Consider the following 72,089-nt stretch of genomic DNA (forward strand, 5'->3'; position numbering starts at 1 on the left):
GAAGATCCTATGCACGGGTCGTTGACTCAGGGCTCAGTAAGGCCTGCACTAATTTCTGGTGGAGTCTCTGGTGATTCTACCCGCTCACGTACTGCACTGTTTTCTGAGGCACGTCTGTCATGGGACAAGTGAGAACTCAGGACCACTCCCGAGAGAAAACAGATGGAACACCCCATCTGCCACATGCAGCAGCCAGGCCTGCTCCCAGCGCAGCTGACAAAAACGATCTCTTCTTCTTCTGAAAGGCTGCTCCCAAAGAAACCACACTGGCCTCATGACAGCATCCTGACTGGATCGTCCGTGACATGTTGGGATTTCAGGCCTGCCAATTAACCGTGTGTCCAACTCTGGGTCCTGTAGACCCCAGGGTGGGCAGCTCTCAGAGCACTTCTGAAACATCGGCTTATAAGGCAGACACTGTGTTGAGTGACTGAAGCTAAATGTTGCTTCAGTGGCAGGGCTGGAGTCTCTGGAACAGCTGCCCTTTCATTTAACAATCTTGGAAAATAAAAGCATACCGGCCGGGTGCGGTGGCTCATGCCTGTAATCCCAGCACTTTGGGAGGTCGAGGCTGGTGGATCACCTGAGGTCAGGAGTCTGAGACCAGCCTGACCAACATGGTGAAGCCCCGTCTCTACTAAATACACAGAATTAACCGGGCGTGGTGGTGCATGCCGGTAGTCCCAGCTACTCGGGAGGCTGAGGCAGGAGGATTGCTTGAACCCGGGAGGCAGAGGTTGCAGTGAGTCGAGATTGTGCCATTGCACTCCAGCCTGGGCAACAAGAGCAAAACTCGGTCTCAAAACAAGTAAACAAAATCATACCCAGTTGAGATCCACCAGAGGCAGAAGTGGCCTTGTATTTGTAAGTTTCTCTCCTTCTCTTCCCTCCCTCCAATTCCTCTGCAATCCCTGGTCCATCCTAGTGCCATTGTGAAGGAACGTCATTCTTTATGGAATGTCATTCTTTATTCATGCCCTGCTGCTGAAAGATGTATAAAGGTTTCAACTGAACAATCAAATGTCAAGGAAACAACATTTAGGACATACCACCGAGACCACTAAGCATGTAATAAATTCCTGCAATTAGTCACACATGCCTCGAGGAGTAAACATGGGCTGGAATGAAGGACGGCTTTTTAATTACGGCAACAGATGAAGTCTTCTTACTACGTACAGAAGCATTCAGGCCAAATTCTGGGGTAAGTTCAGAAATTTAACTCCCTAAAAGTGGCTGGTCATAACTGATTCGGAATTGGATAAGAATAGGAGATAAACCATTTTTAGCAATGACTCACTCTCACGTTTAAGGGTAAGCATGTACTGAAAGAAACTTGTTAATCTGTGAAGGTCAACCAAGATGATCTTGATGTGTCCTCAAGAAAACACAACATGATATGAGTAAGGTTACATAGAAACGAACATGATAGGCATCTCTAAGGACAACATTCTGGTTTGAAAATGAAGGTAAGTAGTGCACCCTGAGTGTTGGAAAACAGCCCCAAAGTGAGAATGTGTGGTGTTTTGCAATGCTCCAGTTCCACACTCACCAAGCACCACTCTCTTGTAAATTTGCTCTGCTTGTTGGCTTTGCTGCAGATGGAAGAAGGTATTAACAGGCTGGTACAAGGATTCTGAATTACCTAATCAAAATATTCCTGACTATAAATTGCTACATTGTAATTTAGATTTACACAAACTCCTTAGGTTAGTGCTGGCCAGGTAGGTATCTTCCAAACTGCTTGGATCTTTCCCATGAGCCCACAGCCTATGGGGTGACAGGAAGCTTCACACTTGCCAATTAACAGCATTTTACTTTAAATAGAACATTCTGAATTTGAGCATTTGTTCTATTTAGAGCTCCATTTCATATCAGGGCTGGCTTGAATACTCTCTTATGTATGGCTCTTAGACGAAAGCTGTCTTTGAGATGGTAGGATCCTATTTTTCTCTTTCTGGACATGGTGTCCCAGAATATAAGGCTTATTGGATCGTAAAGAATCTGACTAGCCATTGTCCTCAGTTCCTGGGAGGGAGACTTTAAATCCTTGGAATTTCCTGAGTCATTTGATGAGTCGTTTGACTGTCTTAATTTACCTAACAAGATGACTCAGAATGCGGCTCGTCATAAAGACCAGTCATGTGATTACAGGGTTGGGGCTTTGAGCCAGCCTGGCCCCCAAGGAGGGGAGGAGAGCTGAAGGCTGAGTTCATACACATGGTCAATGTTTCAGTCAATTATACCTTCACAGAGAAACTCCGATAAAACATGGACATTGAAGCTCAGTGGCACTTTGTAGTTTGTGAACACATAGATGTACTGGAGGGTGATGCACCTCCAATATAATAAACCTCCTGCACCTTCCTTTATAATAAAACTGTTATTCCTAAGCATAGGGCTTTCCTGAATTCTGGCAGTCATTCTAGGAAGTTACTAAAACTGAGGGGAGTTATGGGAACCTCCTGATTTTACAGCATTTGGTCAGAAGTGTGGGTGGTGGTTAAAATCAAAATTGCAGGGTATAGCAGTTCAGAAGGGTTGCACTCCTGGCAGGGGACGAGGCATCACTGGCCTGCTCAGAGGTTCTGTGGTCCTGGATGTGTGTGCCATATTTCACAATAAACGGATGTGAGGGGGATGTGTGACACACATCCCCCACGTGATATTTGTCTCTCTTAACTTCATTTCATACCATGTCTTTTGTCTCTAGAGGTGTATGTATTTTGAGAAAGACTCATAAATGTATAAACCAGCATTTTCACTTATTGTTATATCATTGAAACGTCTTGTAACTTTTTTTTTTTTTTGAGACAGAGTCTCCCTCTGTCACCCAGGCTGGAGTGCAGTGGCGTGATCTCTGTTCACTGCACGCTCTGCCTCCCGGGTTCACACCATTCTTCTGCCTCAGCCTCCCGAGTAGCTGGGACTACAGGCGCCCGCCACCACGCCTGGCTAATTTTTTTGTATTTTTAGTAGAGACGGGGTTTCACTGTGTTAGCCAGGATGGTCTAGATCTCTTGACCTCGTGATCCGCCTGCCTCGGCCTCCCAAAGTGCTGGGATTACAGGTGTGAGCCACCGAGCCAGGCCACAACTTGTAACTTTTCTAAGTAGTTAAAAAGTCAGAATTTCTCAGGTCTGAAAATCATATTTGCAACTATTGGTGTCTGTGCATCCAGTATGTGGCCTGCTATCCAGGATGATGCTGAGCCAAGTGATGTCAGTGCCATTCTTTGAAAAATTAATCCCAGGATCAACCCTTAAAAGGGACAAGGGACAGATTCATGAACACAGAAGCGCTGCTGTCTCAAGAAACCAATTTTTCTCAAGTTTTCATTCAGAGGAGGCAGAGTTAGGGATCAGCCACCCCCATTTCTACTCATCTCAGCCTGCTCCACGAACCTGTCAGCTTGGGGTCTGCTAAAGGCCCTTCTGCTCTACCCCTGGGATAGCTGTTCTCCTTGGGGGCCTCTGACAGCAGATTCCACCTCCCACCTCAGCACTAGTGCAGGATCCGCAACGCTGGTTGCAGGTTAGAATCATCAGGGAGGTTTAATAAAACACCCATGCTATCTCCACCCTCAGAAATTCTTGACTCTCAGGCTAGGTGATTCTCCTGGGCTCTGCTGGGTGTGGCCTTGCAAAGCACTGTGCCTTGCGTTTGCCTACAACCTGCTGGTTTGATTAACATCTCCAGGAAAGGTGGCTCCATGACTGTGTCTCCTGACGCATTCTTGGGCCAGGCACCTTATGTCTTACTCTTTACGTTTACAAAAGAGGAAGAGTTGCCAGTTTGAAATGCTTCATTTAGTTTTTCAGTTCTAATTAAACATCTCCAGGCTAATATTCTTGAAACAAATAAGTATCTCATTTAACGAGAACTTACACGGTGCTAAAGGTTTGACGTGCATTTTCTTTTTTTTTAGCCTTTTTTATTGTGAAATACGGCACACACATACAGAAATAGTTTACAAAGCAAAAATACACAACCGAGTAAATTATCAAAAGCAAATATTGGTATGCCACCACTTAAATTAAAAAAGAAATACAATAAGGCTAGCATCCCAGAAATCATGCCCATCCCCCTTCCTTGCCACTAGCCCCTCTTTCCTCAAGAAAGGTAGGTAATCACTTCCCTGACATTTAAGGTAATCACTTCCCTGTTGCTTTTGATTGCCAATTACCAAATATGCATCTCCAAAGTTGAATTTTGTCTTGCATTTTGTGAATTTCAAATATATGGGATGTATGTGCTGTGTTCAGCTTTTTCTGCTCAATATTTGGAATTCATCCATCTTGCTGCATAGAGCTGTGATCCAGTCATCTTCATTGCTATTTAATATTCCGCTGCATGACAGATGATCCACCTCTCCTCTCTATTGCTGAATAACATCTGAGCCAGTTCCAGATGACGGTTATTGTAACTCATGGTAACAGTGCTGCTCTGGGCCGGGCGCGGTGGCTCATGCCTGTAATCCCAGCACTTTGGGAGGCCGAGGTGGGCAGATCACGAGGTCAGGAGATCGAGACTTTCCTGGCCAACACGGTGAAACCCCGTCCCTACTACAAACACAAAAATTAGCCAGGTGTGGTGGTGGGCGCCTGTAGTCCCAGCTCTTTGGGAGGCTGAGGCAGGAGAATGGCATGAATCTGGGAGGCGGAGCTTGCAGTGAGCCTCCAGCCTGGGCAACGGAGTGAGACTCCGTCTCAAAATAATAATAATAATAATAATAGTGCTGCTCTGAACACTCTTGCACATGCCTCCTGATGCCCACAGGAATTGCTGGGCCATAGGCCGTGTGCAGCATCCCCCACTCCAGTAGACAAAGCTGAGACATTTTCCAAAGTGGCTGTGCCAGTTCACAGCCCCATGCTTCATACTCGCTCCAACATGGGATGTTGCCAGTTGTCCTCACATTAGCTGTCCTGTGGGTGTATATGGCAGCTCTCTGTGTTTTGCCTGGCATTTTCCATTGTCAGTGAGGTTGAACACTCCTGTTTTCCATTTCCATTTGAGTATGCTTCTCTGAAAAGTGTCCATTTGGTTCCTTTGTTCATTCCTCCCCTGGGTTTTCTGCTCCTCCTTTATGACCCTCAGGACAATCTGGATGCCAGCCTTCTCCGATGTATGTTATAAACCATCCCTTCACTGTGAGGCCGGACTCCTCATTCTCCCAACGACGACTCCACATGAACCGAGGCTCTGATTTTATAGTAGATCAGGTACATTTTCTTACACCATCCTCCCCAAATTCCTGTGAAGTAGAATTATTGCCCCATCCCCAAGGTGTGGAAACTGACGTTTAATGCTTACAGAAGTTAGATAATGTGCTAATAAGTGGCAGCTCTGAGATTATCTCCCAGATCTGCCTGACGCCAAAGCCCGTGCACTTAATCCCCAGGCTCTATGAATAACAACTGGCTATTTGTATTTGGGTCTTGGTCACAGTCCCTGCAAGCAACCAGTGAAAGCCAGATTTGTAGATTTCTGTTCCTTTCCTAGCCACTCTCCCACCCACTGCTCCACAATGGATAGATGCACATAAACTGTGGACTGCTAATTACTACATATTTGCTTAAAAATGTGAATTCAGTCCTGGGAAAAGTCTTGAAAGAGAAATGTGATCACACCATACTTGGTAAAAAGTTAGCTCCTTAACCTCTTTTATTTATTTTTTACCCAAATTTTAGCACCCAAACTCAATCTCTTGGCCTGGTCCTCCCATGCATGACTTGATAGGGGAAAGACCAAACATGGGAATTAAAGTGACCTCTCTAGGTCCCCAGATGTCCACTCAGCATCACAGGTAGAGGCACACGAGGAACCTGGCAGGAACCCTGTCCTGCGCTCCACTTGGGAGCATTTCGCTGTCCTGCACATGGCTGAGCAGGCAGTTAGTAGAGACACAGTGATGTTCACCATAGTGCATCATCCTTGTGTACAACGCGGGACAGTGGAAAATAGAGAGATGGAAAAAGAATCCACGCAAATGCCAAGCAGAGGAAAGCCACAGTAGAAATATTAATATCAGAATAACAAGAAACATTCCCCAGCCTGCCTGCCAACCACCTTGCTCAGTCTTTGGTGCCCACCCAGTGGGCAAGTTCTTGCATTCTGATATATTGTCCAGTGGTCTTTCAAGAAAGGGCTTAAGGATAAAGGAGGGCAATGTGGCCTCCTGACTTGGTCGCTTTTCTAGTGCTAGGCCATGAGAAGGCTCTGCTTTGATTTGACCTTGAGGCATTACCATTGGTTCAAGTACAAGGAGGCCTCCCTGGACACCTGTGCCTGGGAATGGACGTAACTCTTAACGAGCCATTCCCATATTTATTGGGCTGAGTGCGATGCTCTGGGGCATCAAGGAGGTGTCTGAAGAGGGAAGAATTTTCTCCCTGGGAAGAACTGTTCCATATTTTGATACGGGGGTGGGGGTGGGGTATGCCACCCAGCCAAAACCAAACAAATGCTGTTTAAAATAAGGATCCCTTGGCAGAAGTTCACAGGCAGGGTGTCTGATAGGAACCGCCACGGAGAGGTCCTTCTGAACTGCAATTTGAGTGCCAACAGCCCCCTCTCTTGCCCACTTGCCTCTTCCTCCCCCAGGAGATCAGGGCGTGTGGGGTCAGGGATGCCAAACACCTCCATTTACTCCGGTTACTCCAGGGTGCACCGTTCCAATAAAAAACAACATTCTGAGGCTGAAAAAACAAAGTGCCCTAAATGTTAGCCCTGAGTAAACCTCAGGGGAGAAGAGCAGCCCCGCAGGAAGGCCCCATCCCGGCACTGGGACTGCAGTCCATCCACAGAGAACCCCAGCAGGACTAAGAGGACAATGTGGAGGCCAGACACACCCAAGTGCAAACAGAATGCAGAAGAGCTTGCATTCCGGTGAGGAAGGCAACAGTCCTCAGACAGGGCAACGATGGAAAGAGGACACTCTAGACGTTAATGCTAAAATGCTAATAGCTGACATTTATTGCAGACTGTTTATGTTTCCAGTGCTCTTCAAGCACTTTGCATAGGTAATCTTCACAGCAGCCCTATGAGGTAGGTGTTTTAGGAAGGAGGAAATGGAGGCTCTGAGAGGTTAAGCGACTTGTCTGAGGTCTCCAGGCACTGCCTGGCACTCTCACCCAGAAGCCTGCAGGCTGGGGGGCCCCAGAGCCCGCCTCCTGCTCCGCACACTGACCACACTAGGCCTTTGGAGAGTCCTGATGCAGATTAGCATGCCAGTGACTCTGAGAAGTCCAGCAGAAAATATTTAAAAATGAAGTTGTTTCTATTCTGTACTCCAGAGTTCGTCACACTTAGTTGACGAGTCATGCTTGCTTTTAAATGGGGTGATCAGATCTCAGGACACAGAAGAGGGTGAGCCCAGGCCACTGTGGGCTCTCTGCACAGGCGCCTGGGAGAAGCGTCTCTTCCTGGCTCTGCGGCGGGGTGTCTCTGAGCGCTTGGGTCTCTGCGCCCAGCTCCGCTCAAGTGTCCCGATGGGAATCAGTCGCTATGGCCGATGGCGGGGCAGGAAAGATCACTAGATGCAGTCAGGGTCTGGGCGCAGAGGCCCCTGTACTGGGGCCAGTCCCAGTGAATGACCTTCCCCCCACTCCCGGCATCCAGGAGTTTTAAATTACAAGAAATAGACAACTACAATGATTTAAGAAAAGAAAATTAAAAGATTTAAGAGATAAAGTTGGCTCCAAATCGCTTGGGTCCAGGGACTAAAACTCTCTGTGTCTCTCTTTCATCTCTCTCTCTCTCTCCCTGAGCTTTGCCTTCCTGTGCTGGCTTCATTCCTGGGTAACACTCTACCCGGGTGACTGGCAGCAGCTCCAGGCTATCATCTTCACTGCAGACCCAGCAATCTCCTTTCCTGTAACTCCAGCCCAAGCCTGGGCCCTGGCTCTTCCTGGACTCAGCTGGGTCAGGAGACCATCCCTGAGCCAATCGCTGGCACTGGGAGGCTGTGGCATTTCAATTAGCCAGGCTTGTATCAAGCACCTAGGGGTGGAGTTGCCCTGTCCTCACCGCAGGGAAGGTGCGTTGAGTTGGGTGTCTTCCTCCTCTCTGCCCGTCACAGTCTGTTGTAAGGGAAAAGGGGGACTAGACACTGGTCAGGCACAACCTACAGTGTCCACAGTGCGGAGGCCGGGAGAGGTGGTTGTGAGCCAGGAGCTGTCTATTCCGTGGCTCGCCTTCCGGCACAGTAGGTTCCACGTTTAGACTTTATCCAAAATAGACAATTGGACAAGCATGTGTGTATGCATACATACAGTGAAAATCCAGAAAGTTGGCCGGGCACGGTGGCCCATGCCTGTAATCCCAGCACTTTGGGAGGCCGAGGAGGGCGGATCACGAGGTCAGGAGATTGAGACCATCCTGGCTAACACGGTGAAACCCCGTCTCTACTAAAAATACAAAATATTAGCCGGGTGTGGTGGCGGGTGCCTGTGGTCCCAGCTACTCAGGAGGCTGAGGCAGGAGAATGGCATGAACCCGGGACTCCAGCCTGGGCGACAGAGGGAGACCATCTCAAGAAAAAAAAGGAAATATTCTAACAGGGCACACACAACCTTTCTATGTTATCATATCTGCAATAACATTTTCAAGGAATTCTTTGTAAATTCTAGTAAAGTAGAATATGCTTAAGTTTTCTTGTAACTCTGAACTTTTATCACAGTTTTATTAAAAAGGAATTGTTCAGGTCAGGCGCGGTGGCTCACACCTGTAATCCCAGCACTTTGGGAGGCGTGGGGATCAACTGAGGCCAGGAGTTAGAGAACAGCCTGGCCAACGTGGCGGAAACCCTGTCTCTACTAAAAATACAAAAATTAACCAGGTGTGGTGGCGCGAGCCTGTAATCCCAGCTATTTGGGAAGCTGAGGCAGGAGAATTGCTTGAACCTGGGAGGCAGAGGCTGCAGTGAGCTGAGATGGCACCACTGCACTCCAGGCTGGGCGACAAGAGTGAAACTCTGTCTCGGAAAAAAAAAAAAAAAAGGCCGGGCTTGGTGGCTCACGCCTATAATCCCAGCACTCTGGGAGGGCGAGGCAGGCGGATCACGAGGTCAGGAGATTGAGACCATCCTGGCTAACATGGTGACACTCCGTCTCTACTAAAAAATACAAAAAATTAGCCGGGCGCAGTGGTGGGTGCCTGTAGTCCCAGCTACTTGGGAGGCTGAGGCAGGAGAATGGCCTGAACCTGGGAGGTGGAAGCTGCACTGAGCCGATCGTGCCACTGCACTCCAGCCTGGGTGACAGAGCCAGACTCCGTCTCAACAACAATAAAAAAAAAATTGTTCAAATAAATTATTCACATCTAAATATTATGCAACCAATAAAAAACAATGTAGATCTATATTTGTCAATTGTAAGATGTCCACAATATATTACTGAACGGAAAAACAGTAAGGCCTCAGTTTTGAAAAATTATTTATCATTTTGAGTAGGTATGACTAGAGAGATGTTAGATAGTTTTCAAAATACTAGGAGTGTCTATTGCTGGGTGGTGGCAATGTGGTTATTTTTACACTCTTTTTCCTTTTCTGAATTTTTACCACAACATATGTTTTTATAATCAGAAAAAGTCAAGTTGTTTATTATTTTCAAAGCAAACTCATTATTTTCTAAGCTAATGGGAGATTCTCAGGGTGGGAGAATTCTATCTTCTTCCTTTAGTATCTGCAAGTTTTCAAGGAAAATGTTACAGTCGCCCTGGAGCTCCTTCCCCTGCTATTGTTGCTGCTGCGCTGTTGTTGTGATCGTGGTGGGAGGCCTGGCTTTGTGCCTTGTTTGCACTTCAGCACAGCTTCAGTTCTCATGGCGTCTGGGGGAGGTGGCTCAGTGCTGCAAATAATCCTCTGATTTGCCCAACTGTCTTTGGGTGCTGCCCATCTCGGCCATCCGCATGCCTAGGACAGTAAATCTTTTCTAACCAGCATCTCTCTCCTTTTCCCTCCCCCTCACCCCATCTGTAATGTCTCCCACAGCAAAGCCTCCAAGTGCCATTGTGTCTCGTGGGCTGGGCATGTGCATTTCAGCTGTCTGCACCAAAAACAGCCTGAGGACCTGTGAACTGGTCTGGAAGAGTTCTTTTTGATTTCATCATTAAATTGCTTTGCAAAGAGGGACACTTTCTGGTTTAAATTCTTCTGTCACTAATACTGAATCATGCGTAGCTGTCCAAAAGAAATAAAGATCTGTTATTGCTGTTCCTTGTCAAACATAAATAAAGTTATGGTTTAAATTCAGTAGTTTTTTGAGCAGCTGAGGTCACCTCTAAGTTGGTGGAATAATTTTGCCGTTTTTCAACCTGTGTTTCACACAAGGTTGTTAAAGGAGAAGTGCTAACAACTTTGAAATGAGAAGTCTTTGGTCTCTGTGTCTCATCACTTAGACCACATTCTTATTTTTGTACTTTCACTCACCTTGACCAGAGTAGAGGATCACATAAGGGTATATTTTCCAAATAAAGCTGTTTGGATCATCATCGTTTTAACAAAGACAATCCCTAACATCTGTAGAGTGCATTCTCCACACTGCTGCCAGGGTTGTTTCACTAAGTCACTAAGACAAGTTCTTAGCACGTTACTTGCTTGCTTAAAAACCTTTGATGAGCCTCCATTGCCTATGTGATAAAGTCCAAACTCCTTAGCTCACCATTCAAGGGCCTTCCCCATTTAACCCCAACCTTGCCTCCCTCCACCCCCTACAGGGACAGCACAGAGGCCACTTCCTGGCTTTACGCAGTTGGTTCTTTTGTCTGGGCTGTCCTTTGCCTCTACCTCAAGGCTCTGCCTCTGCCTCTCACCCTCTCTGGGAGACTTCCATGCTTCCCCCCAGAGCACCACAGTGCTCTTCTTAAAAACCTTACCAAGCAGACGCAGTTTATATCATTTTGTCTTCTCCACTAGATTCTGCACCCTCTGGGGAATCAGTTTCCAAGTCTGGCTAAGCATCTGGTCTCCTGGGCAGCATGATAAAAATACCATCCCTGAGCCCCACACAGATCAACAGAACTAGAATCTCTGGGAGCAGAGCCCAGGAATCTGTGCATTTAAAGCAGTTTTCCTGGTGATTCTGACGGGCAAGCAGGCCTTGTTACCACTGGCCAGGATGAGCGTGCATTTTCCGTGGGCAGGTGACAGCTAGGAGGGAGCAGAGAGAGAGGGAGGAGGCCGAGAGTTCAGGTGCACTGAGGGCCCGCCTTGTGCCAGGTTCTGTTCTGGGAGCTTTTATACCTGCTCATTCAATTTCAACCACCTCAAGAAAGAGAAGATGGTATGCCTATGACTCCAGATGAGGAAACCAAAGCTCAGGGTGTTCGTCTGAGGTCCCCACTAGTACATAGTGGAGCTGTTAACAAAACTGGCTCTGCTTATCTCTTGGGACTCACATTCTTCTTTCTTAGCCCATATTAAATGAATGCTAGGTAAAATACATGAATATCTGTGTTTGTGGGTGCTCTGTGCCTCACTCCCCTGCATTCAGTCAGCCTGCAAGATCTACCTATTCTGTCTGCTCACGTCCATTCTCTGTCATGGAGACCTGGGAAACAGCCTCCTAATCCATCTCCTACCATCTACCATCTCCCCTCACATTCATTCTCTCAGCTGTGGTGGAGTGATCATTGAAACCTGCAAATCTGCCAGAGCTACGCTGCTTATGGTACATTTTACTACATACAAGCTTTTCATTTTCATAGAAATAAAGGTGTCTATTTCTGCCTTGATAGCTTTAAGGTTTTCAAACTTAATAATGAGTATTGAAGCAGGCCTTCCCAGCCCTCTAGACTTCTAATGTAAATGACAATCCAGGGGTTAAGTTTTATAATATATTAAGAGTTTGTACACGTTGACACGAAAGACACATCTTAGAAAAATGGGCAATAAAGTATGCATAAGTGATTCACAGATGAGAAAATTCACCTAATCTACAACCAAATGAAGGGACTCCAATTACTGATGTCACTCAACCCCCCTCAGACTACAGAAAATTTAAGCTAGCTATGACACTTAATGCTCACAGCAGCGTGGGGAGAAGCATACTCTTGTAAACTGTCTGTTCAAATGGGAATTTCTCCAGCCTTTCTGGAAAGCCTTCTAGTAGCATGTTAAAAGTAAAAATTGCAAATACTATCTTCTAATTTTCCATTCCTGGGAATCTATTTTCTAGTATCAAACCCCTGGGATAAAAGACCTCCAGACGAGTGTATTTACTACTGCATTGTTCAAATGCAAAACCCGGAAATTATGTGACTGTCTGTGTCTAAAAGAATTGTTAACTTTATTACGGTACATCCACATCATGGGATAACAAGGCCCCATTAAAAATGTGAATTCGAATTACACTGACCTGGGCGCATTTGTATGAGGTATGGTTGAGTGAGGAACACAATATACACAAAACAATATGATCCTTTGTAAGATGTTACCCCATGAATACATCCACACAAAGCCTTGTAGATGTACAGTGTGTGTGAGTGTGTGTTTATGTGTGTGTTCATATATGTTATATGAACGTGGAGAAAACTAGGTGAGGTTGTTACCGAGGCGTGAGGGTCGCTGACAGTTGGGAGTAGAGGAAAAAGGGAGGGAGTAAGTCCCAGCCACAAAGATGAGGGAGAAAAGGTTAGCAAAAATTGTAATAAACCGTATCGGTGTGCATGATATGATCATATATGTGCACCTACACAAAGTTACATACACATGTATATGTGTGTTTGAAAAAATTAACAATGCACATCTAATCAGCTTATTCCTCCACCTGAAACCTGTCAATGGCCTGCTGTTACCCTGTGGTTAGATCCAGAGTTTCTTGTCTGGCTGTAGAGGCCCCTGCACCCCTCCCCCTCCTATAGGCTAGTCCCCTCCCCAGTCTCTGGGCTACAGACACATCTCCCCAGGGACCTCTGGTCCCCACCCCCTGTACCATCTCCTGCTCCTCTTTGGTTCTTCACACTTACTTTTGCCCTCTGCCCAAGACATCCTCCCTGATGCATTTTCCTGGAAGATTCTTACCTGTTTGTGTTTCTTTATTCTATATATGTAGGGTGCACACCATGATTTTCTGATGTACACATGCATAATGAAATGATTAATACCATTTAGACTTCAGCTTAAGCATCCATTTCTCAGGGAGCTTTCCCTTTTCCTTGACCCCCAGATGTGGTTAGCCTTCCTGATGTTCATTCCTATGGCCTCCTGCCCTTGCCGAAGTTCTATTTCTTTTATTTATTTTTTATTTTTTTTATTTTTTTGAGATGGAGTCTCGCTCTGTCACCCAGGCTGGAGTGCAGTGGCGCAATCTAGGCTCACTGCAAACTCTGCCTCCCGGGTTTACTTAAGCTATTCTCCTGCCCCAGCCTTCTGAGTAGCTGGGACTACAGGCGCCTGCCACCACACCTGGCTAATTTTTTGCATTTTTAGTAGAGGCGGAGTTTCATTGTGTTAGCCAGGATGGTCTCGATCTCCTGACCTCGTGATCCACCCGCTTCGGCCTCCCAAAGTGCTGGGATTACAGACGTGAGCCACCGGGCCTGGCCAGTTCTGTTTCTTTATCAGCCTCCGTTTCTGAACTTTGTGCAGATTTTCCCAACTGTAGTTTACGGCTAATTTGTTGCATCTGAATTGAATAAGAGCCTATGGCAGGGGCCAGCATGGCACCCTGGATCTCATCACGGTGGGCAGGGTAGAACACTTCTCCAACCCTTCTTGTCACCTGTGGCTCTGTCAGCTGAAATGAAGCTGTTTAGTTTCCTGTGGAAGCAGAAGGAAGCAGTTATGCCAGCGCGCATCATCTGCGAGGGCTGGGATCCTGTCCAGTACCGTCTCAAACTGTGCCCCCACTGCACCTCTGTGAGGCTCTGGCCGTCTGTGCTTCTTGGTCCCCCAGGGATCTCCGTTTACATCCCTCGGCTGCAGCCCTGCAGGGAGGAATCCGGGCAGTGGAAGCCCCATCATTACTGCCCCATAGAAGGCCACCTGCCCTGTGATCGTGTTTGGGGCCTGAAAGGCGGCTAACGTGAGGGTGACTTTAAATTCCAGAATGTGTCTGGACGCCTGCTGTGCCACCAGAGAACTAACTCAACAAGTGTGAAGGGAGTTCACACGGGGTACTTGACCTGGAGGACGCAGCAACCAAGTTAATCCCATGCTGTCATCGCAGGTTTCTAACTAAACCCGTTTATGAAGAAAAAGCAACACATTTACAGGAAGAAATAAATTAACTGAGTTCCTTTTCAAGCCGTATTGTTAAATTCTTTTTATAATAATAGCTTTATTTCTGCAAGCAGTTACATTTCTGTGTTCACAAAAAGCGGGGAAAGAAGGACAAGATTTTATGACTGTTTTTCCAGGAGACCTGAGGAAGTCAAATTTTCTTCAAGGTCATTGCCCTCAGTAAGCTTGGAGAAAACACTCCAAACGTCTCGAGACTTGAAAGATTTCAAAATGAGAAGGAAATGTGGAAATACACTAGGCTACATGGGTCTGTGAGACCTGGGGAGTGCTAATTCCAAGAGCTTTTTTATTAAATAGCTCGAGCGTCCTATCCCACTTGCGGTCATCCTGTCCTCTGCGCGGAGGGGATTGAGCAGGATAATAACTCCCATTAGCACTGCGGGAGGTTTCACATGTAAATCCCCTAGCAAATGGAAGCACAAATAGAGAACGTCCTGTTTAGTAAGTCAGCATAACTTGGGTGTTAGTTTTTTTCCCCTAGAAAAGTGCCCGTGGTCGCTTGCTATCTTTGAAGTCGGTGAGGCAGGCAGCACTCAGTCCGCGGTGTTTGCGGGCTTTTCCTTCTCTTCAGGGTTGTCCAGCATCCTCAGCCTCCTCTCCAGCCTCTGTCTCCATTCTTCTCTGAGTCTGCGGAGGGGAAACCGTGCACATACTCAGTGCATTTATCTCCAGCTATGCTCGTCCACTGAACCGTGGCTTTTTCTTCTCAAAGATATTTTAAAAAGAAACCCATTGTGTGTTCCCCTCCCTGTGTCCATGTGTTCTCATTGTTCAACTCCCACTTATGAATGAGAACATGTGGTGTTTGATTTTCTGTTCCTGTGTTAAGGGGAAGGAGAGCATTAGGACAAATACCTAATGCATGCGGGACTTCAAACCTAGATGACGGGTTGATAGGTGCAGCAAACCACCGTGGCACATGTATACCTATACAGTCTGCACACGTATCCTGGAACTTAAAGTAAAATAATAATTTAAGAAACCCAGTGCTGCCGGACACTGTGGCTCACGCCTGTAATCCCACCACTTTGGGAGGCCGAGGGGGGTGGATCACGAAGTCAGGAGATGGAGACCACCTTGGCTAACATGGTGAAACCCTGTCTCAACTAAAAGTACAAAAATAAAATTAGCTGGGCATGGTGGTGGGTGCCGGTAGTCCCAGCTACTCGGCAGGCTGAGGCGGGAGAATGGCATGAACCCAGGAGGTGGTGCTTGCATGAGCCGAGATTGCGCCACTGCACTCCAGCCTGGGTGACAGAGTGAGACTCTGTCTCAAAAACAAACAAACAACGCCCCCCCCCAAAACATGCTTTTTACAAATGAATAAAGAAAAAAATGAATAGTCACAGGGCAATGTCTGTGGATAGATGGCTTCATCCCAAATGTAATCCTTCCCCAATTGATAGGTGGATTTCATGTAATGTCAATCAAAATCCCAGCAAGAATTTTCTGTAGCTCTCAACAAGATGATTCCAACTTCTATACAGAAAAGCAAAAGTAGATTAGCCTTAATAAGTTTGAAGAACGCTGTTGAAGGACTCACACTACCTGATTTGAAGCTTAACATAAAGTTACCATCATCAAGGCAGTGAATAAACAAATAGATTATTAGCACAGAATAGAATAGAAAGTCCAGAAATAAATAGCCAGTTGATTTTTGACAAGGGGTTAAGGCTAACTCAATGGAGAAGGGATAGGCTTTTTAACAAATGGTGCCGGAACATTATGTATCTATATTCAAACAATAGGCTTGGAATCTGCTATGGTTTGAACGTGTGTGTTTCTCCTCAAATTCATATATCTAAATCCTAACTTCCAAGGGGATGGTAATAAATTCTGCTCGATTATGGGCCTGGGAAAGAATGGGAAGATTCTGGAGTCATGCTCGGAGGTCCTGGGGGTTAGATAATGTGTGCATATTACAGGAAAATCAGAATATACAGAAAAGAATTTAAAAAATTGAATTCACTTTCATCTTTCATTCTTATAAATAGCCCTACAAGGAGTATAATACTTAACAGTCTTTCCACATCCCAGTCTATTTTCCTCGGAGTGGCTCCCAGAGGTGAAATATTACCACTTAGAAGGTATAAATATTTTGAAGGCTCTGGGCACCTATTACCAGATTGGCTTTAGGAAAACTTCTTACTTACAACTGTGCTTAATTATGGGCCCAGGAAAGAATGGAAAGAATCTGGCACAAGGGCCTGTTGCTGGTTGGTGCCTGTTGTATAAACACATGAGCAAGCGGGGCCTGAAAGTTGAAATACTGTCAGAGAATGAGGCACATGGGGCAGTGCCGTCAAGACATTCACTTTGGGAGGCCGAGGCAGGCAGATCACGAGGTCAGGAGATCGAGACCATCCTGGCTAACACGGTGAAACCCCATCTCTACTAAAAATACAAGAAAATAAATTAGCCGGGCGTGGGGCGGGCACCTGTAGTCCCAGCTACTCAGGAGGCTGAGGCAGGAGAACTGCTTGAACTCGGGAGGCGGAGCTTGCAGTGAGCCAAGGTCACGCCACTGCACTCCAGCCTGGGCGACAGAGCGAGACTCTGTCTCAAAAAAACAAAAAACAAACAAAAAAAGAAATCGATGATTTATTGAGCTTATCTGACCTTCTACTTTGATATCTACAGATTAGTAATTTTCATAATTATATTTCTGCATCATGGTTATTAAGTATTTATCCTATATTTTAATTTGTAATCCACCTCTCCAACCTGGAGAATACTCAGGTTCACAAGCTTTTTTTGTTACATATCTCTAAAAGCCTCTGTAACTAAATCTGCCTTCACACACGTGACTTTTGTCACCTAGGATCTAGCTCACTAATAAGGGCTGCTGCCTGAGTGTTTCATTGAACTTGATGCACTTCTTAACCTCATGTGGGTTCATTGATTAACAAAAGGGACTGTAACTTTTACTGGGTGTGGTGGCCATGAAAATGCACCACTCAGATGTGAGGAGCAAAGCTGACTGGTGGCTGCAGCTTCTTTCCTTTTGTATTTGCCTCAGATCAATGCCAAGGCCAAACTTCTTATAGGTTGCTCTCAGACAGTGACTGGGCATGGTAGTGGTATTAATGCAGGCCTGTCCCAGCAAACTGCAGAACTTCTTTAACAGGTGGCTTTGGCTCACTGACTCCCCATTACTCTGGCCAAAACTTATTAGGGCTGCCCTGCTGTCTTCCCAATCCTAATTCCTTCTTTTTCTCCTTCACGAAGGTCAGACCTGCATCACAGTCTGATGACTTTCTTGCCTTTCTCTGGCTTCGTGGTGTGCTGAAGCTGGCTCATAGCAGTTCATGACAACCAATTATTAACTTTTCAGGAATTTTATAAGCTCATTATTAAATATAGACATTATTAAAAGTAAATGATATAAACTTATAATTAAATTATGTTAAAACAAGGACACTGACTATGCAAAATTCATTACTTCCTAATGATTTTACGGCATTTTACAATGTATGCTCTTCAGGTTACTTAGGTCTATTTCACCTGTATGGTGAAAGTACTACATGATGAGGTGTTACTGCCAAACACCTCTTCTGAACTTGTCTTCACTGACATCTGATTGGTAGCTTGAATAGACTGTGGTGGTAATATTTACACTATGGAAGTCAGCAAACACTATAAATCATGCATGACTTGATGTATCATTTTGTTCATTGTCTGAACTAAGGTTTGGCCCTAAGGCCAAATCTGGTCAGCCACCCATTTTGTAAATAAGGTTTTATTTTTTATTTATTTTTATTTATTTATTTATTTTGAGATGGAGTCTCGCTCTGTCACCCAGGTTGGAATGCACTGGTGCATCTCCACTCACTGCAAGCTCCGCCTCACGGGTTCACGCCATTCTCCTGCCTCAGCCTCCCATGGGCCCGCCACCATGCCCAGCTAATTTTTTTTTTTTTTTTTTTTTAAGTAGAGATGGGGTTTCACCGTGTTAGCCAGGATGGTCTCGATCTCCTGACCTTGTGATCCGCCCGCCTCAGCTTCCCAAAGTGCTGGGATTACAGGCGTGAGACACCGTGCCCAGCCAATAAGGTTTTATTGAAATACAGCGCTGCCCACCTATTTATATATTTTATTTACATATGGCTAGAGCTGCTTTCACACAATGGCACAGTTGAAGAGCTGCAATGTAGATCATATGATCTAAAATGTCAAAAATATTTACTGTCTGGTTCTTTTCAGAAAATGTTTGCTGACCTTTGGTCTAGACTTAAGAAAATGATGGACAAAATCTTAACATGGATTAAATGTAGAAGTGTGTCATGTCTGTAGCTAATACATTATAAATAGCAAAAAAAAAATTAGGAAATATTCTTTCAGTACTAGAAAACTATTATCTTCAATGACATGACTTTTTTTCTGAATTGGGTAGTAATCAAACATTTATTTGTTGTATGATTTTTTCAAACTATGGTTGAATTGCAACTATCAGTTGGCCCAGATACAAGAGGCTGGCAAAAATGAATAAAATCACATTTCATTATTATTCTCTGAGAATCAGGTGACTATATGGGATTTATAATAAAGTGCATTGTGCATTTTCTTATTGTTTATAAATTGTGTGGTATGCAGCTTTCAATATAAGTCAGATTTATAAACATATGTATGTATATACACACATACATTTTTCCTCCAGAGAGCCAGTTTTAAACATTCATCAGCACACCACAGTTTCCTTCCAATTTTTCATTCACAAGTGCGTCCTCCAACAAATCTCGTACACATCTGATCTCCTCTTGCCCTCTGCTTCCTAGAGGACCTGAATTAACACATTTGGCGTGATGCATTCATTCTAGGAAAAAAAAATTAGGAATCTGGGGTGCATAATATATTTATTCACTTTTTATAGCAGTTATACACTATTGCTAAATGGTAAAGAATCCAGGTCTCCATCTACCCAAATGTCTTTTAAATCTTGTTTTATGACTATTTAGACACTTTGCTGCTACTTTTTGGTCAATATCTTTCATTACTGTGTTGCTTCTGTTTATTTTGGGGTTCTCAGTAAACCGGTGAATAAAAATTTATATATGGTGCTTGCCTTTTGAAGTAGGGAAGGTCCACAGGAAGAAGATAATGCTTAAAACTTGGCTTACAAATTCCGATACATCCGAAGAGCCATACGACTGGCATTAAAGCTCAGAGAGAACATTTTTACCTTCAGCCTGGAAATATTGGCCTCACTTTTCAAATGGAGACGAGGTAATGTTTACTATTTCTTGTTCCAGATTCTTCTAATTTGTGGAGGAGTTGTTAATTCCTAGGAGCACAGATTGTCCTTGTTAAGTCTGGGGCTTACCTAGAGGGCAGGATGATATTTGTGAGATTCTTAAGTCATAATCATAATGTTATTCCTGGAGTGGGTGAGGACGAATATGCTAGGCACTAAACATATGGGTCAGTTTGGGTCCTCCAAGAAGCAGATTTGTAGGAAACGCCTGCGAAAAATCAACAAGGGGGGAAACTGAAGCAGTCAAGAAGAGCCTTTAGATTTCAGCACTGGTCTGACATCTGTGAAAAGAGAGTGGGGGAAGTAACGATTGAGTAGGAAGAACCCAACCTACAGCACAGTTCTGAGGAAGTTTGGGCTGGGCTGGTGGGGAGTCCCTGAGCAAATGCTGCCCCCAGAGGAGCCATGTCATGCAGGAATTGCCTGGAACTAGCACCCCTGCCACCCTCAGTAATTGGCTGGGAGCGGCCTGAGGGAAGTATGGCTTTGGCTCACACATGATGGTGGATCCAGAAAGGGAGCAGCTGGCACTGTCAGTCAACTATGCTCCCAAAGCAAATGATCCTGAAGGTCCTCTGAGGGGGCACTTCTGTGGCTACCAGGCTATGTAAGGAGAAGCAATTGAATACTCCCTGTCCTCAAGGAATTTACAGTTGACTGAATTCTTGATCTCCCATTTCAGATCTCAGTACTCCAATCTTGATCTCTGTGCTTTTACTTTAGAATGAAAAGTCAGATGACGATTTTGCTGCACCTACTCCATTCTCATGGGCGGGAAGCATGCCTTGACAACTGTTTTTTCATAGTAGGGAGAGGTGGGCCTGAGTCTGGTTTCCTTGTGGCCTGCAGCTCACTGGCTGTGTGTCTGGTCAAGGGGCAGAGCTCAGTCCGTCCACACAGGCTGACAAGCTTTGGCATACTCATTTGACCAACTCAGTTTACCAGCTGCATTTCCTATCCTTTCAGTTTGAATGAGAAATCTAACTAAATATTTTCTCTCTGCTTATTCTTTGTAGACTAACTCTTGTCTTACATAAAGTTTGAAATAGCGATTTCATCTGGCTGGTAGATTCTGAGTCCAATATCTTATTGCCCGAAGCTGAAAACATCCTAATTGATATAACTGATAAGCAGTTTTCAGAGCAAGAAGGAGGTGAGTGGTCTTGGGATGAGGCTTGATGCACTCCCAGATTTAAAGTCTACTTGGCACTGTTGAGATCTCCTAAATTGTGAAGCAGTATTTTGAAGACCACACTTGTTGCCTGAAAACATTAGTTGTTCACATAAGCACTGTCCAGTTTCTTAGTGATAGCTACTGGCTGGGCACTTAGGTGTCCATAAGACTTATTATCTAAACTGAGATACTTCTGAAAATAAAAGAGACTGTAGTCAACGATTACACCAAACTGATAGGTGTCCATCCAAACTGCCCCAGGCAAACCAGGAGGTACGGTCAGACATCATGCCTACGCGGCACTCGACTCGTCTCGAATGGCCTGGATCAGTTGCTTGCAAACACTTTTTAACTTCTTTGGGGGACTAATCCATCCATGTTCTGTTGTTTTTCTCTATCCAGACTCAGAGAAAGTAAAGAAGTTCACAGTTCTGGGGCCATCCACTTTGTCTTGTGATCTCACCCCGGGACCTCTGCCAGATACAGCACATGAGTTCCTAGGAAAAATGGATTCTCTCCATCCCGGGCTTCCTTCTCTGAGTCACTGAACCCACAGGTGTGTGCTTAACACACTTCACCCAGCTCTGGCACAGCATCTTGCCAGGTTAGCCCAGCAGAGGGAGAGGAGCATAAGGCATTACTGGATTTGTTCTCCTGTCAACAAAGGGGTTTGGTGGAAAATTTGGAGGTTTTTGTCTTTACTGCTCACTCAGACACTTAGGATATTTCTTGATTGCACAGTGGATTGGATTTGCCTTTTATAAATGGAGGGTAGAATAAAAAAGGTGTGGGTGTCACGTTTATGTGTGTGTGTGTGTGTGTGTGTGTATGTGCACACTGGAGTGTGGTGATTTGCGTATAGTGGAGTTGGGGGAGGCAGAGCCCACAGGGGTGGAATAGGGACTCAGGGGTCCATGATATTCATTGGTCTGCAAGTATATGCTGGGAGATTATTATTTTGTTAAGACAGTGTTTCAAACTATTTGCTCAGACCAGCGGGGATTTAAGCAAATGTTCTGACATTTTGGTTCTGATTTAAAAATTCTAGATCTTTTGTGAAACCTGGTTCAGATGGGATGTGTATGTGTTTTCTTTGCTTTTTTTCCAGCAAAAATAACAGTAAAACCACAAGGTTTTAATTCATTGTTTACCAAATTAAAAAGGCTTTTGAGATTTTTAATTCACAATTGATAAGCGTGATGGCTCTGGCGGGTGGCCTCAAGGCTGAAAGAGAGACCACAGGGAGCCGCCTCGCTTCCCCAGCTCCTGGTGGTATCCTGGTTCCGAGTCCTGTGGCTGCTGCAATCATGTCTTCAAACACTTAGTTGGGGGAGACTGATGAAATGTTTCATGATGAGCACAAAGATTGATTCTTTCAGTCATAGAAGGCAGAGAAAACTGCTCCGACCTTTAGAAGAGGGGGTCATTTCTAGGGAACATGGGAGCCTGGAGAATTAATGCATTTTGTTCTATGGACAATTTGCAATTTATTGCCATTTTTATAACTTATTTTTTACTTAAAAAATGGCACAGGATCATTATGGAAACTTTGGAAAAAATAGGAGAACACACACACACACACACACACACACACACACACAGACGATCTGTCATCCTGTTAGTCAAAAATAACCACTTTCAGTATCTTAGTGTATTTTCTTCTAATCGTTTTCCTTTACATACTATATATATATAAAAGTTTTACTATCTTGACAAAAATAAGATCATATTGCAAGTTTTGCTTTCTGGAAGGGAAGATGCAGCACAGGGCTCAAGATGGGATCTGGCTTCCAGTGGGCTAGCGGGCCAGGACTGGGAGACGGAAGATGGTGGGGACCACACAACGGACTCTCTTCACTTCCCTGAGAATCTACAGGTTGGATGCTCTAACATGAGACTCCTCTAGCATGTAGGAAGGCCTAGTTTGGCTCTAACATGAGACTCCTCTAGCATGTAGGAAGGCCTAGTTTGGCCCATTAGGCCAGCAGGAGTGTGGCTGGAATGTTGGCAGAGCTCTTCGCTGGGTATGGAAGGAGGCTCCTCTCTGGGGCTTAAGGAAGGATTTTGTTTTAGAAATTAACTTTGCGTTTTACACATGTGAATTACTCATGTTTTCAGCTCAGCATGCACTAGGCAGACACAGAAACCTGGAATCACAGTGCTCTGCTGTGGAGAACACGGACTACCATTTCACCTGCGAGTGGACATCCTAGCAGACAGACAACCTGGCTAGCCTCTCCCATTTTAGGGACCGAGAACCTGGACAGGCGCAGAATTTAGCTGATCCTTCTGCTCCAAGGCATTTGATGTGTGAGGGTAGGTGCTGGCCCTGGCATTCAGATTGAGGTTGATACACATGACACATCTTCCCACATAAGCAAACCTTCATCTCTCAGCAGACTCCTTGGACTAGAACAACAAGTTCACTTGCCAGCGAGGGAAAGACCACGTTACCCTTCTCCCAAGAATCTTGATACATGTTATCCCAGATGAAGGATTTTTATTAAACTAGTTTTTCGCACATACACATATATTGTGGACCTAACCCTGAAATTTAGTGTAACCACATGTGCTAAAGATTGTAACAGAGAAAGGTGGTAAATAGATTGTTTTAGTTTATCAAGATAAAAATAACATAAGTTCATTTTTTATATTAAAAAAGTCTTGTCCATATCTGTAAGCCATTGATTCTCAATCAGGGATGACTTTGCCCTCCAGGTGGCCTTGGTTCTCACAATGTGTGTGGAGATTTTACAGATAGCTAATGTTTTGAGGCCAAGAATGCTGATAAACATCTTAGCACAGAACAATCCTCCACAACAAAAGAATTATCTGGCCCTGAATGTCAACAGTGCTAAGGTGGAAAAACCCTGGTATACTTGCAAGACTGAATGAGTGGATGTATTGGTGATGTTTTGTATTTTCTGTGTTTTATGATGTTTTGACATCTTACAAAGTTTGCTGGCTAGGGAGAGACTGCCCCTGCTAGGACAAGGCCTATTTTAGAGATAGCAAAAGGCTTTGCCAATCTCTAGACCAACAAATCTAAAGTCTGTAGCCCTAGCCACCTCCTTGTCTAACTCTCATACACTGAGCCACTATTTCCCCTGCCCTTGATTATCCTGGGGCCAGGTACCAGGCAACTGGAAACCACTCCTGTAGCCCAAATCCTGCCAGAATGACTCAGACTAGCCAATCCTGAATTATGCACTCTGCACTGCCTTCCTTTTTCATAGAAATCCCAATAAAGACTCTGGCTGAGAAGTTCCCACTAGCTCTTCTCCCACCTGACCAAAACCAGGGAGTTCCCCTCTGGCCCTGTGGACATGCAAGTGTGACCCCCTGTCTGGGACCTGTGAGTACAGTGAACTTCTTCCTTCCAAGCTTTGCTCCCATTTCCTCATGAGAGCTCGCATTTCCGCCTGTCACTGCACAGTGTTCATGTTTTCATGTCCAGCATATGTACATTCCTACAGCAGTGGGTACCAAAGAGAATTCCCTACCTCCATCTTCATATCTGCCATATCTCTGGGAAATCCACTTTAAAAGTAATAATAGAGAAACAATTCACATACTTTTTCAGGGCGCTTCTTTCCTGACGATCTTCCTCCAGTTCTCGGTAAAAAGTCTGTTTACTGATTTCTTTTTCCCAGAAGCTTTTGAGCTCATGACAAGTTTCACAGCAGAAGACTTCTCGACGGACGTATTGATTGTTCATCCCCTGAAACATACAAGTAAAGCACATCTCAGTTCTTTAAATAAAGCCACTTTAGCTTTGGAGTGATAGAAAGATGAACTTGCATGTAGACACTGCCATTTACACATTTTTTTTTTTTTTTTTTGTGGTGACTGTAGATGCATCACACACACATGTATTTTGAGTCTGTTTCCTCAGCTGCAAATAGGAATAATAATAGTTATGCCAGAAAACATCAGGAAAAATTTTGAATTAGACAAAACCAAAAAGGGTATCTGGTAACTCTTCCAAATTATCTGATTTTAAAACTTGCCCTTTTCCCTGTCTTTGAGCTATTTGACAATTTTGTAAATTATAGAAAAAGTATAGTAATGAAAATGATTCATAACAGAGAAATCCAAATAAATTTTGTGGAGTGGAATGCAATTGCTATACCTACGAATATCAATCAATTTTTTCATTGATGTGGTTTTACAATTTTCCTTGGACTCAGTTGTAATATCTTACTAGTTTTTTCCTTATGTATAAGTTAAATAAAATATTTGATACATGTTCATTTTATATTTGAACGTGATTCATTATTTTAGCTTTCTTTAAAAACTATCCTTTAACAGTTACTTCCCAGTTGTGTGCATGTGTAAGATGAGCATCGTCAACAAGTGCTAAGCCTCATGCATGACAAATGGCCGACACCCAGCAAACAGCGTGCTCTTTCCATCCTTCCTCACAGAATAGCAAGTGCCTCTGCCATCTATCGAGCACCCAGCGTGTGCCGGGCACGCTTTACACACTGTCTCATCTGACGCTCACTACAGCTCTGTCTCCACTCACTGTTCAGATGAGGAAACGAAAGAGAGAATCTGCTTGTGGCCATCACTGCAAATGGAAGAGCTGGCATTTGAACCTAGGTCTGTCCCTCTTCAAAGCCAGTGCTCTTTGCTCCACAGATCCTCTTTGCTCACAAGAAGTGCCCACTGTGTTTGGAAATGGGTACGTCTGGGGAAAGCTCGTTCAGCGTATGTATATACATCCTATGAAGAGACACATATGGAACCCAAAAACATTTGCTTTTTACCTGAACGTGGCCCACTTTCCAGATCTTAGTAGCACCATCAGGCAGGTGGACACAAATGCTTGCACAACAGATTCCTCCCTGCCTGCTGGCAGCTCCTGCTCAGAGAAGCGCTTCAGCCCTGGCTGGAGACTGGAAAGGGACCTGGTCCCTTACTCCCCAGCTACAAAGTACTTCTGATCCCATGCAAGCTGGGTTTTCCCGGGGCATCCAAAGAATTGGGAGCAGCAGAGTTTAGAAAACGCTTCAGAGAAGAGGCTGGGCGCGGTGGCTCACGCCTGTAATCCCAGCACTTCGGGAGGATGAGGCGGGCAGATCACAAGGTCAGGAGATCGAGACCATCCTGGCTAACACACTGAAACCCTGTCTCTACAAAAATACAGAAAATTAGCCTGGCATGGTGGCGGGGGCCTGTAGTCCCAGCTACTCGGGAGGCTGAGGCAGGAGAATGGTGTGAACCTGGGAGGCGGAGCTTGCAGTGAGCCGAGATTGTGCCACTGTACTCCAGCCTGGGTGACAGATCGAGACTCTATCTCAAAAAAAAAAAAAAAAAGAAAGAAAAGAAAAAGAAAGAAAAAGAAAAAGCTTCAGAGAATAAATAACATTTATTATTTTATATTTATGGTATAGCATAATTTATATTTCATTTATATTATACTTATGTGTATAATAGTAGAATATGATGCCCTTATCAGAGGGGCAGCAAGAGCTTCCTGCATGAAGGGAACAGCATGTGTAAGTGTCCTGAGGTAAGAAGAAGCTTGAAACTGAAAACAGTTTTGGGTATTGAACAAAGATTTTAAGAATCCGCTTCCAGTGTTCTTCCTCCTGGACCCATCTTCCAATCACCTGCTTATTTCTGTAGTCAGGGCTGCCCTGGAAAAAACTGCTGAGCATGTGGGTGGGTGGTGGCAGCGAGGCAGGTCAGGATGGGGACGATGGAAGGGGATGCGGGAGAGAAGAGGGAGAGAACATTTTCCTTGGTACTAGCTGCTCTGCGGGTGGTTCTCACTGGTCACACACAGCTACGTGAGGGCCACTGCTTTTTTATTTAAAACATTTATATTTTGTATTAAATGTTTAAAAATAATTTTTAAATATATTTTTAAATCGACAAAAGCTGTATATAATTGTGTACCACATGACGTTTTGAAATGTGTACACGTTGTGGAATAGCTAAATCGAGCTAATTCACATCTCATTTTGCGCATAAAGGAGTTGATTTTCAGAGGCATTGATAGACCGTGTGGAGGTTCCACAGCTTGGGAGCAGTGTGGCTGTCAGGACTTGGAGCCTGCAGTCTTCCCTCTGCTCCAGGACACTCCCTGGAAAGAGGAAGTTTGACTTAAGTGCCCTCTCCCACTTGAGGTGCTCAGTGACCTTACCCTTTCCTGTGACTGATGGATGCTGAGGTGTTTGTGACTTACAGGTGTAGAGCTTCTTGAACTGAAGCTCAGTCTTATTTTCTTTTTAATGCATTGAAGCATTTAATGGGTGTTATTCAAGTTAAATGAAACGACCCCCTTCCAAATTATCTTTTTCATATGAAGAGCCGGCCCCTTTGGAGTATCTCAGACATTGAGGGTCTGAGCGTGGATTGCCTTTCTACTTTTTGGGTAAGGGAAACGCTCACATCCAGTTACCTTCTGCAGTCTACCAGGCTGGAGTTGTGCTGTGGAGCCTCTGGAATTTCTCTCCGAACCCTGGGGCCGTCCTCCAGCCTGGCCCAAGCACACACTCCTGTCTTTCAAGGGCATGTTTCTCACCTATTTTCTTTCCCAGGCTAATCATTCTGTGCACAGAATTCTAATAAATTTCTAGCCACGGGACATTGAAAGAGAAGCCACTAACAAAATACATCTGATTTTACATTTTAATTCATAGAACTAGGGTGTGGAATGCATGCCCTCCTCTAGCAATTAGGCTTCCTGTGGATTTTGTTTAGGCTCCAGGGATATCTAAGGCATCTCATTTTCCTGATGTACAAGTTCAAGATAAGAAGACAGTGCTTGCTTTTAACTGCGAGGAAAGTGTTAAATGCAGAGTTTGCAATGTAAGTATGCAAAAGGTAATGCCTTTTATGTGCATAATATTTTCACAGATGTTCTAAATTACAAAATACCCCTAAAGATTACAAGTTCATATCAGGTACCTGGTATTTAGAAAAAGAATAGCTTGGTCAAACAGGTGCTCACTGAAATGTTCTTCTTTTCTCAAAATTGATAATGAACATTTTGTTCTAAAGAGCTTCATTATGAAGACGAGAGAGGCCTGTGCAGGAACACAGCCTGCTCACATCCCCATGGCATTTTACATCCTCTCTGGGAGGAAGGTGTGGTTTGGATACGGAAGGAGGATTTACTCTAGCAGATACTCCAGGTGCACCGTCATGAGCTGAGTTACAGAAAATAGCTGGAAGCAGGGTGGTCTCCACACACCCAAGGAGTAAATCAAATCAGGGTGAACCTGGGCCGGACGTGGTGGCTCACACCTGTAATCCCAGCACTTTGAGAGGCCAAGGCAGGCAGACCACGAGGTCAGGAGATCGTGACCATCCTGGCTAACACAATGAAACCGCGTCTCTACTAAAAAAAAAAAAAAAAAAAAAAAAAAAAAAATTAGCCAGGCGTGGTGGCACATGCCTGTAATCCCAGTTACTCAGGAGGCTGAGGCAGGAGAATTGCTTGAACCTGAGAGATGGAGGTTGCAGTGAGCCGAGATAATGCCACTGCACTACAGCCTGGGTGACAGAGCAAGATTTGGTCTCAAAAAAAAAAAAAAAAAAAAAAATCAGGGTGAACCCAAAGGAAATCAGACTATGAAGAATCTGCTGCATGCAAGGTCTGCTTCTCATTCGTTTTCGACCAAAAAAAGCACTTCTAGGGTCTCTATTTTCATAGAGTAGCTTCAGAGTAGTGGGCAAGTGGGCATGAGCTTTGGAAGGACTTAGGAGGGGACATGAACTCAGACACCTTTAGGGATCCGTAAGCATCTCAAAGGAGTGAAGTTACTGGGAGCAGTTGCTCTGGGTCTTGAAGGGCACGTGCTCTGCTTCAAGACGTGCATTCCAAAAAGGTCCAACACCACACTGACCCAAGAAAACACGGCCCTGAACTATTTTGCTTTCGCTATGCCTTCCTCTTTCCTACGCTGTCTCACGGGGCAGCCCCCTATTCCTACTTCTGCACCCAAGCATGCAGATACCAGTCTGGCTGGCCAGGCTTAATACTGCTGTCATTCCAGCAGGAACTGGGGTTGGAGTTCTTCACCAAGTCACAGCCCAACCTCTAGGGGTCACGTAGACACAGCTGTCCTGCCTGCAAAACACAGCTGCATCCCTATCTCCCTTGTCAGGCCAGGAGGCTGCATCCTGACAACCAGGGTGGAGAGAAAGCTCAGTGGAGGACTTGTCACTGTTGTGACTTTGGGCAAGCAAGCCCTTCACTTGTTCTGAGCCCCTTTCCTTAGCCATGTAGTGGAGATGAAGTGTGGTAACATACAGGAAAGTGCCCCAACACAGCCCACCATTCATTCCCCAAATGCCCCTCCCCACATGCTTGTTCAGGGAACTCACAATGCATCTCCTTTTCCCTGGCAAGCATCAAAAGTACTAACTGAATTTGAACCACCACCTAAATACTGTCTCCTTGTCTTTAGTTTATACCTGATATCAAATGCTTTGCTTCTTATTGACTCAGCCCATACTGAAGGCTTATTTATCCCTGTTGCTGGGCTGTAAGAATTAGAAAGCCTTAGATCATGGGGATAAGAGGCTTCCCATCTTGTCCCAGGCCCAGTGCCGGACCACGTCCAGAGAAGCCTTTAGTAAAGCTCTTGGTGATGAGTTTCACCCTTACATCACTTAGGATGTTATATTTGTGGGCTCTCTGTGGTCAAGCCCTATAATCACATTTACTGAGTGATGCTGAACATGTTTAAGGAGTGACTGTCTTACTAAAATTGACAGTTGCCACTGTGCTGACTCTTGGGCTCAACCTTTCCATGTTATTTCACAGCCTCACTGCTTGTTTTGCTGAAAACTGCTGGTGAACCTGAACTTCAGCAGTTAGAATTATGACAATGTGCAAGATCCTCTGTAAAAGAAACTGCATTTTGTTTGAGATGAGCTGTGCCATCTTCTTCCTTTCAGTTTTAAAAAAACTTGTTTTATGTTTATTGCTCCCATTTACTGGGCTCACTGTAGCTGGTATTACCCTCTTTGAACAGAATGGATAGCAATTTTAGAAAAGCATTTTTAGGAAAATATCAAAATAAGGCAGGAAACAGGAAATAAAAGATGTCTACATTTCCCTGGGGGTATTGATGGAAAACCTAGGCGCTGACAGTTGCTCTCTCTGCCTCTCCACCTGGCCCAGGCAGAGAAAATCATTAGTTATATGCCATATGCATATGCCATATGCCAGGGTGCTGCCCCTGTTGGGGCTCCAGTGAGAGTGGAAAGGCACTACTTTCTCAAGTTGTTCTCTCTGTGTGGTCAGGAAGAAGGGAAGCCGCTGTGACCTCCTGTGGGATGGATCAGTAGGGTTTCTGTTGTCACAGAAATAAGAAATACTAAGCAATGTGCAGACACATAAAACCATTAGGTACCTGAACCTTCCTGAGCCACTGTTAAAAATCTATAAGATTAAGCTCCTATTTTTTTTTACATGAGAAACTTTTCAAATTCAGGTGTCTCCATTCTGTTCTTGTGCAATTGACTTTTGTTTATAAACTCAATTTCAGAGGTGCACACTCACATGCCTTCTAAGTTTCCACTTGCTACTTTCGTCCCATGTGTATGCAGATGGGAAAGAAGAGACTTTCAGAGGAGTGTGTACGTGCTCTTGATGTCTTTTTGTTGTTGTTGTTGTGATGGGGTCTTGCTCTGTCACCAGGCTGGAGTGCAGTGGCTCGATCTCGGCTCACTGCAACCTCTGCCTCCCCGTTTCAAGCAATTCTCCTGCCTTAGCCTCCTGAGTAGCTGGGATTACAGGTGCACGCCACTATGCCCAAGTAATTTTTGTATTTTTAGTAGAGACAGAGTTTCTCCACCTTGGCCAGAGGTTTGTCTCAATCTCTTGACCTTGTGATCCGCCTGCCTCGGCCTCCCAGAGTGCTGGGATTACAGGTTGTGAGCCACTGTGCCTGGCCTTCATGTCTTTTAAATTCCCTCTAAACCTGAGATTCTCTCAGAATATAAGATCATTTATTTTTCTTAGAACCCAGATCACTGTGTTGTCTTCCATTCCCCAGGGGCTCAGAAAGCAGGAGCAGCAAATTTAAATAACTGTGGTGTCCAGAAGGCCACATACTTGAGTTATTCTGGTTATTTTTATAATAAACACTTAGGAATATTATCTGCTTCTGACTCCCACCTCTAAAATTCAGGTTTACTGCATTTACCTTTTTGTTTCCCCAGGTTTTATAAACTCATGGGTAGAGGGCACTAGTTCTCCTTTTTAAAGTATAGACAGTAGGGGGAAATGCATTGGTTTTGGCAAATGAAACTCAGCCCTGCAATGACAGGGTGTGGAAGCGAGTTCAGAAATGGAGCAGGTCTGTCCCCACTAAGTGGTCAGACAAAACTGGCCACCGTACCTTTGTCTACTGGCTGGAGGGCTGCAGGTCTGTGGTCTCTGGTTTATTTTTATGCTCTTTATTGAGTGCTTACTGAACACCTTTTATTTTTCAAAGCGCTCTACATCTCAACTTCAATTTTTACAACAACTCTCTTATTATCCTCATTTTACAGAGGAAGTACAAAGAGGCAAGCCATTGCCCGAGGGCACCTTGTTGATGGTGATGGAGCTGGGATTTAAACCACACCCAACTCCAAAGCCCGCATCATCACCAGCAAACCACTCAGCCACGGGACAGAGAGATGGCAGCTCATGACCAACAGCTGGGTACCAAGAAAGCAGGCATCCAGTTAAACCTGCTGAGAGCAATGCACAAGTCATCACTGCTTTCTCAAAGCAGAACTAGATTAACTTTCTCCCAAGATGATTCCCTGCACATCACATCAAGACACACATCCCTTTTCCTCTCCTCGAGTACTGTCCAAGTGTTCATGGTGGCCAGTTTCATGTGGGTCATGGTAAAGATAAACAAACAGAAACTAGACTCCTCCTGACACCAGCACCAAACGTGTTTGTTGGTTTAGCCCCCTCACCTGGAGATTCTGCCTCCACAGATGCGGGGGACTCACTGTCACTCCATTTCCACGCAGGTGGTCTTTTTCACCCACGGTGAAAATACCTTTAGGTCCAAAGTTTCTAGGTCTGGGAGCTTAGATGGCTTCACCTGACTGTGGCCCGTCGGCATTTGGACAGGTTTCTCCTCCCACCCCACCTTCAGGCCCCACTGGGCTTCCTCCCATTCCTCTTTCACTTTCTCAGATGGAAGCTGGAGTGCAATGTGGGAGTGCTCCCCTTAGTTTCTTAGTTTAGCACTTTTTCAAAACAACGTTTTCTTTTACTTTTACTTTTGCTTTTTTTTTTTTTTTTTTTTTTTTTTTTGAGACAGCATCTCCCTCTGTCGCCCAGGCTGGAGCACAGTGACTTGATCTCTGCTCACTGTAACCTCCGCTTCCAGGGTTCAAGCAATTCTCTTGCCTCAGCTTCCTGTGTAGCTGGGATTACAGGCACGTGCCACCATGCCCGGCTAATTTTTTTTTTTTTTTTTTTTTTAAGTAGAGACTGGGTTTCAGCATGTTGGTCAGGCTGGCCTCGAACTCCTGACCTCGTCATCCACTGCCTTGGCCTCCCAAAGTGCTGGGATTATAGACATTTTCTTTTTAACTTCTTCTCCAAAATTCCGTCAGGCTACTTGAATTTCAATCTTGAGTCCCTCTGCACAATCTCCTTATAATTAATATCCTTCAAAGCCACCTCAGATTTTGTCGACAGTATATTTGAGTCTTAGGAGGAGGCTCAGGGGAAATACAACATCGTCTGGGCAATATAAGTGAGTTCTTGGGTAGCTGGGAGTTTTAACTAAAAAAAGACTTACATGGGAGAAAAAAGTTTATACTGGATGTGTCCACAATAACAGCCCTGTTATTCCCTTGGAGCTTACCCGAATTGACTGGGGTGACACCAAGTCATGAAAGCGGGACACCACAATTATGAGAGAAGTCCCTATGACCTTTATGAAGCTTTCTTTTATCACGTGAAAAATGCATTGTTCTGAGAATTAAATGAGACAATGGAGCATGAAAAGTACTTAACATAATATCTGCTCCATAATAAATATGGATCATCATCATCATCTATATTTCTATTAGCAACCTGCATTGCGGACAGTATCAAATGCCATCTCATTTAATCCTTAGCATATTGTGCTAGATTTTACTATTCCTGTATTTATGAGTGAGAAAGTGAGTCTGAGAGGTTGACTTTCCCCAAGCTCCAGAGCTAATGATGGGGAGAGCCAGGAGTCCAGAACTGCTGATTTCACAGCACCCAGAATGTCTATTCATTGGGTGCTGACATCACAGAAGTGACAGTGGACAATGAATCATATCTGGCAATTGCTAATGTGATCTTAAAAATTATCTTACTTAATGATATCAAGAGCTCTGGGAAGTAAATCTTATTGTTTTCCCTGTAACCAGACAAGAAGCCAGGGGTAGAAGGTTTAAATTCTTGTCTAAGTCACAGAACCAGTAAGCGCTGATACTGGGCTCTGAATCCACAATGTCTGATGTCAAAAGTCCTGTCATCACCTCCCACAGATTGAGCCACTTCCCTCCTTCATTTAGGGGAAAGTTCACGTGCTCTAGAAAAATAAGGACTAGAAAGCGTCTGTCATCATAGACTATAATTATTCTAAGATGCTCTGCAAGGGCCTCGCTTGGATCCATCCAGGTCCAGTCTGCCTGCTCAATCCTGCCAGGCTGTGGGTGCGGTCAGGGAGCCTCCTGACTAAATCAAATAGGAGCCTCACCCAGGAGAGGGGTGACAGGTACCACTCTAGGGATCAGGACGAGTAGGCTCATAAACTTCAGTCTAGTTCAAGAACTAGATTTCATCATCTGTTCAAGAACTAGATTTCAAAATGCTGTAAAGGTCAGTATTGAATCAACAGACAAAACTGGAACATGGACAATTATAGGATTGCATCAGTGTTGGAGTTCCCAAAGTTGATGAGTGTGCTGCAATTATGTAAGAAGATGACTGTATTCTTGGGAAGTACCACTGAAGCATTTAGAGGGGAAGGACTATGATGTGTCAACTTATCTCAAGTGATTTAGAAAAGATATGTAGATGGACAGGGCAAATGATAAGCAGGGTAAACGGTGATGATAGGTGCACTGGCTAATGCTATACAGGAATTCTTTGAATTATTCTTTCTGTAATTTTGAAATTACTGCCAAATGAATGTTAAAAAGTAAACATTACTGGCCGGGCGCGGTGGCTCACACCTGTAATCCCAGCACTTTGGGAGGCCGAGGCAGGTGGATCGTGAGGTCAGGAGATGGAGACCATCCTGGCTAACATGGTGAAACCCCGTCTCTACTAAAAATACAGAAAAATTAGCCAGGCGTGGTAGCGGGCGCCTGTAGTCCCAGGTACTCAAGAGGCTGAGGTAGGAGAATGGCGTGAACCCGGGAGGCAGAGCTTGCAGTGAGCTGAGATCATGCGGCTGCACTCCAGCCTGGGCCACAGAGCGAGACTCCGTCTCAAAAAAAAAAAAAAAAAAAAAAAAAAGGGAAACCTTGCTTTTATCTCCTTTCAAAAGAAAAATTGCTATTTACTTTGTTTCTCTTCCATTTATCCCCCTCCCTCTCACAACTTCTTATGCAGAGCCCCAACCTCCCTAAATAAACCCTGAACACATTTTGTAGTGTCATAAAGTAACAAAGGCTTAAAAAAAAAATAGGTGAAGGGCATTGCAGAATTAGTCAAGTTGAGAGTTCTCAATATCCAAAGAGGGAACAATTTGCACAACAAAATAAACAACATGATGTTAGTTACAATGGGTTCAAATTGACATAAATTATTGAAATAAACAAACAGAGGGAAAAACAACTATTACTTTCAGAAGAATTCCAGTGAGTAAGTGTAGAAAGAATGAGGAGAAGTGGCTGGGTGCGGTGGCTCACGCTTGTAATCCCAGCACTTTGGGAGGCCGAGAGGGGCAGATCACGAGGTCAGGAGATCGAGACCATTCTGGCTAACACGGTGAAACCCCGTCTCTACTAAAAATACAAAAAAACTAGCCAGGTGTGGTGGCGGGCACCTGTAGTCCCAGTTACTCGGGAGGCTGAGGCAGGAGAATGGTGTGAACCTGGGAGGCGGAGCTTGCAGTGAGCGGAGATCGCGCAGCAACACTCCAGCCTGGGTGACAGAGCGAGACTCCGTCTCAAAAAATAAAAATAAAAATAAAAATAAAAATAAAAATAAAAATAAAAAAAAGAATGAGGAAAAGAGAAAATCACCCTGAGAATACCACAGTAATAAATATTGCAGGCAGAATCCATTGATCAGTGGTAAAATAAGTGGATGACATTTTAAGGAGGAACAGAATGCTTGCATGACATCAAAGATATGTCTCTAAAAATTTAATAATTACTGTGGTGGTTTTAACATACAATCACAAATTGTTTGATACTCCCTCACTCTGTAGAAGGTGGAGTTAAGTCCCCCTCGCCTTGAGTCTGGGATGACTTGGTGACTGAGGGGAAAGTAGTCACTTTACAGTGGAGAAACAAATACCCCCTTAAATAAGTGTGGTTAAGGCTCTCAGCACTACTAAGTATTGTGGATATCATGTGTCCCTTGACATGCTGTGACACGCTGACTCTGTGATGCACTTCTAACACCAGAATGCTGTCTATTCATGAGAAAACTGAAGACTAGCTCAAATTCTGGAATATTTTACAAAATACCTGAACAGTGCTCATTTACAAGTGTCAAAGTCATGAAAGATAAAGAAAGGCTGAGAAACAGTCACAGGTTGGAGAAGAATAAGGAGATATGATTGATATATATATATACCGATAAATGCAACATGGTATCCTGGATTGGATCCTGGAACAGGAAAAACAGACAATAAGTAGTGGTAAACTGAGAGAATCTGATAAATTCTGCAGTAAATTTTATTGTACCAGTGTTAATTTTATTGTTTTGATAAAGGTACCATGGCTCGTAAGATGTTAATATTAGAGAAAGCTAGGTGACAGGTATATGGGAACACTCTACTATCTTTGTAACTTTCTCTAAATCTAGAATTATTTTCAAATAAAAAGTAAAAAGCACATGCATCTTCCTGACACCATGAGCAGACAGGAATTAAGGAGCCTTGTTTGCCTGAGGAACATTTTCAGTGCACACAGAGATAGTCCGTCCTGGAGCCAGCAGCCTCCTGCTGTTTAGCCCTGTGTCATGTGTCCAGGACTAGGAGTTAGGAGACCCCTGAACACACACTCTTTATAGGGCAAGTTACTTGAACTGAGTCTCTGCTTTCCCATCTGTAAAATGGAACAGTATGTACCTTCCCAATTAACCAGTTTTCAGTGGAAAAGGCTGCTGCGAACAATGTTTTGCCCGACACAGTAAGTGCTTAATGAAATCCTGGACTGCCTAATTTATATCCTTACGTGGATTACCGATGGGTCAGAGGCCACAAACTGGGAAGCCTGTGGAGCCCTGGTGTGTTTAGAAGTCTCTGTGGCAAATTCTCAAATGCATGGCTTGTTCCAAACAGACGCTGCCACTCAACTCCAACCCACTGTTGCCCGTGGGGCATGGTCCCAGTGTTGCCTGATATTCAAGTTTTTCAAAAGAAGCCGGAAATCTGATTTTTAAAACATTATGTAATTTCTTTATTTTTCAATGTTGATGATAATTTACAGACATTTCAAAGCACTGTGCAGAGCATCAGAATACGTCTGTTAGCTGGACTTGGCCTTTGGGTCACTAGTTTTTGAGCCCCACATGGATTAATAGAGAAAACTTCTGAGTTCCCCATGGACCACGTAGCTAACTATGCCTTAGATCCTGGTGAAACATACGATGGGCGCACTTAGAGTTGAAATAAAACAAAGTGAAAGCAACGAGAGAAAGCAGCACCCCTCCCCGGTTACTGCTAAACACTGCAGGTTTATTGGTCACAACCAGGCTGTTCAATGTGATATCCAGTCACCTAATTGTGACTAGAAGGGAACTGGGAGGTCCTTAAGCTCAAACTGCCATGCTCAGAGATGCCCCTGGGTTTGCCTCCATGCCTGTTTGGGTTGGGACCAGGAGCCAAGGCAAGTCTCTGTTCTCTGGGGCTTTGACCCCATAATCTTGTCCCTTCAACTAGACCCTTAACTACTGTGGGGCAAGGACCTTACTTAATATGGGGCCCTTGGCCTGGTGCGGTGGCTCAAGCCAGTAATCTCAACACTTTGAGAGGCTGAGGCAGGCAGATCACCTGAGATCACGAGTTTGAGACCAGCCTGGCCAATGTGGTGAAACCCCATCTCTACTAAAAATACAAAAATTAGCCAGGCATGGTGGCCCATGCCTGTAATCCCAGCTACTCGGGAGGCTGAAGCAGGAGAATCGCTTGAATGCAGGAGGCAGAGCTTGCTACACAGCACTGTAGCTGGGGTGGCAGAGTGAGACTCCATCTTAAAAATAAATAAATTAATTAAATACATAAAATAAAATTTCAAAAAATGGTCCTCTTCACACAGTGTGCCCAGTGGACAAAGAACCCATCATCCCCTCATGCCACTTGCCAGTCAAAATTCTCCAAAGAATTTAGAGCTAAAAGCAATTACTTCTCCAGAAAATCTTATATCGTGCTCCTATTCAAAGCTTTTAAAAAGGCAAGGTGGCTAAAATACAAAAATTGGCTAACATTGTTTCTCCCTGTGCTTCACCAAACTGCCAGCCCAGTGGCTATCTGGCTTTCTCTAATCAACGTTACTTTTTTCCTGAGCAGGAAACGGGCTATTTATGTGTATTTCTTAAGCGTGGGCCCTCCCCAGGGTCTGACTTCCCAAAATAGCTGCGTTTTCAGAAACATTGTTTACTTTTAGAAATGGACTACCTGGAACGAAGGCTCATTAGTGATCTCTGTCACCCTGTTGAGAACAGAATGTGGGGTGGATGTCCCACATTCCTGTCCCACACTGTGTGCTTTCCATCAATCAAGTGTAACTCCTCAGAAATTTGAGGCGACCTAGAGAGGCAGCCAGGTCCAAACGGCACAGCCCCCGGAGGACACAGTGAGGCGTCTGGAAGAACAGCACACTCAGCACGCTCGGGGAGGTGTGGAGGGAAGCGCTCCGGCAGGCAAAGAGCAGGGGCTCCTAGCAGCTTCGGCTTCCCTCTCTTAGGCTGCTTCTCCCTTTGCTTCCCTTTCCTTGGGATGCTCCACATATTTGGGATGCACATGTAAATTACTGCATGCCATCATTTATTCAAAGAAAATCCCAGCATAATTTGGTCAAAGAGTTACAAAGTTGTGGCCGGACGCGGTGGCTCACACCTGTAATCCCAGCACTTTGGGAGGCCAAGGCGGGCGAGGTCAAGAGATAGAGACCATCCTGGCTAACACGGTGAAACCCCGTCTCTACTAAAAATACAAAAAATTAGGCGGGCACCTGTAGGCCCAGCTACTGGGGAGGCTGAGGCAGGAGAGTGGCGTGAACCACGGAGGCGGAGCTTGCAGTGAGCCGAGATCACACCACTGCAGCCTGGGCGACAGAGCGAGACTCTGAGTGTAGTGGTCTGATCCTGAAAATTTTTTTTTTTTTTTGAGATGGAGTCTCACTGGGTCGCCCAGGCTGGAGTGCAGTGGCGACATCTCGGCTCACTGCAAGCTCCGCCTCCCGGGTTTACGCCATTCTCCTGCCTCAGCCTCCCGAGTAGCTGGGAGTACAGGCGCCCGCCACCTTGCCCTGCTAATTTTTTTGTGTTTTTAGTAGAGACGGGATTTCACCGTTTTAGCCAGGATGGTCTCCTTCTCCTGACCTCCTGATCCACCTGCCTCGGCCTCCCAAAGTGCTGGGATTACAGGCGTGAGCCACGGCGCCCGGCCAAGAGTTACAAAGTTTTACACTGTTAGCAAAGATGATCCTTTAAGACTGTTTTTAAAAATGTGACTTTCGTTTTGGGCACATGGTAAAATATTTCAAAAAGCACTGAAGGATATGAAACAAAAAAGTGTTTCCTGTCTTCCTTTACTGCTGTCAGCAACACTTCCCAAAGACACCCACTGTTAATGATGTCATATTTATATTTCCATCTTATTGGAAGCATATGTGTGTGTACAAAATATTGTCGTTTTTGCAAGCAGGGCCATACAATATACACTGTTTTGCATTTTGCTTTTTTCAACTAAGAAAATATTTCCTTACCAGCATACATTGTTTTTCATGACTGTGTAGTAATCTGTTTATGGATATGCCATAATTAACCATTCTAGTATGGGTGGACATTTAAATTAATTCCTGCTTGGCTCTATTACAAAAAATTCCAGAGTAAATCATGTTTTGTTCACATCTGTAAGTATATCTGTAGCATAAACTCCTAGAAGTATAATTGCAGGTCAAAGCCCATGTACCTTGAAATGTTCACAGCGTAATTCCATATTGCCCTCTGCTGTCACAGGAGTGTTGCAATGTTTGTGGACTTAGCAGAATCTCGAAAGTATGGGCTGTCAATGTATTCATTTCTTAGTGAAAAGACAAGCACAGTTTCAGGTCTTGGACTCAGGAGAACATATCTGAACGGACCACCTTAAGACAGACCCTGGAAAGCAATTGGCTTTTCTAACTCAAAAAATACATGCTGTATTAATGAATGGATGAGTCATGGCAGGGCCCATAGAGAAGTAATCAATACATTTCTCGGTTCAATTTTGCATCAAAAATAAAAAGAAATAATTATTATTTACATAAATAAACATAAGCTTTAATCAGTTTCATTGCATTCTTATGCTAACAGGACAGATACATAGTTTGAGATAAGTAAAAAAAAAAAAAATGTTCAAAGTCCTAACTGTAGATAGACATTTTAAATGGTCAATTAAAATTTCTGTTTCTCCTATTTGCTTTGAATGCTATTTGGCTTAGAGTTACCATATTAATACTAACATACAGTTATTTCTAAAATACACGTTTGATACTTTTTATTTTATGAATTTCATTCACTTTTTTTGAAAAGCTTTTTTTTTTTTTAAGAGTTTGGAAAAGATACGTAAGTCTCCTCATCTGTGAGTTGAGGTGTTAGATCTACAGGTTCATTGAGGTCCACCTGGCTGTAATAGGAAAAAATCATCAGCCTCTAGTTCAAGGGAATAATCTGTGTCTTCAAAATTACAGGGGCTTTGTGTTTCAGTTTTTTCACCTTCAAATGAGGATACCTAGTTGCTTTGCACACATGTGAAGGGCAAATATCAATAATTAGATAGGCTTTAGCAAAAGGAGACTGTTCTTTGATAAACAAGCAATTCTGTTTTTCTGCATCCCCCACCCCAGCAAAAGTAGTTTTCTCTACAGTGTACATCTATTGAGAGGATTAGTTCTATTTTCAGTAAAATGTTACCAATTTGGAAAAGTCACAATTCCAGTGGCAGTTCTTAAATGTACTTTTCTAATTAACTTATACTTAAAGAGTGCTGGAACTCACTTTTATAATAAAATTTAAATTAAATATCAATGTAATCAAATAACATTAAATTAAATATCAATGTAATCAAATAACACAAAACATAGCTTGACTTTGTGTGAGGCTCATGCACTTGAGTCCATCTGATGAGGGGCTAGGGAAGAGTCAACTGTATCAACTCAGACAAAAGGGAATTCTACAGTTGCATTTCCCAAGTCTCACGTTAGTCAAGTAAAAATCCCAGATTAATGATTAATCCCCCCACCGTCAGCTTTCTGAGAAGTTTCCATGATCCAGCACCTACAATGAACATTTCCTTGGGACTAAATTATCCATCAACCAACATGAGACATACCTTTATTTTGGTTAATCTCAAAAGAGCCCTGCTCTGTGAGATTGACACTAATTTCTGGCTTTCCCCACAGTCTTTAACATGAAATTTCTGCATCATTGACATTTAGGAAAAGATGGAAAAACATCAGAGATGGAAAAAAATCTACTGGCCCACCTGTTATTCCCAACTGGTACAGCGTAGGTGTTCAAGGTGAGGAGAAAATGAATTCAAGTGGTCAATAAAGCACACACATATAAGGGGTGATATCTGCTTCAATTTTCAGCCCAAGTTGCAAGATGTTCCCACACTTGACAACACAAGCTCAATGTACTGTACCTTAAAGATGAATTTGCCGGTGGACTGATATCCGGCTAGGGGGCAAAGGAGGGCAAGACTCCCGGGCCCGCTCTCGATTCCTCAGCTCCGGCTTGAGAAGGTCACAGATGCTGTCCTGAAATCGCATTGTTGCAGCCCTTATATATGTAGTGGAGGAGTTACAGAAATCCCTTAACCTTTCAAGGTCATTTGAGCCAAATTAGTACCAGAACCAGACAATATCTTTCCAGGGACATTGTAGCCTTCCCTCGTGGTGAGAGATGGCTCTAAACAAATCCCATCTCTTACTACCCCACCCGTCCCAGAGAAGGCGAGCTTCTGTTTTGGCAGGTCCCACGAGAACTATGACTTGGCCCAAACCAAGAGAGATGATTTAGAGCGTGGGCTGGATTATCCATGTGCCCTATTCCCCTGTGATTTGTGAAAAGCCAGTCTCTGCACCTTGGTGTGTAAAGGGGACTGGAATGGTGGGACGAGTCACACTTGGGTGTAACATTACAGGAAGACTTAGAGAGGCATCTGGTTCTTTGGAGCCATTAATCCTTGAATGGAATCTGGTGATGACATATCACGGTCTGCTGAGTTCTCTACCAGTTGGAGCAGGAATTGACCCTGGTGAGTGTTTTCCAATAAAATGCATCCAAGTGAGATCGACTTCTCATTTTAGAGTGGCTCTTATCCCATGGTGGAGAAGCACATTTTGTCCTTAGGAAAAACATTTAGAATCCTCACTCATCTGATAACAGAAATAGCTTTGGTTTTTATCAAATCCTTTGACTATGCTACTAATTGCATACCCATTACTTGGTTCAGTGGAGTATAAATTTATAACTTACATTATACATGACAACCTCATCTAATATTGATACTCAGATTTTATCCTGCTGAAGTGATATTTAATGTTGAGTCTGTAAAAGTATTTTAATAGGCCCATTTACATTAAGCTGGATGCTTTATTTAATAGCAGAACCAAATTTTATAGATGAAATTTTTTTGGGTAAGGAAAGAGAGGAGTTAACTCTGAAACTATCATGCAGGGTCCCACCTATATAAAAGCAACAATTTAAAGAGAGAAAACTCAATAAAAACATTTCTAAGGAGTATATTGAAATCACAAAAGTGAAGTTATATACATATTTGTATATTTCCACTGAAGAAAATATACTTAAACTTGAATAATTAGCACCTAACAGACCACTAGATGTTAGTTTTCCTTCCTTCCTTCCTTCCTTCCTTCCTTCCTTCCTTCCTTCCTTCGTTCCTTCCTTCCTTCCTCCTTATTTATCTCCCTCCCTTCCTCCCTCTTTCCTCCTTTTCTTTCTCTCCTGTGAAAGTTATTTTTGCTACAAGTGATGTCTCATTGTTTATTGAAGCCATTAGCAGGACTCCAAGAGAAAGGTTATCAAACTATTTCTTCTGTGGTGTTACTCCACTTGGCTTATAGCAATTCTGTAAACACTTAATCTACTAATACAGAATCTTACGCAATCAACCATTTATTCCACTTTAAAGAATGAGCATTTATGCTCTTCCTAGTTCAACTAAGTTTTTAATCTATAAGTATAGGGTTGTCCACATTTTGATCTTGACTTTATCTTTGATTTGATTGGGAAGACAGAGACCACATAGCTAGGAAGTGGCAGAATTAGGATTTGAACCCAGGCTGTCCGACTCAAGCTCTTCCTAAAGTGAGATGTTCAGCACACGTCTCTGCCCAAGCCCCAAGCACCTCCACTATTCATTCCCCGACCAATAAAAGGAGTTTACCTGAAAGAAGAGACAATAGAACATGTGCTCGGGTCGGAGCCCCTGCAGGACCCTACTTCTGGAAGGAGGAGCAGAGGCTGCAAGAGCTGCCCGTGGCCCAGGCTCCCAATGGGTGCAGGAGCAGAGCGGGGAACCCAGGTAAGAGAAGCCTCTCAGATCCCACGGGGGAGCTGGTTTCAAGAATTTAAGCAGGGATGTCCCCCGCATAGCTTTTAGGACAAAAGCACACTTACTCAATGGAACCTATTACTACCATTATCGTCAACACAGTTATTACTACCCCGAGCCTTTCTTCTTTCTCCTTATTTTGAAACAGGGAATTTATGCCACTTCACTTTTTGAATTTTATTTTTTTTCTTTCCTGAGGTTGGCCCCACAAAAGAAGGGGAGCCCCAGGGATTACTGAACATCTTCACACTTAGTGGTGGTGTACACACCAACTGGGCTCTGGGACCCAAGAGATTATATGCAAAGGAGAGGAAAAAAGAAACAGCACGGACAGACAAAATATCCTGTAGAAGACAATCAGGTCTATATTTACTTAAAAATGTTATCTGCCAAACAGGCCAAGGAAAGCCTCCCCGGTGATAGGCACCACTGTATACTAGAAACCTAACCCTTCTCCTGAGTACATAGCCCTGGGAATTTCCAGCTCCAATCTACATTCACAGATGAGCCCCAGGAAGATTCCTTCTGGGAGCAGAGAGTCTGGGAGGGTGAGAAGGGGGTGATAATGATACAGCTGCAGGCCTGTGCAGGGAGGGAGGAAACAGGAACCAGTAAGTAGAGAGTTGGAGGTCTCTTGCTGGATGTTTCATTCCAAACTTCCTGTTTTCACATCTTGCATTGCAAGATATAATACCAGTGGCCTGGACACGTGTGATATGTGGATAGCATAATAAAGGGATCCAGCCCTTTATTCCCATCATCATGGAGCTAGTCTGAGGTCCAGTTCCTTTGTGTGTGTGATGACCAGTTCCAGTATAGCTGTGGGGTATGTGTATTAAAATCTGTACCTGGGATTTGTTTTAATCAAGTGTAGTAAGACATGTAGGTGTGGAAATGACTATCATGAGGGAAGAAGTTCATATTTACACATCCCTAGGAAGAAGAGGTACGGCCTTTGTGTCATGCAGGGCCATGCGGCAAGCACCAGGGTTAGTCAGGAAGCAGAGAGAGGCGAGAGGGGAGGGTGTGGCCCAGAGCCTTTTTTGGGGTTTTTGCAGGAAGGGATGGGTATGGCGACCCTAGGATTGACAAATTTGAATAACTTTGGTGTGCTCTGGGCCACTGGGTGATCTCTTTTGCCTGGTTCCTGGTCCTGGGTGGTTTAAGGGAAATACTGGCTTGGTGTGGAGAGTCTGGGGAAGGAGTTAGTGGGGTACGGGCTCTGGGCTGGTTGATTTGCATATCATAGGAGTGCCTGCAGTGAGTCATGTGCTATCTCCAGGAATTAGCTTGCCCTGGAGGGGCAGGTTCTCCAGGATCAGGGCTCCAAATGCCAGTGTATACAGAATATGGAAAATAAGACATTAGAGTTGATTCGGTCTGGATAACAGCTGGTTAGGCCCTCCTGGCTGGCACCTCACTGTCATGCTAGCTCTGTCTAAGGCAAAGTGTGCCAGCCCTGCCCCCCAATCGGCTGTGTCCTGGATGCAACCGGCCACTGTGAATGGTCAGGGGAAGCTGGCCATAGCTGTGTCTAGATAAACCGCCACCTGGGCAGAGTCTGACTCTGACTCTGAGACCCTCCTGTCCTCTTCTCAGGCACCCTCCCAACCTTCATTTCTGTTTCCTCTGGCCTCCTCCTGATGGCTGTGCCTTCCCAGGTGGAGACACCTGGGGCCTCTTTTCTCTCTCAGTCACTAAACCCTGCTGATGGTGTCAGCTGGGTGACACAGATGTCTAGGGGTTCTAGTTAGGCCCTTGGCTCTGCCTGGGCTTGTAACCTTGTGGAACGTTCTCACGTGTGCACAGGTGCATTGGTTTTTCTTAGAAGGTTCATAATTTTCCTTAAATCCTCAAAGGGCTCCATGACTCTAAGAGGTGTACTATTAACAACAACAGTAATGATAACACCAAGCTACTCTTGCATATGTCCTATGTTCCAAACACTACTTTAAGCCCTTTGTAAGTATTAACTCTTCTCATCCTCACACAACCTTCTGAGGCACAGCAAGGCTAAGGAACCTGCTGTCACACAGATCAGCAGTGTGGCTGCAGACCTGGGAGCAGCAACTATGGCCCTCAGGCCAAATCTGGCCCACTGCCCTTTTTGAAATATGAATCAATTGCCCAGGTGCGGTGGCTCACGCCTGTAATCCCAGCACTTTGGGAGGCCGAGGTGGGTGGATCACAAGGTCAAGAGATCAAGACCATCCTGCCCAACATGGTGAAACCCTGTCTTTACAAAAAATATAAAAATTAGCTGGATGTGGTGGCACATGCCTGTAGTCCCAGCTACTCAGGAGGCTGAGGCAGGAGAATCGCTTGAACCCAGGAGACGGAGGTTGCAGTGAGCAGAGATCGAGCCATTGCATTCCAGCTTGGAGACAGAATGAGACTCCATCTCAAAAAAAAAAATTAATTAACCAATTAATTTTACTGTTACAAGATACACATAACATAAAATTCACCACTTTATCCATTTTAACGTGTACAATTCAGTGGTGTTTGGTATATTCACAATGTTGTGTAACTGTCATCACTATATGATTCCCCAACAATTCCATCATCCCCAAAGGAAGCCCTGCACCCATTAAACAGTCAGCCCCCATTCCCTTCTCCCCCCAGTCCCCAGCAATTACTAATCTGCCTTCTGTCTATGGATTTACCTGTTCTGGATATTTCATATACATGGAATCATAAAATATGTGACCTTTAGTTTCTGGCTTATTTTGCTTAGCAGAATATTTTCAAGGTTCATTCATGTTGTGGCATATATGGGAGCATCATTCTTTTGGTAATTAAAAATATAAAGTGACTGTGATCTGTTAAAATAAGTTTAGCCTTAAGCTGTCTCCTTACTTATTTCAGATTGGACCTAAATATTTCTTCATATACAGTGAACTGTTTACTAACTGGATGTGTGAACAGACTGTGAACTACTCTTGTACTAATCGCTGTGTTTCGGCAAATCACAGGCGGCCAACTGTTCAAACCATGTTCAAATAAGGCAAACACCAAGCTGTAACCCATCCAGCTGTTTCTGTACTTCACTTCCTGTTTCTGTCCATAAATCCTCTTTGACCACACACAGCACCACAGCTGCTCTCAACCTATTCTGGTTCAGAGGGGCATGTAGGGAGTGGTGGGGGAGCTGCGCGATCTGTGAATCAGTCTTTGCTCAAATTAAACTATATTAAATTTAATTTGTCTAAAGTTTTCTCTTTTAACAGGTTCATACAAGTGAGTGGCCCCGAAGCTTAGTGTCAGTAGTTCCTCACTAAACAGTTTCTGGTGCAATTATTTCTGTAGGACCAACTCCCCAAAGTGGAATTGCTGCCTCAATGCGCGTGGCCCCTCACATTCTGGGCAATGACATCAGACGGCCCTCCAGAAAGGCCATAGCCCGTTATTCTTTCACTCTTTTGTAATTAAAGAAACTATTTTTCAGAGGGTAACTTGCAATATGTACCAATATTTTACATAGCAAGTTAACACTGGAGTCTTATCTCCGGCAATTGATTATTTTAATTATTTTACATAGTAATTAAATTTTTTTACATAATAATTAAAATTATTTATTTTAATTATTTTACATAGCAAGTTAACACTGGAGTCACATCTCCAGCAATTAATTATTTTAATTATTTTACATAGCAATTAAAAAATAAAAATAATTAAAATAAATAATTATTTAATTATAATTATTTATAATTTAATTTTAATTATTACATAATTTATATATAATATAATTAATATATAATATATATTATATAATTATATAATTATTATATATTAATAAATTAATATAATTTATTAATTTTAATATTTTATTTTATTTTTATTTAATTTTATATTTTAATTTATTTAATTTTAATTTAATATTTATTTAATTATAATTATTTAATTATTAATTATAAAAATTATTTATTTTAATTATTTTACATAGCAAGTTAACATTGGAGTGTTATCTCCAGCAATTAATCCTACAGAACTGATCAATAAGTGGATATGGATATAGGTCTAAGTGTGGTCAGAACAGCATTGTTCATCATAGCAAAGAATTGGAAACCAATCAATGTCTAACGAGAGGACACTGGTGAAAGGAATTATGCAGACTTACAATGTGTTGATATAGAAGGATCAGACATGTCAAGTGGGCCTGTAGCTAAGGGGTATTTATTTTTTATTTATTTTTATTTTTTGAGACGGAGTCTCGCTCTCTTGCCCAGGCTGGAGTGCAGTGGCGCGATCTCGGCTCGCTGCAACCTCCATCTCTCAGGTTCATGACATTCTCCTGCCTCAGCCTCCCGAGTAGCTGGGACTGCAGGCACCCGCCACCAGGCCCGGCTAATTTTTCTGTATTTTCAGTACAGAGGAGGTTTCACCGCGTTAGCCAGGATGGTCTCCATCTCCTGACCTCGTGATCCGCCTGCCAAAGTGCTGGGATTACAGGCTTGAGCCACCGCGCCTGGCCGCTAAGGGGTATGTTGAAGGCCATAAAACATTTCAAAGCCTAATGCTTGTAGCTCCACAACTCCCAGCTGCCTCTGAGTCTCACTGGCAGTGACTTTCTCCTTTCCCTAACAGATGAGACCTAGGAAGAGGGTGATAGAAAACAGATTTCATAGTATTAATTTGAGGGTTCTATTTGGCGCTGAGACGCTCCCAGTGGTTTGGCCCAGCTCTAGGGCTGGAAAGACACAGGATCAGCCCCTTCTGTGAGTAAGAACCATTCGGCTTATTATTCCTATTACCTTACTTATTCCATCACCCTTACACAGACTTTAGGGCAACAACATGATAGAATTATTACATTAGGACCGGAAGAGGCTTAGAGATTACCAAATAAAATATCTTATTTTGGGGGGGATTTTGAATGTTCACAACATAAAGAAGTGATAAATATTGAAGGTGATAGATATGCTAATTGCCCTGATTTGATCATTACACATTATATACATGTGTAATATCACTCTACATCCCATAAATATGTACAATTATTACTTCTCAACTAAAAATAAAAGAAAACAAGTCGTGGAATATTCATGTGTATATGAGCTGTATGAACTTGCCTTGGTGAAATGAACATATTTATATGCACATCAATATGAATGATATATATATGTTATTTATGTATATATGAAATGTGTATATGTGTATAAAAATTGAAAGTTAATGTTTCTATTCCAAGTTTGTTAATGATGATTATCTCATAGGTATGGGCAAATAGGAGAATTTTAATCTTTTCTTTGTAAAAAAGTGTATTGCTTTTTCTTTTGTTACGCATATATTGCTTTTGTGATTGGAAAAACAATAAAGAGAAAGAGGGAAAAAAGTTCATAGCTTTGACCTTAGAAAGAAATGAATGAAAATGCTACCACATTAGGCTGTGAACATATGAGTTAATAAAAGATTTTTAGAGAGATGATAGTGTACAATTTTCAGTTATATTTCATATCCCTGAAGGCATGTAAGAAAAAATAGGGGCAAATGAGATATTCCCGGATGTCTGGACCCCATCAGCCCAAGGACTGGCTGGATGTCAGTGACACTGGGTAAGGAAGGTTGTCAGGGTTGGACGAATGCGTGGTTCCCGGGGCCATGAAGCCACTAGAAGGCAGTGTTGGTCTGCTACATTCTGGGGCACAAATAGCCTGGTGTTTGTAGAGGTGGAGAACTAACGTCCACCAAATGAAGTAACAGCCTATTCAAATGGACTCAGCAGCTTGTGGGAGGAAGATCAAGCCGAGCAAGCCCATTCAGCGACCCTGCCAAAGGTTGTCCCAACTTCAGCCCGCTGCTGCTATCGCCCCCAGCTTCCAAGCTAGGTAAGAGCTGCGTGCTTGTTGTGAAAATTCCTTTTAAATGCAAATCCCAACCATTCCTTACTAACTACGGCTACTGCTAGTCAATTCTGACACAGACATAACGAAGCCGCCTGTCCACGGGACACGTGGCCAGCTACCAGAGTCTGAGGAGACTCTGTGCAAAAGAGTAACAAGAGCGCTCGAGGAGACCAAACTGCAGAAAAAATCTGGCATTTACAAAGCATGATTTCTGGAATCGTAAAGAAATTAGTATACAATCGAAAAAAGGAGCGTGGTAACTGAGGAGGTCCAAAGAGCTGTTCTGGAGGATGAAACCGAGTCATGATAGGAAGGAAAGCGTGAGCGAAAATTTAGATCCTGTGATACCATGTGAATAGTGGGAGAGTCAGAAGGTAAAGAAGCCGGGCGCGGTGGCTCAAGCCTGTAATCCCAGCACTTTGGGAGGCCGAGACGGGCGGATCATGAGGTCAGGAAATCGAGACCATCCTGGCTAACCCAGTGAAACCCCGTCTCTACTAAAAAATACAAAAAATTAGCTGGGCGAGGTGGCGGCGCCTGTGGTCCCAGCTACTCGGGAGGCTGAGGCAGGAGAATGGCCGGAACCCAGGAGGCGGAGCCTGCAGTGAGCCGAGATCCGGCCACCGCACTCCAGCCTGGGCGACAGAGCAAAACTCCGTCTCAAAAAAAAAAAAAAAAAAATGGTGAAGAAGGAACAGATGGAAGAAAAGTGATTGTTCAGCATATATTAGGAGCAACATTTTCTTTTTCTTTTTTCTTTATTTTTCTTGAGACGGAGTCTCGCTCTGTCGCCCAGGTGGAAGTGCAGTGGCCAGATCTCAGCTCACTGCAAGCTCCGCCCCCCGGGTTCCCGCCATTCTCCTGCCTCAGCCTCCCGAGTAGCTGGGACCACGGGCGCCGCCACCACGCCCGGCTAATTTTTTTGTATTTTCAGTAGAGACGGGGTTTCACCGTGTTGGCCAGGATGGTCTCAATCTCCTGATCTCGTGATCCGCTCGCCTTGGCCTCCCAAAATGCTGGGATTACAGGCGTGAGCCACCATGCCCGGCCAGGAGCAACTTCTTCTAACCTAAGAAAATTTTGATTTAGATTGAATAAAACCACTGATCCCCAGGGCAGAATTAATGAAAAACAAAACCGAAGAAACTCCCCTGGAAATATCCTGGTGAAATTTCTGAATCATAAGGACGAAGGAAAAAAATGGCTAAGATTCTGAAGAGAAAGAACAGGTTACTTAGAAAAGAAATCAGGCTAGACTTTTTAGCTCACTGAGGGAAATGAACCAGGATCCAGAAATCCTATGCCTGTCAAGGCAAAAGATGTACACTCCTGAACATGTAGATCCTCAGAGTGTGCATATCCATTGACCTACCTGAAGAAAATTGTAAATGAAATCTTGTAAATAAATGGCTTTTAAATCAGGAAAGTGTTCTCAAGCAGGACAAGATGAAGAGGATGAGAAGTGATGGTTGAGAAATGGATCTTGTAAGATGGGTAATAATGATGACAAATAGGGATTATTAATCAGAGGTGACATACTCTAAGGGAAAATTGAATAGAAGCAGGGAAATGAAAACCATAAATTATCTGGATTTGAAAGAAGAGTGTTTGTGGGAGGGAGAGGTGCTGAAGAAAAGGCGATCTCAGGTCTGGTCTTGGAGAAGAGGGGAGGTGGTCCAGTCTTAACTGGAACTGCTGCCTGGTGGAGTGGACTTCGGGGATGAAGTATTTAGGATTTCATTTTTATTAAACAAACGTTTTCTCTGTAGACCTGCACTGTGCTGAGCACTGTGCTGGGTCCTGGGGATGCAGAGTCTCTGTCCCCAACATTAACATGGGGAGTTATGAAATTGTGTTCTTTAGTTAAAATTTATTTATTTTTAGACCAGGTGCGGTGGCTCACACCTGTAATCCCAGCACTTTGAGAGGCCAAGGGGAGGCGGATCACTTGAGGTGGGGAGTTCAAGACCAGCCTGGTCAATATGGTGAAACCCTGTCTCTACTAAAAATACAAAAATTAGCTGGGCGTGGTGGCCAGTACCTGTAATCCAAGCCTGTAATCTCCTGCCTCGGGAGGCTGAGGCAGGAGAATCACTTAAACTCAGGAGGCAGAAGTTGCAGTGAGCCGATACCATGCCACTATGCTCCAGCCTGGGTGACAAATAAATAATATTTATTTTTAGAGACAGGGTCTCACTCTGTTGCCCAGACTGGTGTGCAGTGGCACAATCAGAGCTCACTGCAGCCTTAACCTACTTGGCTCAAGTGATTCTTTCACCTCAGCCTCCCAAGTAGCTAGGACTACAGGGGCATACCACCACGGCAGGCTAATTTTTTTATACTAATTTTTTTTGTAGAGATGAGGTCTCGATACATTGCCCAGCCTGGTCTCTGACTCCTAGCCTCAAGCAATCCTCCCCGCTCAGCCTCCCAAAGTGCTGGAATTACAGGTGTGAGCCACCACACCCCAGCTGGCTGACACTGTGCTCTTGTTTGTTTAGTAACTAGCTTGGGCTAATCTCTGGCATCTTTCTTTTTTATGGTGTGTGACTGCTAATGCCTAGGCTCAGTTTTTAATTTTCATTCTTGCTTTTATTTTTAAGCCTGGCTTTCTAGGGGTTGCCCTTCTGTTTGCTTAGCTTAGCGGGCAACCAATGATAGGTCATGGTTTGTGCTCAAACATCTTGAGCCAGTAAGTCTTCCACTGTTTGTTGATGGATCGTTGTGTGGTTGAAGAATGCATTCAAAATTTAAGCAGTCCACAAATGTTCTCTGGATTTTGATTTTTGCCACATTCCTCATGTCTCTTTTGGGTATCCACATGGCCTCAGCGTGAGCCATGGATAAGTGCACAGCTAGTATCCTTTCTGGTTTCCTGCTCAGGGACCCAGCTATGTACATGCCTCCAGACCATCATAGACTGAGCTCGCCGAAGTCCCCTGTGGCTGGCGCGTTCCTGGATCTCACTGTTAATTTCTTCCTAGTCTGGCATTCTTCTGTTTTGAATTTTCTGAGCTCCACTTGAAATCAAAGGAGTGACCTCTGGCAGCAAAGTTGCTGGTTTCCACCAAACGCTCTGCGCGGGTAGAGCTGAAGATCACAGACTCCCACTGTTCTCTCCTTCAATTTAGTAGTTTTTCTTGAATAAATGCTTCTCAATTTGATCGATGTTGTTGACTGATTTTCAGGATCCTCAAATGATACTTTTTTGACAATTTTGTCAAATTTCATTATTGTTTTTTGGGGAGAGGATTTGATGAGCTCCTGACTCCACTGTGTGGGCAGTCCCCACTTTACCATTTTTTTTTTAAAGACACCCAAGGTGATTCCAGTGTGTAGCCTTGACAGAGAACAACCATATTTTAAAGACAGAGCAACTGCAATCACTTGGCCATCCACAGTGGGCAGCTCTGAGAAAGAACAGTTCACATTCAGGACCCGTCTGCCCCTGGGAAGGTCAAACAACCTTACCTTAAGTTAGTCCTGATAATATTTCTATGAATAGAAATATCCTTATTAAACTTATCCCTGAAGAAATGACTCATGTTCCTAAGTAGAAATTGTAATTATTTGTCAAGCCTTTACTGAACACTTCCTATAAGATGGGTACTGAGCTTAGCAATGCGCAGGCATTATTTAATGTCACCCTCACAATGACCCTAGGATCTGCGTGCCACCATTTCCATTTCTTTCCTCTTCATAGTTGAGAAAATTGATGCTTACCTCACAGAGCCTCATTCCTTAGATCTGACCCCAATGCCCTTAACACAGCTGCTTGACGGTAGATGAAAGAAGGACTCAGTCCTGGCTACACAGAATACTTGGGGAGCTTTTAAAATTCACATTCCTGGTTCCCATCCCCAGACAAATTGATCATCTTTAGGAGAATGGGGTCCAGGAAAAGAAAGATTTTAAAAGCTTCCCTGATGTTTCTAAAGGGCATCCCCTGATGAGACCCACTGCCCAGTAACACTTAATTTGGGCTAAACTAAGCAATGCAAAAAGCCATAATTTCAATTAAATAAACCTCTACACACAAGGTCCTGAGTGAGAAGGAAGCTAGTGGCTGGGTGTATGTAAGTCATGACTCATGGTAAGAGCTGGGGAAGGATGGTCACCACACACTCAGCAGCACACTCCACCATCCTCACCATCCCTCCAGTGGGGTCATTGGGCTGAGGGGCACAGAAGCAAGATGGCCCTTTAAAAAAAATTATGGAATACTATGCAGCCATAAAAAAAGATGAGTTCATGTCCTTTGCAGGAACATGGATGAAGCTGGAAACCATCATTCTCAGCAAACTATCACAAGAACAGAAAACCAAACACCTCATGTTCTCACTCATAGTGGGAGTTGAACAATGAGAACACATGGACACAGGGAGGGGAACATCACACAGTAGGGCCTGTCAGGGGGTGGGGGCTGGGGGCTGGGGGAGGGATAGCATTAGGAGAAATACCTAATGTAGATGACGGGTTGATGGGTGCAGCAAACCACCATGGCATGTGTATACCTATGTAACAAACCTGCATGTTCTGTACATGTATCCCAGAACTTAAAGTATAATAAAAAAGAATTAAAAAAAAAATTTTGGCCAGGTGTGGTGGCTCACGCCTGTAATCCCAGCACTTTGGGAGGCCGAGGCAGGAGGATCACAAGGTCAGGAGATCGAGACCATCCTGGCTAACAGGATGAAACCCCGTCTCTACTAAAAATACAAAAAAATTATCCAGGCATGGTGGCAGGCGCCTGTAGTTCCAGCTACTCAGGAGGCTGAGGCAGGAGGATGACATGAACCCGGGAAACGGAGTTTGCAGTGAGCCGAGATTGTGCGGCTGCACTCCAGCCTGGGTGATAGAGTGAGACTCTGTCTCAAAAAAAATTAAATTATTATTATTTTAAAATTTTTCCATAAGTTATTGGGATACTGGTGGTATCTGGTCACATGAGTAAGTTATTTAGTGGTGATTTGTGAGATTTTGCTGTACATATCACCTGAGCAGTATACACTGCACCCTATTTGTAGTCTTTTATCCCTCGACCCCGTCCTACTCTTCCCCTCGAGTCCCCAGAGTCCATTGTATCGTTCTCATGCCTTTGAGAAGCGCGATGGCGCTTGACAGGCACTTGAAACTGCTTGTGAAAAATTGTGCTGATTTATACCCTCTGCACCCAGCCAGCGAAGCAGAGGCACATTGCTTTGAGAGGGGTCCCTGCCGCCCTGGGTCTGGAGCAGCTGTTAGCAGGGTTGCTGACTTCAGGTCTTTTGGGGCCCATCGATCCCAGTCCTGGATCTTGCTGAGGGGTGGAAGCCTTGGGGTTTGTTCACACATTTCTTAGTGCAAAACCTTGATCTCTGCTAGGCCGGAACTCTGACTGCTTCTTGCTGTGGGGGAAAAAACGGGCTACAGAGAATGCCTTCTCCGCTGTGCGGAGCTTTGTTGTGCTCTGACTTCACTGTATTTGAGGGCAATGCAGCTTCAGGAGCTAGGGAATCAGAGGTTCAGCCGGCTGCAACCCCATGGACCACCCCAGTAGGAGAAGCTTTGGGTAATGTCTGTAAGAGCACGGGAGGGAGTGTTTTCCAACATGCTCTATTTAAAGATCCCGCCTTCTCTCCCCAGGGCCAGCTCTGCTGGTCCTACCCAGGACGAAAGGGCAGTGGGCAGGAGCGGTCCTGCTGACTAGCCGCCTGGTAGAAAGGCCTCATCCCAGCCAGGGAGCTGCCCGTCAGTTCTCAGCTCTTACTGAAGCCGGCATAGGGAAGTCCCAACCTTGCTTCTCATGCTGTGCATCTGTGCTCCTCTCTGGCTGGCTTACTCAGCACTGTGAGGGGTCTGGCTTCTCCAGGGCTGCCTCACGAAGGGAAGGAATTAATGAACGTCTATCACGGGTGCATTGGCCAAGGCTGATCCTCGTGTTTTGAATCCTCATGAATTCTACGCTGGCTCTTCACATTTGGGGTTTGTGCCTGACGTGTGACTCATTTCCCCTAGCTTCACGAAAGACGGTAGCAAATGATCCTCTGCGGTCACCCTGGCCTGAAGTGTCCAGGATACACTGCACTGGACCCCAGAAGCTGAATGTGCAGCCCGAGCTTCTCTCTCACCACAGCCCTGCGGGAGGACTCTACCCACCAAACCAGAGGGAAACCTGTGGGCTTCCCTGAGCAGCACCTTCTCTCTGGTTTACAGACAGGAAATGGAAGTAACGTGGGTGTGGAGGAAACAGCCGCTGTCTGTGGAGGCTTGGCCCTGCCTAGGAGGGGAGCGTGAGCTCCTGGTCCTTTTGACTTAACAGTGAGTGACACACAAGCGCCTCACTCAGGTGTAGAATTTACACCAGAGGCCGGGCGCGGTGGCTCAAACCTGTAATCCCAGCACTTTCAGAGGCCAAGGTGGGCGGATCACAAGGTCAGGAGATCGAGACCATCCTGGCTAACACGGTGAAACCCCGTCTCTACTAAAAAATACAAAAAACTAGCCGGGCGAGGTGGCGGGCGCCTGTAGTCCCAGCTGCTCGCGAGGCTGAGGCAGGAGAATGGCGTGAGCCCGGGAGGCGGAGCTTGCAATGAGCCGAGATCGCGCCACTGCACTCCAGCCTGGGCGACACAGCGAGACTCCATCTAAAAAAAAAAAAAAAAAAAAAAAAAGAATTTACACCAGCATTCTCAGGTTAGGGAGTGTCAGTAATAATCATGATGGTAATAACCAAAACTAAAACGCATGCATTCACTAGTGAAGGCTCCACGTGGGCAAGGACTTTATTAACTACTTAGCAGGTGCTCTGTAAATGTGTGTTGAATGGGCAAATAATAAAATAACGGCCATGGCATGAGTTTGTCAGATAATGATAAGACAATCTTAGGGAGGTCCTTGGAGCACAGGTGCTATGCAGCCAGCCTGGAAATGGTGCAGGGACCTACACACACCTCCAGAGTCACCATCCCTGTGGCTTCAGGCTCCATGCACACAGACCCCACAGCTCCTGAGGACACTGGCATTAGTTCTGGGACCAACACATCTCCATGTTATACTCCAGAAAGGCCCACGACCTCCCTCTGTCATCTCCCCAATATATGGTGCTCATGGTCCTGGCTGGTGATGTGGGCTGGGCAGACTAGAAACTGCCCAAGGACACAGGGCCTGCTCCTGCTGGCATCTTCGAGGACCCAGTCAGTGATGCTGTGACCAAGAATAGCCATGCCCAGCCCCTTGCTGCCTCCTGGCCATCAGCTCTAAATTGCCATGAGATCTTAGAGGCTACAATCTTATCGTCTTGGAGCCTGATAGTGTTAATAGTATTGCTCAGTTAAATCTCATTTGTTTATTTAGAGATTAAAAGATAAACTACCAGGGAAACTGGCTGTTCACAGTGTGAGCCTTAATAAACCCTGTAGGAAGAATTTTAAAGCTTACAGTCAGAGACCTCCCTCCCTCCCTCCCTCCTTCCCGCCCTCCCTTCCTTCTTCCCTTTCTTCCTCCCTTCCTTCCTTCCTGCCTTCCTTCCTGCCTTCCTTCTTTCTTCCCATCCTCCCTCCCTTCCTTCTTTTCTTCCTTCTGTGTGATTTCAACTCCAAAAATCATGGTTTAACAAAATGTTTAATGCAAGTGTTTTTTTGTTTTGTTTTATTTTTTTGAGATGGAGTCTTGCTCTGTCGCCCAGGCTGGAGTGCAGTGGCGCGATCTCAGCTCACTGCAAGCTCCGCCTCCCGGGTTCACGCCCTTCTCCTGCCTCAGCCTCCCGAGTAGCTGGGACTATAGGTGCCCACCACCTTGCCCGGCTAGTTTTTTGTATTTTTAGTAGAGATGGGGTTTCACCATGTTGGCCAGGATGGTCTCCATCTCTTGACATTGTGATCTGCCTGCCTCGGCCTCCCAAAGTGCTGGGATTACAGGCATGAACCACTGAGCCCGGCCTAATGCAAATGTTTTAAAGGGCTAGTTTCATCAGGAAAAAGAGCATTGCCAGGGGCTGTGACGTGTAACAGATGCCAAGAAAGTATCTCTTATTTAAAAGTGTGTTACAACCAAACAGGAATCTGCTATTATGACTGTTTTGCCATTTGTTTTGTTTTGTTTTGTTTTTTTGAGAGAGTCTTGCTCTGTCGCCCAGGCTGGAGTGCAGTGGCATGATCTTGGCTCACTGCAAGCTCTACCTCCCGGGTTCACGCCATTCTCCTGCTTCAACCTCTCGAGTAACTGGGACTACAGGCGCCTGCCACCATGCCCGGCTAATTTTTGTATTTTTAGTAGAGATGGGGTTTCACCGTGTTAGTCAGGATGGTCTCGATCTCCTGACCTTGTGATCCGCCCGCCTCGGCCTCCCAAAGTGCTGGGATTACAGGTGTGAGCCACTGCGCTCGGCCGTTTTGCCTGTTTTTTAAAAAAATTACAATTTAATCACAATATTAGCCTGGCCCACAGGAAAAAAACCCATTTGGGAACAAATAAAATGTTTCTCCCATGAAATAAAATCTCCTCTTTTCCCCCTAAATGCTTTTAGGCAATATTCTCTTCTTTATAGTTTATATCCATTTGAAAATAATGACAAAATATTGTCTATTCATTTTCTCATTTTTTTTTTAAACCCATAAACCTTTCAGATCCTGAGCTTCGATGAGACTGACTGTCTTTCATGGAACAACTTCCCCAGGCTGCACTGGGACCCTCTACACACAAGTGACAGTGTCCAGCCCCCAGGTCTCAGAAGAGGGCGACTTTCTAGCCCCAGCTCCCATTCATATCAGTGACCATATCTGAGGCCCAGCTAGGGGGTTTCTGCTGGAGCTTTTGGGCCATAGTATTGCTGATTTTTCCTTCATCATCTTTGCCTTTCTTTTCTTGTTGGCTTTAAAAAAATTATTATGCCTGAAAATGATTGAGGACCATAATATTTTAAGAATATGTAATACCTCCACAAAAATCTAAATAAAATATCTCTTACAGTTTCCCAGTGGGTCTTCTATAATGGTAAATTCATCATAAACAGAAGCCTGGAAAATAAAAATTTTTATTATTTTTTTATGACAGAAGTTCACAACTTAAAATAAATATATTAGCAGCAGTTCACATAGACATAAAACTTATCTTCAAAAAATATTAAAACTAATGGATGAGCATACTCCACTCATCACTTGTCAGTTCTACTTAACATTGAAAGTGTTAGAAATATTTATCAATGAGATAGAAAAAAATTACACATTTTCTTTAGTTCAGAGGAACACTGATGAGTGTGTTGAAATCCAGTCTTACAATTGCATGTGGCCCCCACTAGCTGCATGATCTCTGTTCTTCAGCTGACATGGCAGCTCCAGGACATGTTACCACAGCCACTGCAGTATGAGATATATTTTTTTCCTTTCATCAGTGCATTTGAGGAAAGATTTCCAAGACAGTTGCATCCAAACATTTCTTGTATCTGAAGGTCTCTTTGCCCTACACTCTGGGGTCAAGGCATCAAGAAACAAGAGGGAAAAGGCCAGGAGCCCAGACACAAGCTGCTGTCTACCTGTACCGTGGGATGCAGCAGAGCACCACCATCCACAGACCTGGGCCCAGGCCTGCTCTGCACCCAAACACCTCGTTTGTAATTTGTAATAGGATGATAGGATGTCAACATAATAAGGAAGGATTTTGTGAAGGTCATGATTTATTTCCTTTAATCTTTCTATTCCTAAAATAGAAGAAATTTAATAAAAGCCACCCAATAGCTTTTCCTCTCCAGGCAACCACTTTCTCCCCACACAAACACAGCCTTTGCTTGGCTTGTAATCTGTAGCTCAGGTTATTCCTAGTCACTGGATACTGGATGTCATCAGTTAGCTGGAGTTAACTGGAAGTAAGTGAGTGTCGGGAGCGAGGCAGGGACAGATGACACAGGAGCCCTGGGCTGTGTCAGCAGTCGCAGAAGCCATGACTGCTCAGCTGTGTCTGAAAGCTTCTGGGCACTGCCATCCCCACTGCTTACATCACCTTAGGCCCCTCTGGAGCTGAGGCTGTCTTGGTTTCAGAAATACAGATTCCTTAATGAACAGTTCTGGTAGAAGGTGTGAGGGAGCCAGAGGAAAAGGTGTAACCCACAGTTATTGGGGTGTATGCAGGAAGCTGGAATATGAGGAAGGGTGGAGCCATCTAAAGGGAGTCATGGGAAGACAGAAACCTTTTGAAGTCTTTTCCATCTAAAATGCAGTCTTTGGCAATCAGGTGTTTCTCTTGTCTTGAAATCTCCAACTGAAGTGGATGCGCATTGGCTCTTACCTGCCTTGGTGGAAATTAGCAGTTTAAAAATAATACTTTGACCCATGTTCATAGCGGCACTATTCACCATAGCTGAAAGGTGGAAGCCAATCCAGTCTCCAACTCCATGTGGGTGAATGGATAAACAAAATGTGGTGTCTACGTACAGTGTATCCCTCTAGAGCTCACAGCTCTTAGTCATGTAGTGGGGAAAAAACCCATTAGAATGAATTTATAAGAATTAAACATTGGCGTTAAAAACCAAAGGAAAGTAAATTGCATTGTATGAAAGGAAAATGGAAATCTAATACAGAACATATCAAATTAGATATGTTCTTTTTTCAGAAATTTTCATCGGAAGGTAGGAAACAGGGAACATGTTGCAGAGAACCTGTCATTCAGATGATTGGGACTGCAGTTGATCTGCTCTGTTCCTAATTTGTGGTATGACTTTGTAAGTTGCTGCAGTGTTTTGTGGGGATTCTAGTTCCTCTGATCTAAAACCAGAGGTTTGAAGAGGAAGGAATCCAAGGTGCACAGTCTGCAGGAGCTTGGTGGCCCCACGTGATTCTCAAGCATCAAAGAGTTGGGAGTGAAACCAAAGGCATGGAAATTCCAGATTGAATCTCCTCAGTCATACTGTCCAGGGGTCTGAAATACATTGAGGGATAATGAAAAAGACTTAGACTTTATTGTGATGCCTGTTAAAACCTGCAACACTGACCAGCCAAAGCCTCGTGATGTTAATCAGTAATCAAAAGATCAGAATTTTTGGTGTCTGTAAAAATATTCTATCAAATTTGTGAATCAAGATTAGAGGAGAGATAGAAAGTAGGCTCTTTTTTTATTTCATTGCCAGATTTTTCTTCTTGAAATATTTCTTGACTGGGTGCCATGGCTCATGCCTGTAATCCCAGCACTTTGGGAGGTTGAGGTGGGTGGGTCACTTGGGCCCAGGAGTTCGAGATCAGCCTGAGCAACATGGTGAGACTCCAGCTCTACCAAAAAAAAAAAAAGTATACAAAAATTAGTGAGGTACAATGGCATGCACCTGTATTCCCAGCCGCTTGGGAAGCTGAAGTGGGAGGATCACCTGAGAAACTGGGAGGTTGAGGCTGCAGTGAGCTGTGGTCACACCACTGCACTCCAGCTTCCGCAATAGAGTGAGATCCTGTCTCAAAAAAAGAGGAAATATTTATTCTATCCTATTTTTTTAAAAAAGGGATGTGGAACATCAGTACTGAGCTCTTGGGATACTATGGTGAGCTAAAAGATGGGATCTTTGCCCTCATGGGGTTTATGTTTTAGTGGGAAAGACAGACAGACAGATACACAAATTGAAGTAACATTTAGTGTGTCAAGTGATACGATGAGACCTTTTTGCAAGAGGGGGACTAGCATGTGGGTATGTGGGAGAGTGATGCTCAATCATGGGAGGCCTTCTGGAGGAGTTGAAGTCTAAAACTAAGACATGCAAGTGAAGGACTAGGGCAGAAAGGAGGGTCCCTGCCTGGCAGTTTTCACTCTCCAAGGAGAGATGAGAACATGCAGCCCTGGAAGCTCTGAGGGAAGATGGGTGTGGTGAGCAGCTCAAATTGAGTCCAGTAGAGAAGCTGTCAAGGGAGCTGGCCCTCCCTAAAGGGTCCTGTTGGTCAGGTTAGAGCTGTGGGTCTTGCATCCTAGGCACGGAAAGGAGTGACTGACAGGTTGTCAGGCAACTGGCAGGGGCGCAGGTCTCCTGGAAAGGACAGTCAACTCTGTACTTGCCACAGGTCTGTTGTTACAAAGAATGGATTCTTTCTTTCACTCTCCTCTCTCCCACTGGACTAAGAGAGCTTATCTGCACTTCTTTTTGCCCCTTTTCACTGTACTTTTCAACTAGATTATAAAGCATTTCCTCGTTTTCATTGCTTTTCTCCTCCTCTGTCCCCTGGAAAACTCCAGCCTTCCAACTCTTTCCCCAGAGCCCAGCAGTTTCTGGCACTTTTTGGCTTCCTTTTGCCTAACTATAAATTCACCTGTAGTATTTGGAAGAAATTGAAAAAAAACAATAATGTATCATGGTTTAACTTTGCTTTCAGAACTACATAGTCATTGAGAAGAGTATGGGATCTGAAAAAAACCTCCGAGAGCCAAAAAAAACCAACAAAATCCCTTTGCCCTTCCTCTCTGCTGCGCTCAGCCCACTCACCGAGGAAATAAAGGCAAAGTCCCACCAAAATATTCAAAGCTACTGTTGATAGTTTGGAAGCTGATCGATGTTTTTAAGCAGCCATCATATACAAGCGATGTGCACTGACACATTTTCTAATCATCATTCCTGCTGCTGATCCTAGTCTCTGGCTGGGCTCTTGGCCTGTTTGAAGAAGCAGAGCCCTGTCAGTTGGGGAAAGTCTGATTTTTGACTTATAGGCGTGGTGACAATTTAGAACTCTTTCTCATCCAGATCCATTCTTTCCTTTTAAATTCAACAAATATTCACTAATTAGTTACTAGATGCTAAACACAGAGGGGACCATAAAGATCTCTAAGGCTGTCCTGTCCTCTGTGATAGGTCAAAAACACAATAGCTCATTGTAAAGCGAGAAAGTAAAATTGGCTGTAGTTGCTGAAATGCCAGGGAGGTGGGGGTCACTTCCAGATAGCCAGCACTGATTTAGTCAAGGCCAAGGAATCTGGAGGGTGACAGACAGACTAACACCCTGGAAGAAGTCCCTTGGAAAGCAGAGGCTGCATTTCTTGAGGATGTAAATCATTGTAAATCGCTTCTTCAGTACATTTTGCATTTGGTGATATTTGAAGCCCTTTCTCAGCTCTTAATGGTCTGAAATTGAGAAAACGCAAAGTGAAGGAGGGAAGCAGGGATTCAAACCTTGGCTACACTCAGAAATGGCATGATCTCTAGAGAGAACATATTTTGGATTCATGGTGTGAAATGAAATGTGTCCAGCCCTGTGCTGGAATGGCTTTACAAACACTTGTCTTTCTCCTATTTTTTTTTTTATGGGTTCATTGTCCCCTTCGGCCAGTTCGTAGATTCTAAAAGAGATGTGCCTTAATGAATTCAGAGCTCTTACAAGAGTGAGAGGAAAAGTCTTGGTTATTGGATAATTTGCTTATATTCTTTTCTTGTGTTTTGGCTGCTTTACTAATTTTTGAGATTTGATTAGTGAAACAGTAAATAGCTCATACAACTCTCATTAAAGGCTATGCTGAGCATTCTGCAGGCATTCCAACAGGACAGTGTTTCAGGGACATAACCATGCATTATACCTAGCAAATTTGGGTCCATAAAAGTTTACCAAACACCTGTACGAGGCACTGCTCCAGGTGCCCAGGAAGCAGAGAGAAATATGATGCATCTTTGTCCCTAGAGAGCTCACAAGTAGCAACTGTTAGAATCCCAAGCCTCTCTGTGACAGGTGTGGTCATGAGGTCTCTACAGGCTGCCTTGGAGGACAGGGGAGGAGAGAGTGATGCTGGTGAGATACCCTGCTCTGTGTTTCATGTGCTGGGGCATGTATGAGTTGGGTCTTGCAAGAAGAGTGGGATTTGGACTAAAGAAGAAGAAGAGGTGGAGGCGCACTCTAGGACGGCGGTGGGCAGTGAGTGTGCATTTGGCTGGAGCATGGAGTCTGCATTTGGGGGTGGATGAAGGGAGGATAGTGGGGAAGAGTTGGGGAGGAGAGGAGGCATAAAAGGTGGGTCAGCCACATTGTGAAGACCTTGGATGCTGAGCTGTGGCATCACATGTACTCTGCAGCCATGGAAACCCACAGGAGATTTGTAAAAGAAGGGCGACACCATCAGCCCTGAGAGAAGGCAGAATTAGAGGAGAGAAGACTGGGCCTGGGATACCAATTGGAGGCTCTTCAAATAGCCCAGCAGGTCAGTGATCAGATGGGGCTTGTGGAACACTGGGTATATCTGCAGTACTTCCGCGCTCTGCCTCATGCAAGTGGAAAAAGAGACTGATTCCATTATTATGTCAGCCGTATAACTTTTTTTTTTTTTGAGAGACCTTGTCTCCCTCTGTTGCCCAGGCTGGAGTGCAGTGGCACGATCTGTTGCTGATCCTAGTTTCTGGCTGGGCTCTTTGGCCTGTTTGAAGAAGCAGAGCCCTGTCAGTTGGGGAAAGTCTGATTTTTGACTTATAGGCGTGGTGACAATTTAGAACTCTTTCTCATCCAGATACATTCTTTCCTTTTAAATTCAACAAATATTCGCTAATTAGTTACTAGATGCTAAACACAGAGGGGACCATAAAGATCTCTAAGGCTGTCCTGTCCTCTGTGATAGGTCAAAAACACAATAGCTCATGGTAAAGCGAGCAGGTAAAATTGGTTATTCAGTTCAGCTTTTAACAGGACCTGTGGAATATTGTTGGTGGGGAGGCAGGAGAGCTTCCTGGTTAAATGCATGGGCCCAAGAGCCATATTACTTGGGTTGGAATCTTGAATTATGTTCTTAGGCAAATTAATTGATCTCTCCATCCCTCAGTTTCCTCACCTGTGAAATGAGAATAATAGTTTGTACAGCATGTTGTGAGGGGTTAGTAAGATAATATTTATAAAGTGTTCAAAACACTGCCTGATACATAGCAGCTGTATAATAGAGTTTTTTTTTTTTTTTTTTAATTGTCATCACTTTTGGCAGAGGATTAGCAGCTCTGAAGTTGAGTCCACCCTGGTCTCAGGTGGGCACTGGTCAGTGAATTATGTGGCCTGTATGTCTGTCCTCAGTATTCCCACTGCAATCATAAAGCAGATCACTTATAACGGTGGTCCTTAGCCTTGGCTGCAGACTAGATTCATCCGAGAGTTTTAAAAAATTCCAACGTCCAGACTGCTTCCCAGACCAACGAGACTGGAATCTGAGGAGGCAGAACTCAGACATCAGTGGTGTTTTTAAAAGCTTCCTTGTAACTCCAACACATGGCCAAGATGGTAAATCATTGCCTGAATTTCTTTGTTCTTTCGGGAAACTGGGGAATTGAGCTTAACGAATGGTTGTATATAACCGCACTCTCATCAACAGCATTGACATTAACGATGAACCTGTAGCTTTGTAGGCCCTGTCCCAGATTTACTGCAGATTCCGCAGTTTAACAAATGCCCAGGTGATTTGTATGCATATTAAAGTTTGGAAATTCTGGGAAGTTCTTTGGTATTCATGGGTTCTCTGAGGTTAAACAGAAAAAATGCAGGTCCTTTCCTTCTACTGCAGAAGTAGTAGTTATTAACATCCTGTGCAATGGAAATGTTTTAGTGGTGTGTTATGTTTTTGAAGTTAATAAGATATGTAAGCTGCGGGAGGTAAAAAGGCCACTGAATGTAGAGTTAGGACATCAACCTGAGGTCTCAAAACTGTCTGAAGCAGCTCAGTGACACTGGGCAAGCCACTTAACCTTTCTGAGCCTCTGCTTCTCCAAACATCTGTTAATACCTGCTAGAGACTAGAACCTGCGCTAGGCGCTGTGTACAAAACAAACAAAAACTATGCACACACCCAAGCCACAGCAAATAAGGCTGTTAAGGACGTTACAACAGTTATAAATGATTGTTATACATAATAGAAAGACAAAGTAAAAGGACTTTAGAAGCCAAAAGGAGAGAGATGACTTCTGCCTGGGCTTCACAAAGGATGTGAACTTGGATTCTATATTAATGAGGAGATGGTTTTTGGAAACGGTGAAAATTACATGAGCGAGGGTCGGGCATGGTGGCTCACGCCTGTAATCCCAGCACTTTGGGAGGCCGAGGTGGGCAGATCATAAGGTCAGGAGATCGAGACTATCCTGGCTATCACGCTGAAACCCCGTCTCTACTAAAAAATACAAAAAGTTAGCCGGGCATGGTGGCGGGCGCCTGTAGACCCAGCTACTCGGGAGACTGAGGCAGGAGAATGGCTTGAACCTGGGAGGCAGAGGTTGCAGTGAGCTGAGATCGCACCACTGCACTCCAGCTGACAGAGTGAGACTCCCACTCAAAAAAAAAAAAAAAATAAAAATAAAAAAAATGACATGAGCAGAGGCAAGAGTGTAAACAGGTTGAGGGCATGTTTGAGGCAGTGGAGTAATATATTTTAACTGGAAATTAGGATGTTGGGAATAAAAAGGGTGACAAAGTCATTCACTCCATATTCTTATTATTGAATATCAGCTCTGTATCAGATCTTTTTCCAGGTGCTCTCCTGTAGTTGTGAAAACACAAACCAACATTCTAGTCAGGAAAGGCAGATTGTAAACAGCATAAATAAGTAAATATTATAGTATAAGAGAAGCAGAATTGAATGGAAGAGCATCTCTGGCAGAAAGAACAGCAAATGCAGACCCTTGGGGCAGGAGCAGGCTGTTGTGTTCCCAGAAAGAAGGTGGTCAACGGCGAGAATGAAGTTCAAGCACCGGAGAGTAGCTCATCAGAGAGGCTCAGTTGTGTTGAGCCTTAAAGACCATTATGGGTTTTGGCTTTTATTCTGAATGAGAAGAGGAGCTGTTGGAGGGTTTTTGGGCAGAAGAGTGGCATGATCTGACTTAAGTATAAATGGATCATTCTGGCTGCTGTGTTAAGAAAAGATTCTCAGGAGACCTGGGGGGACATAGAGAAACTGCTCAGGAGGCTGGTGGAATAATCCAGGTAATGAATACTGGTGAATTGGAAGGGGTCACATTTTGTATATATTCTGAAGGACTGATCAGGATTTGTTCCATGTAAGAAAAGGAGTAATCCAAAGTTGAATCGAAGAGTTTTAGTGTAGGCCTTGGGAAGAAGGGAGCTATCATCTGCTGAGGTGAGAAAGACAACACGTGGGCTGGAAGACTGGTTCAGTTTTGGAAATATTATGTTCGAGTATCTATTGGGGATCCGAGTGGATGTCGAGTGGGAATCATGTCTGAAGATATAAATTCTGGGAGTCTTCAGTGTTTAGAATGTATTTAAAGACTTAAAGGTAGATGTATAGGTAGAGAAAAGAAGACTGAGCACTGAGCCCTGGGGGTTCCAATGCTAAGAGGTCAGGAAGATGAGCAACCGACAAAAAAGACTGAGGACGTGTGTCCAGTGAGGACGGCAGCAAACCAGGAGCCTTGGTGTCCAGGAAGCCAAATGAACAAAATGCTTTGGGAAGAATCATCTAAGTCACATGCTACTGACTGGCCAGCTAAGATGAGGCCCGAGATTGGACCACTGGATTCAGCAACATGGCGGCCGTTGTTACCTCAATATGAATCATTTCAGTGGGACGTGAGCGGGAAAGCCTGGTTGCTGTGGGTTTAAGAGAGAGTGGGAAGACAGGAATTGTAGGCACCAATAAGAGACCATGCTTTTGAGGAGTTTTGTTGTAAAGGAGAGGGAAATTGGAACCGTATGTGGAGAGGGAACTGGGATTCTATCTCTGTCTGGGCTCATTTGGGATGTTCAGGGCACATGGGCAGGGGAGTGGGAAGTTGGAGTAGGGAAGCAGCATTCTTTATAAGGAGGATTTACCACACCAGCTCTCATTTTCAGTGATGGTGCTCAATCTTACAGGGAAGCTTTGGGAATAGAACACCCCCAACGCCTGCCATGTGGGAACATCACAGAGTAGACTTACACAAACCTGGATGGCATAGCCTACTACACACCTAGGCTGTATGGTACAGCCTATTGCTCCTAGACTATAAATCTGTCTAGCAAGTTGAATACTATAGGCAATTATAACACAGTAGTAAGTACTTGTGTATCTAAACATAGAAAAGATACAATAAATATAAAGGATAATGATCTTATGGGACCACTGTCATATATGAAGTCCATTTTTGACTGAAATGTTGTTATACAGTGGATGACTATACTGGAGTAGGCAAGAAAAAAATGGGATCTAGGGCACAGGGGCAGGGATGGCTTTAGACTGCAGCAGGGGACTCCACCTACAGTGACTAGCAGGAAGGCAGCACATGTGGGTGCAGATGGGAAGTGGGGAATGTGTGCACATCCTCTTCTGATTACTTCAGTGTGCTGAGTGATTGGGACGTAAGGCCCTGAGCTGATGTGAGAATGGGTAGGAGGAGTTGGAGGATTGCAGAGAGGAGAGATGATAAAATGTCCGGCAGAGGGGCCAGTGAGTGCACTGGGGTCAGGTAGTGTGATTCCTGGGCAGTTGGAAGAGACCACCTTCTAGGAATATCACCTGTGACCAGGTTGCAGAGGCCCCTGGGTAGCTAATGACAAGGTAACATGCTGTTTTCTGTGCTAGGAGCCACCAAATGCTGCAGTGGAACAGGGAAGTGAGTGATCGGAGTCAGGGACCTGAGTCTAGTGTTAGAGATGGTGGGAACTAGCCGGATGTGAAGGTAGAAATCACTTAAGCTGCTTTCCTGTTAGCCTGACAAGAGATGATGAACTTTTGGATTGGAAATTAGTAAAGAGCAGATGGATGGGAAATTGGGCTTGGCGCAGTCTCAGGGCTGCAAGGGCAGGGAAACACTACTGCTTCGTCTTCTTGTTAGTTGCTTGTGCTTGCCTTACGAGAGCTGTCTTCAATCCTTGGTTTCTTTTCAACTATTTCTTTAAGCTTACTTGTTCATGTTCATATTTAGTTAAACTAAATAATAAGATGCATTAATCCACTTAATTGGGCACAGGCCAACTATGTTAAAATGTTGAGTGAACAACTGGTGGAATTCCATTCTTCAGAAAACCAGAGTCCTTCCAACATCTAGAGCCAGTGTCAATCCTCATATATTAAATATTAGTAAAGTAAAATTACCATCTCATTTTTTGATAAAAATAAATTCAACTAGAAGTTCTAATATGTTGTTCCAAGAATGCATTGGATTGAAAACCTCATGCTGCTGGAGGTTCCCTGGTTTAGATCAGTTGTCCTCAAACTGGGATATGCATCCCCTGGGGATATGCAGAGGCTTTTCATGGGAGACACAGGAACAGATCATTTGCAGGAAATTAACTTCCCTATCCTCAATTTCTGCAGGTGGTAAAATTGGCACCTTTTAATAGTCACCTGCAAAAGAAGGTACTTCTGGTTGAAGGTTCTCCTTTCCTACTCCACTTTCCTAATCCCCGTGAGCCCATCCAGAGTCTTCCTGTGTAGCACTGCCCCAGCCTACAAAATCTTCCTGGCAACCAAAGGAAATCTGATATCTCCTTTAGTGCAGTCACCATGCACTTCATTGAAATGTGTTCCCAATAAATACTTACTTTTTATGTTTAAAGATTGTTAATTGCAATGTAGATTGTGTTTATGTTGTTCAGACCAATTGATTATGGTCTAATTATACATGTAATATTAATGTAATCCAGAAGGAAAGTTCTTAACACTTAGAGCCCGTGGTCACAGAAAACAAAATCAATACATTTCAACTTGTGTCTACTTTATATATTTGTTGCAGAAGAGTATGATAGGGCTATAAATAAAAGACTTTCAAGCATAAAAGTAAATTACATTAATGTTAAATGCCATGTAGGAAATGGAACAAAAACACAATTTCAGATCAATAGGGTGACTAGAGTTAATATTAACCAATCGTACATTTCAAAATAGCTAGAATAGAATAATCTAAATGTCCCTATCATAAAAAAAAGACAAATATTTAATGATGGATATCCAGATTACTTTGATTTGATTAGAGGAATGTATTAAATTATCACAGAAAATTCATAGAGCTATTATGTATCAGTAAAAAAGAACTGGTATTTTAATTGTTAGAGGGCTTGTTCATGCTTTTTTTAAATAGATGAAGGTAAACATGAATTCCATATGGTATTTATGTTTAATTGGATACATTTAAAAGAGTGATATATAGTTTATTTATTAATGTCAATATGACCAGGAGAAATTATATTCCTTGTAACTGTTTTAATTTGTAATGAAATTTTTCAGACATTAACTTAAAACCATGTGAAAGAGATTATAGCTGTTGGAAATTCTCTCAGAGAATACCTAAACCTCTGAACTAGACTACTCTTCCAGAAAGTTTATAGGTAGGTGACAGAAGATAAACCCAAAAGGAATTCCAGGGTGCAGAGAGACTTTTTATTTTTGGCCTAGGTTTAGATATTTATAAATACGTCTATATATGTATAGGCTTGAGAATGCTTCCATACTCAGGGGAGAGAACAGATGTCCTCGTATTTATACTTGACTTTTTCAGATCACAAGTCCCAAATTTAGGCCGAGAAAAATCTTACTTCATCTCATTCCACAGATCTGAAGCCACCTCCATGAATAATGGAATTCACTCTGTCCACCAAGCATCAGTGCCATCCAACAAGATACCTTTATTTTAGTTTGGAAAATGCTGAACGCAGTTGGCTGTCGTGGGAACTTTAAAACTCTATTAATTACTGTGTTTCACCTGAATTCAGAGGATTCCTCACCCATCTGCTCCTTCCCATTTCACAGTTAAAGCTTTCTTCATGTTGTGTCAGCTAGATGGAGGGGAGAGGGTGGGAGGAGAACGGAGAAATCTCTGCTCTCTTGTCTTGAAGAACATTATTGTACAGACGTGTTACCAAAGAAAGACACAATTAGGCTCCTCCAGACTTAAATCTGCAAGGAGACTGCAAGTGCACATTTAGAAGTAGTTTCAACTAGGATTTAAAAAGTGAGTTTTTGGCTGGGCTTGGTGGCTCACGCCTGTAATCCCAGCACTTTGGGAGGCCGAGGTGGGCGGATCACTAGGTCAGGAGATCGAGACCATCCTGGCTAACAGGGTAAAACCCCGTCTCTACTAAAAATACAAAAAAAATTAGCCGGGCGAGGTGGCAGGTGCCTGTAATCCCAGCTACTCGGGAGGCTGAGGCAGGAGAATGGCGGGAACCCGAGAGGCGGAGCTTGCAGTGAGCCGAGATCGCGCCACTGCCCTCCAGCCTGGGCCACAGAGCGAGACTCCGTCTCAAAAAAAAAAAAAAAAAAAAAAGGAAAGTGAGTTTTCTGGCGCTATCTCGGGTCCGAAGAAATCATAATACCCACTTATATGAGCTTCTGGCTTGTTGAGTTTTCAGCTCTGTTGTAAGAGGTTGCTCTTGTTAACGAGACTCTATTCTTTTTTTTTTTTTTTTGAGTCGGAGTCTCGCTCTGCCGCCCAGGCTGGAGTGAGTGACGCTATATTGGTGACTGCAAGCTCCGCCCCCCGGGTTCCCGCCATTCTCCTGCCTCAGCCTCCCGAGTAGCTGGGACTACAGGCGCCGCCATTGCGCCCGGCTAGTTTTTTTGTATTTTTAGTAGAGACGGGTTTTCACCGTGTTAGCCAGGATGTTCTCGATCTTCTGACCTCGTGATCCGCCCACCTCGGCCTCCCAAAGTGCTGGGATTACAGGGGTGAGCCACCGCGCCCGGCCAACGAGACTCTATTCTATTCAAGGATTAGTTTTTGGTTAAAATTTAGATCACTTCAGCAAATGCTACGGGAGACGGCCACATAGCCTTGAGGAATTAACAATTTGAGGAAAAAATAGGTGCATACACAAATCATTTCTTAAGTCATAAATATTTTATTTTTGTGATATATCTGTACTTATTGAGGATCTGATCTGTTTCAGACACTTCGGCATAGCACAGAAGATCTAAGATAAATAAAATGCCATCCTGATTTAACACATGAGATTCCCACCTGACCTCCACTTCCATGGCTCACCAGGTAATTTGAGGTTCTCCTTCCCTCCGTTAGGGAGCCCGGGTGTAATATGGACGCCCTGGCATGCAGAATGTTAGGATCATGCGTATCATCTCCCACCAGATAATTCCTGAATAAAAGTCATAATTCAGAAAACAGAACATTAGATTCTGTGGGTTTGTCTCCTATGTTAATGTATTGGAAACTGATGGACACCTGGACAGTGGGTTGAAAGGGGTTTGTTGAAATAAATCAAAACCTTAAGCTTGCTCTGATCCTCCTTTCATTTTGAAATAATTTTATGTTCCTTCAGTTGTATATAGTCTTAACTTGTTCTGCTCAGAATTGATCTGTGAAATAGATATTAACATTAAAAATTATAATTGGTGATAAGGAATGTAAATTCAACTGAATTAAATAAGATTATTTAAGAGGGAGAAATTAGAGAAGTGACTGAACATTGACTAAAAATGAGGGTCTCCTATCAAATGGAAAGTCTGGTCTAGTTATCACCAGGGCACTATGACTGCACGTTTGTTCCCTAAGGTGAGGCATTTTATTTGTACCACGAGTGATTTAATCAACACAACTCTAACGGCACTATTTCACATGTTGCGTTTCCTAATGCAGTTTTTTAAATTGGATACAAGGGAAAACTTCATATTTAGTTATTATGATGATGAACTATAAAGAGAAGAAAATATATTTGTTTTAATGAATTCCCATGAATAAAAACAAACAAATCAATCTATATTCTTTCTTAACTTTTAAAATTTGAGATTTCAGTGTTAATAAAGACATAATTTGTATCTCCCTGGGATATTTGTTAATAGGAGAGGGTGGGTGGAGGGAAGTGTGACCCAAAACAGTATAAATCTATCTTAGTTACTCTTCGTAAAATTGCCATTTTTCTCCATATGATTCCCGCTGTTGGAAATGACTCATGGCTTCACAGTGTTTACATGATACCGCATGGACTTCTCGGTCTGGCATCTGAGACTCATCTTTCCCGTCTTGTCTCCAGGACTTGGAGACAGGCTCCGGCTCACTGACGTTTTTCATTTTCTGATGTTCCTACCCCGCGTTTCCTACCCTGGACGCACAGTCTGGTCATGCCATGCGCCTGAGATGCGGTGGTGGAAGTGCTGATTGCGTGGGCGGCGGTTGAGTCAGATCACACTTGGAGGAACATCATGCAGGTGCTGCCCGCTAGATGGAGCAGGGGGCCCTGGCTGGTGGGAACGGAAGTTGCCAGCACCAGGAAAGAACTTCCCTGAATCTGAGGAATGAGGAAACACCCATGTAATAATAAACAGCTGCTTAGCCTGTGACTTGCAGGAAATAGTGTCCACAGAAACTCTATTTTTTGTTTGGCTTTCAAGCCCAAGCCTGAGATGTCCTATAAGCGGCATTCCCAGCCTCAGTGTCATTGATATTTTAGGTTGGATAATTGTGCTGGGAGGTCCTGTGCGTTGTAGGATGTTTGTCCTATAAGCAGCGTCCCCCAGCCTCAGTGTCATTGATACTTTAGGTTGGATAATTGTGCTGGGAGGTCCTGTGCATTGTAGGATGTTTACCCTATAAGCAGCATTCCCAGCCTCAGTGTCATTGATATTTTAGGTTGGATAATTGTGCTAGGGGGTCCTGTGCATTGTAGGATGTTTGTCCTATAGGCAGCATTCCCAGCCTCAGTGTCATTGATATTTTAGGTTGGATAATTGTGCTGGGAGGTCCTGTGCATTG

At 44.0% G+C, this 72,089-nt stretch overlaps 1 protein-coding gene across 1 annotated transcript; it reads right to left on the reverse strand.

The window, feature by feature from the left end:
• Window positions 1–14,259: 14,259 nt before the first annotated feature.
• FAM240B (family with sequence similarity 240 member B) lies at window positions 14,260–41,143 on the reverse strand. Its single transcript, XM_037998657.2, has 3 exons — window positions 40,716–41,143; window positions 24,243–24,388; window positions 14,260–14,869 (listed from the first exon to the last, which is right to left on the reverse strand). Exons 2-3 carry the CDS (start codon window positions 24,383–24,385, stop codon window positions 14,776–14,778), a joined length of 237 nt encoding a protein of 78 aa, XP_037854585.1. The 5' UTR covers window positions 24,386–24,388; window positions 40,716–41,143; the 3' UTR covers window positions 14,260–14,775.
• Between the last annotated feature and the right edge of the window lie 30,946 nt (window positions 41,144–72,089).

Source organism: Chlorocebus sabaeus, chromosome 12 (genome assembly GCF_047675955.1).
Source record: "Chlorocebus sabaeus isolate Y175 chromosome 12, mChlSab1.0.hap1, whole genome shotgun sequence".
Taxonomy (NCBI): domain Eukaryota; kingdom Metazoa; phylum Chordata; class Mammalia; order Primates; family Cercopithecidae; genus Chlorocebus; species Chlorocebus sabaeus.

Bases quoted from the DNA above. Each gene is read 5' to 3' on its own strand.
- FAM240B (XM_037998657.2), bottom strand. From the start codon at position 24,385: ATGAACAATCAATACGTCCGTCGAGAAGTCTTCTGCTGTGAAACTTGT. The intron at 14,870-24,242 runs GTATGTGAATTG...TCCCCTCCGCAG, and splicing joins GAAAGAAGCGCCCTGAAAAA to ACTCAGAGAAGAATGGAGAC.